This window comes from Coptis chinensis, chromosome 1 (genome assembly GCF_015680905.1).
Source record: "Coptis chinensis isolate HL-2020 chromosome 1, ASM1568090v1, whole genome shotgun sequence".
Taxonomy (NCBI): domain Eukaryota; kingdom Viridiplantae; phylum Streptophyta; class Magnoliopsida; order Ranunculales; family Ranunculaceae; genus Coptis; species Coptis chinensis.
Window position 1 is genome coordinate 53,316,769 of NC_141456.1, and position 72,089 is coordinate 53,388,857.

A 72,089-nucleotide genomic window follows, 5' to 3' on the forward strand; every position below is an offset into this window, starting at 1 on the left:
ATGCGCAAAAGTGGATGCACTGTGGATGAGAAGAATGGGGCATGTGACAAGGAGTGCCCCCTTTGTTTTTTTTTTTTTTTTTTGTTTTTGTTTTTTTTTTTTTTTTTTTTTTTTTTTTAACTAGCGTAAGTAGAAGGACAAGGAAAATGTAGATATACTATCACAATAAGATGTAAGAACGTACAACGGTATGGAAACACAACATAATGATACGAGGAATTAAATACAAACCTAAATATTAGATAGAACTATATGCCACATTAACAACATGACTATAATAAAACAACCGAGCATGAAGACTTGAGTAGCATATTCAATCTGCTGCTGCTCAAACTTTTCTAGTGCATCCATGAATCTTGAAACTTGGAGTGATCTAAAAACGTTTTTTAGAATAAGAAGTGTAGAGGGAAGAATATGAAATGAGTGAATATGGAGGAAGAGTTGAACTTATTTATAGAAAGAAAGTTGCCGTTTTCTGACTGTTTTTTATGCATTTTCATTATCGGTTTCTGAACGTTTTATAAAACGTTAGTTTACGTTAAAATTTGTTGTTTAAGTATGACATTTAAAATATATATTTATATATATGTATATAATTTATTATTACCAATATATGTTTCTACCTATATACTATAATATTAGATATAGCTAATATATCAAGATAGAAATTTTTAGGAAACAATCTACTATTAAGCTGGAAAATGCAAACACATAAATAAAATATCTAATATAAATATTATACAAGACCGGAAAAAAAATAAATCTAGCTACTGATGATCCTCGGTCTTTGTGAGCGAATCCTCGAGGGGCGCAGAAGAAGAACCGGAGTCTGCGACGCGTCATGCAAGATCTGAGCTCCCGTGGAGGCTAACTGCGCCCCGGATATCACCCCAGTATCCATCACCGAGCAAATCGATCTTTGGCTCGCCATGAACATTCGCTGGAACTGGTTCTGGCGAGTAAGCATATTGTCCTAAAATGCAGTCATGGAAGCTCTCATTTCCTACTGGAATTCGCCCATGCTGTCTGTCATCGACTCATGGTGAGTGGTCATATCTGTCCTTAACTCGCCCAAGGTACGTCTCATCGATACCTGGTGAGTGTACATGTCTCTCAGACCACTGTTCACAGCACGTAAGGCCTCTATGGGGTGAGTGATCTTACTCATGGTTGTCTCATCAAAGTATGGTGGGTGAGAGGATCCTACGCTAGCGTGCTCGGCAGCCCTAGGTGATGTGGGTTCCCAAGGGTCCAGTATGCATTTCTTGAAGACAAGCATATTCTCATATTGTGGTATGGGGAGTAGTGGGGTGGCAGACAGAAAACCCAGATTACTCATAACTTGCGTTACTAGAACGGCAAGAGGGGCAGACCTAAGAGTGACATGTGTGATAATATCAAAAAGAAAGGTAACGATGCAGAAGTTACCCTTTCGCTCCTGGAGGATCCAGAGAAGGTGGAGGAAGGTCTTGTTGATGTCCGAAGGCTTCGAGGTACCAATGATGTTCAGTCCCATCCATTGAGTCACAGCCAGCTAGTTCCGTCGCACCGAGCGCTGATACGCGCATTTCCCGTCGATGTTATACTCTCCCTCAATTAGCATGTCGAGCATTAGGTCGTAAGTCCGTGGGTACACGGACTGCTACTGAGTCAGTACGTGGTCGACCAGAGAAATGCCCGTGATCCCGGAGAGCAACACAAGTGTGACTTCATGGCGCACACCCTCGACGGTGACCCAAAAATGGTCGCCATTAAAGCTCCCATTGTCGTAGAATTTCATCACCAAATCCTTGGAATAAAGCCTTCTATTGGCATATAACAAACTCTCCCATCCTCTAGAGTGAATTTCATGATCAAAGAATGGAGCAAACACCCCGTTTTCAAACAAATTTCCAAAAAAAAATTCCACACAAATCCGCCTGTTTCCGGCCATTACTGGTCTTAAGGAGAGGATGGCTATTGATTACTGATTAGGGGGAGAAATGGGATGTTCTGACGGAAGAAAATCTTGGTCGGAGATGTGAGGGTCTCGCGCGAGACCTGGTTTTAGTGTGGGTCTGTCTCGTGCGAGACTAAATCGAGAGGGGGCAAGATCCGGTTTTTTAGGGAGAAGAGTGATGTAAATGTGACGCGTGTGTTCCAGTTTTTTGTGTGTAAATGGACCAAGATTTTGATATTTTGGTTAGGCCAAAAATTTTCCCCAAGCCCAAATCAAGCCTAAAGCCCGATTTAAGCCTAAAAAAATCTAAATGTTTACCCACGACTCGTTTGGACTCCGAATTGGACGAATGAGATATTGAAATGATCGGCACGAAAAATGCTATCCAATTGTATGAGTCATCCTCAAAGGTCACAAGAGTTTTTTAAAAGAAGGAGGGTGTTTTATTTATAAACCATGATTTTATTTATATACAAAGGAGATAAACGTGAAGAACACTGGATGTCCAAAAGAGTCACCATCTATAATCATAGACAACTATCATGTCGGCTCTGGAGCGAACCCAATCCAGCCAGACTGTGGCTTTACCTTTATGTATTATGGGGTTAGGGGCAGGACGGTACCATCCTGGACCATGCACGCTACGGTCTAATAAAATTGCCCTTATTACATATCGCTATCCTCAAACTGCCCCAAGGGAACTCAAAGTAACCAATTCTAGGGTTGGTCTGGTGGAATCCATTGCCCGTTTATGTTCCAAGTATGCAACATCCGAGGTTGGACACGAATCTCATGTGCAAAACTTAATGCAAAGGGAAAAGGCAACAATATAAACATATCTACAAGATGAGTCTTTTAACGTCAGATTCTAAAGACAAATCGAGTCTTTTAACGTCAGATCCTCAAGACGAATCGAGTCTGTTAATGTCAGATTCTCAAGACGAATCCCAACCTGTGGGAGAAACGGCGCGGCGACGAAGATTATCCTGCGCAGCTGGTGTTAGACAAAAGTATACCTTAAACTGGCTAGTATCGGATAGGAAGTCAAGACCTAGACAGAAGGGTGTTTGGCAATGCATACACCAGCCCATCCTTCGCGCACGTCGTTTACGAGCAAAAGAACTACGACCATTCCCTATTCGTGATGAGTGAGAGTTACACCAAATGATTAACTGAAGTTTGCGAGACAGAGAGTAGAAAAGGAAAGAGAAGGAAGGAGGTGAAATTTTAGGTACCCATCGTTTACCGAAAAGCACGTTTTCTCGTGTTGCAGAAGATATTTATACTTAGTTCTGAAAAAGAGTTTTCGTGGACTAAGGTTCCGGCGCTTGCAACCACACACTTCAAAGAACTTTGGAGATCATAAAATAGAAGATGGCCCGGCTACCAAAATGGCGTACCCTCTATAGAAACAAGATTGAGTACGCCAAACGAAACATCTAGTCTGTGTATACTGGATCCTGAAGAAGAGTATGTTCAACATTTGGTGAGCATAATTTGTGGTAATGTTTTAGGCGTTGTCCATCGACTTGAAATTCACTGTTATCTTTTGGATTAAGCAAAGAGATTGCCCCATAATGTTTCACAGCTGACACAATGAAAGGACCAGACCACCGTATTTTCAATTTACCAGGAAAGATGTGTAATCTGGAGTTGTACAGTAAAACTTTTTGGCCAATTTTGAAATCCTTACGCAAAATGTGTTTGTCGTGCACTCTTTTCATATTAGCTTTGTAGGATTTTGAGAGATCATAAGCATCACTCCGAATCTCCTCCAGCTAATTTAATTGCAGTTTTCGCTTCTCGCCTGCCTCGATGATATTGTAATTGAGGCTTTTGATGGCCCAAAGGGCACGATGCTTAAGTTCAACTGGCAGATGACAAGGTTTTCTAAAAACAATGCTGTAAGGAGACATCCCTATAGGTGTCTTAAATGTTGTTCGGTATACCCACAAGGCATCCGATAAGCGGAGAGACCAGTCCCTTCTTGATGGGTTGACAGTTTTTTCTCTCGAATAGACTTTATCTCTCTGTTGGAGACTTCCACTTGGCCACTCGTTTGTGGGTGGTATGGAGTAGCAACCTTGTGAGTAACTTCATATTTCTTCATTAAAAACCCAAAAATTTTGTTATAAAAATGTGTACCCCCATCACTGATGATAGCTTTGGGAACACCAAAACGAGAGAAAATGTTTTCTTTTACAAATCTCATGACAGTCTTATGGTCATTTGAGCGACATGTGAGTGCCTCAATCCATTTGGACACAAAGTCTACAGCGACTAAAATTTATAGAAAACCTTGAGAAATAGGGAAAGGTCCCATAAAATCAATGCCCCAAACATCAAAAATTTCCACAATCAAGATAGGATTTAAGGGCATCATATTTTGTTTGGTAATTCGACCTAGATGTTGACAACGAATGCAAGCTATGCAATGTTCGTGTGCATCGCGAAAAAGGGTAGGCCAGTAAAAACCACATTGTAACACCTTGGCCGCAGTTTTCTTTCCACTGAAATGACCTCATAAGATTGTTCATGGCAAAAGGATAATACGTCGGTGTGTTCCCAGTCGGGAATGCAGCGACGAATGAGTTGGTCGGAACATTACTTAAAGAGGTAGGGTTCATCCCAGAAATAATATTTCACAGTGGATAAGAACTTTTTATGATCAGGACGTGACCAAAAGGAGGGGACTTCCTCAGTAACTAGGTAGTTAACGATATCCGCGTACCATGGAGATGAGAAAATAGAGTACAAGTATTCGTCTGGGAAGGAATCACTGATAGCTTCAGAATCACTATCGATGTCACCAACCAGCCTTGATAAATGGTCGGCTATGACATTTTCGGTTCCTTTCTTGTCCTTGATTTCCAGGGTGAATTCTTGTAAGAGAAGGATCCAGCCGAACAATCGTTGTTTTGTGTCCTTTTTTGCAAGTAAGTACCGAATTGCGGCATGGTCAGTATATACGATGGTCGATGTTCCAACTAGGTAGGGGCGAAACTTATCCAAAGCATAGACAACAGCTAGGAATTCTTTCTTAGTTGTGGTATAATTACGTTGAGCGTCGTTAAGAGTTTTACTAGTGTAGTAAATGACAATGGGTTTGTCGCCACGTCGTTGGCCTAGTACGGCGCTAATAGCAAAGTCGCTAGCGTCACACATCAGTTCGAATGGTTGAGACCAATCAGGGGATTGAATGATAGGAGCGGTAGTCAAAGCGGTTTTTAGAGTATCAAAAGCTTGTTTGCAATTGAAATGGAAGTTGAATACTGCATCCTTAAGCAGGAGATTGGTTAAGGGTCGAGCAACTTTAGAAAAATCCTAAATGAATCTCCTGTAAAACCCAGCGTGGCCTAAAAAGGCACGGATATCACGAACTGTACGTGGGAAAGGTAGCAAAGCAATTTTAACAATTTTAGCTTTATCAACCTCTATCCCATCTTTCGAAACAATATGACCTAGAACAAGTCCTTTGGTAACCATGAAATGAGGCTTCTCCCAATTGAGTACCAGATTTTTCTCTTCGCAACACGTTAATACCTTAGAAAGGTTGGATAGGCAGTCGTCAAAGGAATTTTCGTAGATGGAAAAATCGTCCATAAAGACTTCCATATAACGTTCCACCATATCACTGAAAATGTGAAGCATGCAGCGTTGGAAGGTGCCTGGGGCATTACAAACACCAAAAGGCATTCGTCTGTATGCAAAGGTTCCAAAGGGACATGTGAAAGTTGTCTTTTCTTGATCGGCAGGATCGATGACAATTTGGAAGTATCCAGAATAGCCATCAAGAAAACAGTAGTAAGCATGACCGGCTAAACGTTCTAGCATCTGGTCAATGAATGGGAGAGGGAAGTGATATTTACGTGTTTTGGCATTAAGTTTGCGATAGTCAATGCAAATTCTCCATTTTAATGGAATGCGAGTGGAGATGCACTCACCATTTTCATTTTGTACAACTTGAATGCCGGACTTTTTAGGAACAACGTGGACAGGACTAACCCAGTCACTATCAGAGATAGAGTATATGATACCCACATCAAGTAAACGTAAAACTTCCTCTCTCACTACTTCCTTCATGGCGGGATTAAGGCGGCGTTGTGGTTCTCGCGATGTCTTTGTGCCGTCATCAATATGTATGCGATGCGTGCATATGCTAGGGTATATTCCCTTGATATCATCTAAGGACCATCCGATAGCGGAGCGGTGTTCACGAATGACATGAATCAAACGTGCCTCTTCGTCGGTAGTCAAGTGAGCAGAAATGATGATAGGGTGACTACCATCGAGATTGAGATGCACGTACTTCAAATCAGAGGGTAGAGGTTTTAAATCCAGAGTTAGAGGATTGGGGATCAAGGATTCGTGAGGGATAATCTCTTCAATGGAAAAGAGCGAATCCGGTTCTTCTGAATCAGTTTGCAACGCAGCATTAGGGTCAAATTATGGTACTGACTCTAATAATGCATGTACATCCTTTATGTACGAGTCATCGTCAAACTCCAGATTATCAAAAGAAAGAAATTGGTGTATCTCGTCTGGGGGAAAAGAGTTTGTGAAATAATCATATTCTAGACTATCAACCAAGCTAATCTCGCCCTCCATTATAGGATCGGGAAACTGTTTCATTAATTTGAACACGTTGAGTTCGACATAAAGGTTCCCGAAAGACAATGTCATTGAACCGTCCCGACAATTTATCAGAGCGTTAGCAGTTGCAAGAAAAGGACGTCCCAAGATGTTAGGAATGGAGTCATAGGCCACTTCAGTATCTAAAATGACAAAATCAACTGGGTAGTAAAAATCTTGGACCTTGACTATGACGTTCTCTACTATGCCCTTTGGGTACTTGATGGAGCGATCCGCGAGTTGCAGAGTCATATTGGTAGGTTTTAATTCATGAAGACCTAATTGCTTAAATAAGTAGTAGGGATGTAGGTTAACACTGGCACCTGGGTCTAAAAGTGTAGTAGCGGTATACTTGTCGCCCAACGTGCATAGTACAGTTGGTCTCCTTGTACTTTACCACACCATTGGTAGTGGTAATCGAGGGAAACTGCTCAGTGAGGAACGCTTGTTGAGGTACATTCGTACGTCGTTTGGTGGTGCACATGTCCTTCAAAAACTTGGCATGTTTGGGCAAATGCTTTAGCGCATCTAGGAAAGGTAAGTTTATGGTCAAATTTTTTAAGGTTTCACGGATCTCATCAAAATTTTCGTCATGTTTGTTCTTTACCAAACGGGGGGTGGAACGGAGCTTTTTAGGAATCGCATATAAGGATCAGTGGTATCTTTCCTAGATGCGTGGGTGTAGATTTGGAAGGTACAACTTCGTCGTTCTACGGTTCGCGAGGTAGGAGTTGGAAGGGCGTCGATCGTGGCTTCCGTCGATTCTTCATCCGCATCGATATTATTGTCGATGGTTCGCCGAAGCGAAGAGTGGTAATGGCATTTAACTCACCCCGGCTTGGATTACTAGATCCCGGTGCATTGTTGAGTTCAAAGGCGTGTTTGTAGGCCTAGGGTTTGGAACCGCTTGGCGGGGAACACGCCTTTGACTTTTATCCCGAGCTAACGGTGAAGAGAGATCATTGGATAGAAGCTAGGATTTGATTCTGTTGATTCATGTATGTCAGGAAAGTTTTATCGGCTGTGGATTGTACCAGAGGAGCAGCAGGAACTAGTTCACGGTTATTATTCACGGTTTGATTTTGGTAGCCATATCCTTGATTAGCGGGAACAAGGTTGCGGTTGTTTTGGTACCCTATATTTGCGTTGTTGGAAAAATTACTTTGCCCTTGCTGGAATTGCGGAGAATTTCCTTGACGATAGGAATTGTAGTTCGCGGGTGGTCGTACAGGAACGTTGTTGACACCTGGAGGAGCTTGATGTTGGACAGGGGGTGCCCAAGCTAAATTCGGATGTTGTCGCCAAGGTGCATTAGGGATGTTGAAAGCACAAGCCTCTTCAGAAGATTGGGGAGGGCACTCGTATACCAAAGGACAATAAGAATTGGCGTGCTCAGGACTTAAGCAAAGAGGGCATGGGGAAGCGTTGGCAGCCATGACCTGTTTGGGTTTTTGTTCATTTACTTGTATCGAAAGAGCATCGACCTTTTTGTTTAGGGACTCGATTAGAGTTTTTAATTCCGGATCGGGTTTGACCTCGAACATAGACGTAACTTTGGCAGGAGTGTCTTTAGAAGATCTAGAAGAATCAGTGTTTCCCCAATGGGTGCTTCGTGAAGCCTGTTTCTCAAGAAAAGTGTATGCTTCAGTAGCGCCCTTGTCCATAAAACACTTGCCGTTCATGATATCTAATGTTTCCTTTTGATGGTCAGAGAGACCATTAAAGAATGAATGGACTAATATAGCGGTGTCGAGTTGATGATGGGGACATTCGAGAAGCAGATCAGTAAATATGCTCCATGCTTCTGAAAAGGATTCCTGGGGGTGCTGGCGAAAGAATTGAATCTTTTGAAGCATTTCTGTAGTTTTCTTCTGAGTATAGAACTTTATCATGAATGCTTGTACGAAGTTTGGCCCCATGTGTCAATGGATTCGGGCGGCTTTGTCCGGGCGAGCCAAATGAAGCTTTATCAGCTAAGGTGAATGGAAACAACCTAAGCAAGACTTGTTCGTTGGTAACTGTCAGATGGCGGAAAGTGGTGACTACTTGTTGCATCCGACGAAGATGATTGTACGGTTTTTCATAGTCTAAACCATGGTAAACAGGTAACAAACCGAAAATGTTTGGCGGAATGCGAAAATCACCTACAATCGCATCGAGTTTAATGCAGGAAGCAGGTCCTTCTTGTAAGGTAGTATAGAAATCCGAAAGGGGTTTCTCGACTGTGAGATTTTCCTCAGCCATAATTAAAGGAGATAATGGCAACGGAGATGTTTGACGAGGTTGATTTACGGAGGAGGAACTATGTCTAGGAGATAACATAAACAGTTGTTTCTTGTATTTTCTACGACGATATGTAAGTTCTAATTCCTTATGTTTACCAGACCGTAGTCTCATACAAATATAAATTTTAATTTAAGGCTCATAAGGAACGAATAATGACTGGAGGTTTTAAAATTTAGGAAGGAGGGAGGTGAAGCACATCTTCCTGAGATGTTGCTAACTCAAGCAGGTAAGCTAGAATAACGTGTGAATATTCCAGCAGCCAGGTCACCTGAGAGGATTGAGGGGTTGTCCGTGCTAGCACGTTCCTTAATTAGGCAACCTCAATCTTTCGAGTTTCCTAGACACTGATAGAATAGGGTGATGATTTATGATGGTGTATTATGCGGGGTATTATTAAGATTATGAAAATTTTAATTACTATGATTTTTATTTTTATTATTTTATTTTAATTTTTATTATTTTATTTTATTTTATTTTTATTTATTTATTTTATTATTTATTTTTTATTTATGTAATTAGTGTATTATGGAGACGTGATTACGAAATATGCAATTAAAAATGATAGATGCCAAAATAGAAACTAACTAACATATACTAGTTTACGTAGAAAGTTTACACATGCAAATCTATATTACTTATACGTGCAAATATATGTAAGTTATATGTGAGCTAGGGGAATGTCGAGAACGAACTCATGCAATTGAATACCGCGTACGTAAATTGATGTAACATACACATACAAAAATATTCTAAGCAGGTGGTTTGAAGCTACGCATATATCCAAATATATTCGAATCATATTAATTGTGTTAACGTGAATATGTAATGACAAACCACCTTTACATGCAAGGAGTTCTCATGCCAACATACAAATATACGAGGTAAAACAGGTTATAGCAAATAATATCCTCGATAAAGTTTGAGGAGTTTAAGAGTTTGAAACAAGGCCCCCCCGCGATTCCTCAGATAGCGATCGACTAACTCCCGAGCTTATGCTTACTAGAAAAACAGGACCCGAGAGTCCAAAAGAGTCTTGAAAAGGAAAGTGGCTCGTACCTAAAACCGGAGTGTTGATACTCGGGTTAGTCTCGCGTGCTTACTAATTCAGTCTCGTCCGAGACTCTTTTGTCTGTTCAGTACTTCAAATTCCTACGGAGTACTTAGACTGTGCTAATAAAAATAAACAAAACTTGGTTCACAGCTATTTGTTAGTAGAAAAAGTTAGGGTAAAAAGTTACGTAACTCGTTAGTATTGTAACATAAATGAAAATTAAAAAGATGAGGAGGTAGGGGAGGGGGTTTTTATGGATGTATTCCAGTTATTACGTTAAGTCCAGAGTCCTTCCCTGGCAGCGGCGCCATTTGATAAAACCTTCATAATCACTACTACAGAATGACACATATACCACGGTCAATAAGAACGTTTATACCACGGTTCTTCCAAAAACCGTGGGAAATACTTATATACCACTGTGGAAATTTCTTTGGTCATTGGTTTACTAGTATATGCCACAGTTACATGAAAACCGTGGGATAAGTTGGGCCATATACCATGGTTAGCTTTTTTTTCAGCATGAGAGTACTCCACATCCCACTACCTTAAACATAAACAGTGGTATATAAATTTTCCACTTTCTACCGTGGTTTATGACTTCTTTATATCTTATCTTATCTTATATATAATGGGAAAACTAGCCCCCGTTTATTAGTTCCCTTATCCTTGGTTTTAACCCAAACTTTTAAATCACAAGGGTACCCAAAAGTTTCACCCAAAAAAAATTGGACAGTTTTAAGTTGAAGGGTATGTTTGTCATTCAACAACTATTTTCTTTTTTTTTGCTCTTCATAGAAAGGGCATTTTAGTAAGTTTATCTATTCCCCAACTAAAAAACACAGTCACGTCGTTTCACCTATTTCCCCCAAATAACTGTTCGTCTTCGCTATTCTCTCCCAAAAAAATTTGAATCTCCTACAATAATGACCAATCACCCCTCTTTCAGATCTTTCTATCTCCGGCTGTCATAGAAGAAAAAAAAAAGACGTCTTTCAATCCCTCGATGATTTCTCTATCTTCGTTATAGTATCCTCTCTCCCTCATTTTTTTTCCTACGAATTGTTACCAACGTTTAATACTTTGCAACCCCAATGGATGAGGTTAGTTTGATGATTTATTTTTTCTTAAAGTTTCTTAATCAAATTCTAATTCACTGAATTCCTAATTTGTTATTCTTTGTTTCCAATTTGTAGGCAATCCTTCTTCATAAACTGGTGCGCTCCTTTCTATTGTACATTTACCCCATTTTTATTTCCTTTTCATTTTCCACTGAGAAAATCCATCTGAATAATTTACTACCATAACATATGAAAAAAAAAAATGTTCGTCTTCTCCATTCCTGACTATCCATAAAAAAAGAAAAAAAAATAGAGTAATCTTCACTAAACAGACAAACCGAACAACTGCCTATGGTGTCTGCTCCTATAAAAGATTGTTCCACATACTTAAATTGATCTTTCCCATTTTGCCTTGATATGACAAAGCTTGGTACCTCAAAAAAGAGTGAACTAGGTGTTTCATTCTTGCCTCACTCTTCTCTATTCTCTCGCACTACATAGCTACTCATCACGTGTCAATTGTCAGAGTTATTTTCTGTCCCTTATGAAAACCACTATTACATCTTTTATTTTGTTCTCATTTCTAAACATCTCAAGTTACTCCGGATGGGTTACTAATTAAGTAGTTAATCTGTATCAGGAAGGAGCGTTCGCACAACTGAAGGTCTGGCATAGCGCATCTACTGCAGTGGTTTTCTTTATAAGCCCACACGTTACATTTCATGCCATGTTGTTGGTGATGCTTGCTGCCATTGGCATCTCATTAGCTTGCTTTCTGTTTCTTATGCTAAAGATTGAAAGAGGTGAGCTGTTAATTTCTCTCTCTGGTATTTTAATTTCTTAGTTTGTAATTTCACTTTTCCTTATATTTTTCCTAATTTCTTTTCTCCTAGATCATCAAACCGTTACGTGATTCGTTTCCATTTTACATGATTATATATGTTATGTGATTCTATTTGTTCTTATTTTGTTTTTATCGCTTTTAGCAGTTGTTTCACACACGTTGGTTGATTTACTACCTAGAACACCCACATTTGCTTTGCCATTGCATTAATTTTATCGATGTCATTATTCCATGTTACTGTCCTATTTTAAGTTTTAATTTTTTTGGTATTTAGTTCTTCCTCCTACATTCTTTCCAACCATTAATTTGAAATTTGAAATTTATTTGTGTCTATTACTGTTTTTAATTTTCAGCATCCCATAGACAAACTCTCCCCACGTTCACACATCCTACAGGTATGCGCATTACCGTCTTTCAGCGTCAGGCTAAATACACATAAGTTTAGGTAATTTTCCACTTTCTACCGTGGTTTATGACTTCTTTATATCTTATTTTATATATAATGGGAAAACTTGCCCCCGTTTATTAGTTTCTATATTCTCCATTTTAAACCAATCTTTTAAATCAAAAGGGTACCCAAAAGTTTCACCCCCCAAATTTTCTACACTTCACATTCGAAGGGTCAATCGGTAATTTAAATATTTCCAGAACTATAAAACTCAACGTCTTCAGAAAACAAGACACCGTTTCGCGGTTTCCCAATTAAAATTTAAAAAAAAAGTGTAAACCGTTCGTTACTCTTCTTCGTTCCTGATATTCCCAAACACTTTGCCCCAACCAACGAAACATAAATTTAAACCCTAATTTCATTTTCAAAATCAAAGGTGCACATTTCCAGCACCTCAAAGAAATAAAAAAACTATCTCACGAAATATAACACTATTTCGGGCTTCTTTTCCATTTTCAAAGACTAAAAAAAAAAAAGCAATTCGTCTTCTCCATTCAATTCTTAGGCTTATCCCCTCTGTAGATCCCCAATCTCTAACTTTCTCTGCGGAAACTGCGTTGTACGTTCAGTTTTCACCTAGCTGCTTCATTTGCAAATAGTGCGACACTTTCATTTCAAATCGCCATTCCTTAATTTATCATCAGTTTTAAGATGATTTCTTCCCACCAATCGAGCAAATTAGCAAACGGTTTCTTCAGGTGCGCCCTTCTTCTATTTTCTTCTTCTTTTTCTTTAACTTTTTCTTGAGAATTCTTCTTCTTTTTCTTTAACACTTTCGTTTTCCTATGTTGTTTGACAAAATGCTTAGGAACACTTTACTTCCACATTTCTCTATTAACTATATGATATTGTTTATGAAAATGCCTAAGAAGATTTTACTGCCGCCTTTTTCACTTATCTATATGTTCTCACCAGGCATTCGAGTTCTAGAGAATTATATTACAGATTCAGTTTAATCACTATCGTGATAGTGAAAGTTTTTGTTTAGTGAATCGAAACTTTTCGCTTGTATTCACAATTCTATAACTTCTATTATTTTCATAATTAAAGATGAAATGGATAGACATGATCCTTTACAATGTGTAATGTATTTTTCTATAGTATTTTATTCTGTAAAAACTCTGTTTTTTTAACATATTTAGGTTTTGCTCTTTTAAAGTTTGAAGTTTGTGGGGCTTTAAGGAGCCGCCAAATATTCGACTTTTGGAACGACCACAATGGGTCTTCAACCATATTGTCCCTAGGACTTATGCCCAAATTCGAAAGTGAATCCCAGTATAATAATAAGCATGTTTCTTACTTGCTTCTTAACTATAAATGCACTTAGTGTTCTGCAGTGGGTCAGTTAGATCAATCCTATACAATAATATTTTTGTCTCAAAATCGACTTGATGATGGAAAAACAGATATTGGATACAGATTTTCTGAGGAGGGTGAAAGTTCAGAGAAAGTGCTTTTCAAGTGTGTTAGTAGGGGTCGTTCGAACATAACCATAATGGTTTTTGAAGATGGTGAAGACTAATCTTAGTTTTAGATGCTCATTGTTTTACAGTAAATGTTCTTTAACAGATGTAGTTTACAAATGTTGTGTTATGGATTTTCTATATCATTCATCCTTATATGGGACCGAAACAACAGAGTTTGACATTTCTCTGTATTTCCAGTGACTCAAATATGCACCGACCAAGTAAGGAGATACAATACCTTCCATTATCATAAAAAGGGATCCAAGGTATGACACCGTCTGGGCAATCCTTTTTATACAGTTAGCAACAATGTTTATTTTTTATTCTTTATCTCTTTATTGTAGATCATAACTGGACGCTTAGATGCTTCAACCTTATCGTCTTATGTCAATGATAACAAGTATACATATGAATTTTGACCATATAGAAGGTGTTCACGTTAGCCATGTTTTTCTACAGTTTTCCTAGCATCATTTCTAACATTTTCTGATTATTCTGCTTAAGCATCTCTAACCTGGGTATATTATATTTTAAACCAAATTGTAGGAAGAGATGGCAGGTGCAAACTGACGTGACACATGCATAAGTGATAGCTACAGGAGCACCTCTTCGTCCCGCCCCCATTGAAGGAGACCTTAAACGGGTATGAAATGTTTTCATCTATACTCTTTTTTTGTGACCTTTGTGATAAAGTCAACTGTAATTGTACCAAGAACTCACAGTGTTGACATTCACTATGATATTTATATATCAATGCTTATTTCAGACTAATTTGTTGCTAGGATATCACTGATTTTTTCAGTAGGAATATCTTGAAGGATATGAGAGGTGCTATATGCAACACCCATATTGTTCTCACCGATCGAAGTGAATATGGGGCCTCATATGAGAAATGCAATTCAATTGGAAGAGCTAGCAACCGCCGAGACTACCCCAAAATCGGCAAGTTCGTGATCATGCCATAGTCACTCGTGACCGCCCGGACTTTGCGGTGATCGGTAAACTCCAATGCTTCTCTATCCAAAATTTTGTATGGTAGTTCATATCTATATGCTTGGCACTCATTCAAGTGTTTAAAGTTGTGTTAGAATTTGTGATATCCCGATGATTTTCGTCACTATCTAACCTGGAGAAATTTGATCATCTAGAACATAAAGTGATCAAAGAAAAATAACCAATAATTTTCTTCACGCAAAACCAATCCTCTTATTGTTAGTTTTTGATTGAGCAATTATAGATGTACCATCACATCTTTCTATGATCCCGCAAAGAAGGGTTAGTTTTTCGTCCTCCCTTTCAATATTATTTCTTTTATCACTTGATATAGTAGTGTGTTTGATTTGATTTCATATACCTTATTTTGGTCAGGTAGTGAACATAAACAAAAATCTTCAACCTCATTAAACTTTTGGGGGATTGGCGAGGAATTTTTCAGGTTAGATCTTTTACTAATTTTGTGGTTTCTTTAATCACTCGCAAATTCCTCATACTATTGCTCTATTACTCAATGATTTTGAAGTAAAAAATATCTTTTTGACAACTTCTTCAATTGTTCCCTTTTTTATTTTCAATTAGTAATAGTTATTGTTTGTGTTGAATTGATTTGGGGTCTAAGTGTTTGTGACAATGTCTTTTGGGATTTAAAGAGTTGTTGTAAATACGGGTAATTGAATTTCACAGCTCACTCATCAGGGATCTTTTGGGCAAGGGGCAAGCTACATCAACTCTCCGGTAAGGACACCTCTCTCGATATTATTTTTTTTTATTGCAAAGGCAACTTAGAAAGTAAATGATTGATATTTTTTTTTTCTGGTTTTCCATTCATATTAATTTGGTTTTGAAGATACTGCGAACCACCTTATTCCTTTTTGTTTCATAATGTGTCAAGTTGATGATTATCATTGATCATCCTTACCATAAAAAAATGTTAATTTATGGATGGAGTAAATCATCTGATGAGGGACCTACTTGTTTACCCCTATTACCTGGTGGTATTTTGCTTTAACCTTTCTAGTTTCTTCGATTCTCTTTCAATGCATCTATTCTCAAACCTCTTGGCAGCCATGTGTGAGGTGAAAACCTGTATGTACAAACTATGTGGGAGTGAATCATGTTTCGCTTAATAGAACGTAGCTTAGTTTCTATTGGTTGTCTCTAAACCTTGTGAATTAAATGTTTTACATTTATCTTATTGTGAAGTGCGGTCCTCATATTGCAAAGGGTTGATGGGAAACGAGTTCCACTGAAGTGGGACAAGATCAAGGTAAACAAATCCTACACATTATTGTTTTTTTCTTTGAAAAGTATATGTTTACATATGTTGTGAGTCTATATGTTAGGGCCCATATTAACCAGGTGGCACAGAGTGTGGGTATTATACAATGAAGTTTATGAGGGAAATAGTAGAAGCTTGTTCAACTGGATTATTTGAAAATAAGGTATTCGAAAGTTTTGACAAACACTTTATTTGGCTCAACGACTTCGCCTTATTCTTATATAGTAACTCCACATGTTGTGCTTTGACTCATCCAGATAACAAATTAGAACTGAAGGAGACATACACGCAAGATGAACTTGACGGTGTTCGACTCGATATTATTCAGTTCATCCAGGAAAATGGGGTGTTTCAAATGGGTTTAATGAGGATGAGTTTTAGCTATGTTCGGACCCCTCAAGTTTAATTTATGAGTCTTACCTTTTTAATTTATGAAAAGGAATTTGAAGTTTGTTTTCTTAGTGCACTCAAAAAATTAATGAAAGTTTTTTTATTATTATTATTATCTTTTTTTGCAATGTTTGATAGTTTATTGTACATTTTGGAATTTGTTGGGAAGATGGAAATGTTGTATGTAGGCATGTGTCAGTGTAAATTTTGTTATGCAGGTTCAGTTTTTAAGTGGAAGACTGTTTCTAGCATTATTATTATATATATATATATATATATATATATACCACGGTTTGGCATAAACCGTAGTGTTTAGTATAATTATATACCACGTTATTATAACATATACACTAATATAAACCACGGTTTCAATAGCTTATATATCATGGTTATGTTGATAACCGTGGTATATAATGGGAATTACAAACCACGTTTCTTTGAAAAACCGTGGTATCCGTTAAACATATATACCACAGTTTTGCTATTATTATATACCACACCACCTATTGTCACGGTTGTATAACAGTGGTAAATATATTTATACCACACTTAAAAACAGTGGTATAAGTGTCATTCTGTAGTAGTGAATGCACGTTTATTGATTTCAGTTACTTATTTTCTTAAGTCCGAGGTCCACAGTCCAAAGTGTGAAGTCCAAAGACCCAAATCCAAAGTCCAAAGTCCAACGTCCATATAGTCGTACGTTTTAGTCAAGTTACCTTACTCACGTGGGTTTGGTAGGATAGGTCGAGTAAGTGATCGTCCAAACCTTAGGGCTCGGAAAAGGTTCACAACTGGAATTACAACTTTTGGTGAGTAGGATTTTAGGTTTTTTCGTTGGATTTAATTAAATTAACGGTAGTGCAATTAATGTAAATTAACTTTGGACCCGCATAGTGGGTCCACTTAGTGTGTCCAGTGGCGGCGTCGATTTTGGCGTTTTTACGATTTTCTGTCCTTGCGCAGAGTTCGTCGCCCGGGTCGCTATGGCAGCTTCACTAGCCAACGTCGGCATCTTGATTTATCCGATTTGAGCTTCGGAAGTTTGCTGCTTCTTTATATGTGGACCCGTTCTGCACTGGTTTTATTCTTTTGGAAACTTCAGCTTTAGTCAGGCATTGTTGGGTTTCACGGGGGTTGAGTGGGAAACTTCAAATATTCCAGTATTCCCGTACTTTGATGTATGTTTTATCATTATATTCATTTTAATTGCGGAAACCTACAAAAGTACGAAAATATAATTATTACATAATTATTAAACACATAATCGACCAAAATGCTATGTCTCTCGGGGTTTAATATTACAGTTTTGGGTGCTTATCATGGATCAAGAAGTATATTTGTTACTTAAGCTGAGTCCCTATTAGGCCTTGCAGTAGTAAGCCAAAAACCATTATCTCAATCAAGAGATGTAGTAAAAACTAAAAAGGCAAATACAAATCTCAGAAAATTAGTGTATCAAGGAGCAGAAAACCGAATATGGGTTAATAAATGATGTTTAATCAACTAAAATTTTCTTCAATCGTGGGGTTGAGGTGAGTGGTTTGAACACTGAGTCATCGGCTTCGTCAAACAGTTGAAAGGAAACGAATGAGAGGAGGTTTTCTGATAAAATTCTGTAAAATTTAATGTTTGGTTTTTTCTTAGTTTTCACAGTTTTTTCCTATTGGGGTGTAAGGTTCTATGGGAATGGATTAAGTCATTCCGAAGAGGAAGGCGGCATGGTTTTCTCTACCATTGGTCTATTTATATTTCACTGTTAACAGCTATACACGGTCCTACCGTAACTATTCATTAATTGAACCCGCTTTAACTATTTACGGTCCCACCGTAACTATTCTCAAACCGGCCTCACCTTAAATATTTAAGGTCTTGTGTGTTAGTTATCAACTATACAACAATATATAATACATGTACAAATAAATAATAAATAGTAACGATATTACTAATAAAACCGGTCGATATCTAATATCAACCTATGATAATTTCATGACATTAATAAATATATATCATTACTATTCTACTAAATTTAGTCATGCGAAAAAATCAAATAATAAGTTATGAGGGGATGGCTAGGCGATGGCATGAAAATGGCTTGGTGATAGCCTGTTGAGGCCCGACTTGTGGGTTTTAGTGGCCTGGTACGGCTTGGTGCTGGCCTAGCAAGTGGCCTAGTTATTTTAACTCAATATATTTCGTTCAATTCCTTGTGTTCTATAAGTTACCAGCGCACCCTTGGGCTTAATTTGCTATATGATCGAATAATCCACCAAAGAATATAGACTCAAGTATATACTCTTAGTCTTTGCCGCCAATAACAAGTTATTAAAAGCCAACTAACACAAAGAGAAAACCATGTAACTGTTCGTACCTGGTGTATGGACACTTTGGGAAATACCGAAATACAAGCCTAACAATCCTATTTTTAGCTGCCATTACCTTACTTAAGAACTCCCAAACCATTAAGTAGTGTCCTGTGTTTTTAGTTTGTGTACATCATCCTTCCAGCACATGCATAAGCTTCTGCTTCCCTTTTATGACAATCTAGGAAGTTCACAGAAGTGGGACCCCAATATAATATGAGAATACAATCTGAAGCATCCTAGCGTGTATTACTCATCCTTTTTCAAGGCCCGGCCTTATGAGAATGTATAAGAATCAATTTGCTCCAAATTTGGGAAAAACTGTCTCAGGGTCTTCGTATAGTTAGGAAAATTTGCCTGCAGAAACAAAGCAACTCAATACTTCAGTACAGAGTAGGACATAATCATGGGGAAACCCTCACATTCAGTATTCAATCCAGGGAGGTAAATCTTTTGTAAAAACCAATATGACGGATAAAGAATCATACACATGGGTTGTGTTCAACGTAGATGGTTGTGAGTTTATCTCTTGAACCAGTAAGAGCTAGATCAAGGCTATCCAGTGATGCAATTTGGTTGTCGTTCATCCAAAGATCTTCCAATCTACATAGCAACAGTCCATAAGAATGTCTGGTCAAAATGTAAAATAAACTATACATGCAATGACAAAGAAAGAAAAAAGGATGAAAAACCAGGAAAAATAAAAGCCATATAGTAATAATAACAGAAGAAGAACACCCCTTACTATTAAAAAAAAAAGAACACCCGAGAAAAATCATCTAAACCTTGTCAATTTTTCAATATCATCCACTGTTGTCAGTTTGTTGGAGGAAATATCCAAGATCCGAAGATTAACTAATGTAAACTAAAGCCTTCCATTTTGGAAATACCATTATGGCTCAGATACAGTTCTTCCAATGCAACACAATCCTGAAAGGGAAGCATGTAAACTAAATTAGTCATGCAAACTATGACGAACAACAATCAGAAATCTGAACCTTAACTACACAAAATTAATAAAGATTAATGAAAATTAATAGAGGGGAACCGATTGAGGAGCTTACCAAAATTTTGAACTCCCACTATTGAGATGTCCACTCTGTTACTAACTCACCATAGGAATTCTACAAATAATCCAAGAGAATGAGAGAGAGAAAATTGATTTTTCCATCGGTAAAACAAAAAACTAACCTTTTTTAATCAGTAAAAAATAATTTTTGATTCGGTAAAAAAATTGATTCGAAATCGAGAGACTCAACTCACTCACCTGGGATTTTAGAAAGATGGAAAATTGGAGAAGATGAGAAAAGAAAACCAAAATCCAAATTAAAGAGTGAAAAGATTAGAGAGAAGAGACAAAATTTCAGCGAGAGAATCTCTAGGTTGTTTTTAATTTTAGTCGTGGTTTTTTTTTTTGGGAATAGTCGTGGGTTTTTTAGGCGGGTTTGTATCGTAGTTTTTCTCTCCTCTTTTTTTGTAATTAGTCTGGACACGTGGACACTCTAGCAACGCTTCCTCAATTGAGAAGGGGAGAGCTATAATATATATATAGAAACTTCTTTTTCAAGGCTTCACACCCTTTCAAACATATTCACCAATAACAGCATATTAACCAAAGAGGCGATTTTAGGCATAGCACAAAATTAATCACTCCATGATTCAATTGTTTCTCGTGGACACTATGTGCAAAGTCAAATACGGCTTTCAGAACCAATCAATTTCACCAATGTATCAAATAATAATGCTTGAATGGGTGATGATATGATACCAGAAGTCTGGGACTTGCACTTTACCAATCGAAAAAATAAAAATAAAAATAATGCTAGAATTTGTTATTTGTTGAAGGTAAAGAGACTATCTTGTACACTGGTTATTTTTTGCTCTACCTCCCTCGTTTAATATTGCTAATGTTGCTCCTCTGTTGGGACATAAATCTGCACCAAAATTGGCTTCTCGCCATATGTTCTAGTGAATGAAATTGAATAATTGATATTATTCTTGACCCTGTTCCAAGTTTCCTGAGCTTCTAATGAACAATTTCAGAGTGATGTCTGAAATGCTTGTACGGGTGTCATGGATCAGATTTTATCCAGACGGTAGTCCAGCCTAGCTCGATGGCCTTGCATATGCCCTCCATTATAGCAATGGTCCTCGTCACATAATTTATACTGGTGTCTAGCCCGCCAATGCATGTTTTTACCACTTCTCCTGTATGAGTTTTTAACAAGGCACCCCAACGGCCCAACAAGCATTCCATGGTTGCCCATGGCACAACCATCTGTATTAGCCTTGATTAGCACTGGTGGTGCTGTCCAATAACACTCCATACATCGTGTGGAGCTCTTAATATTTTCACTTGTAATGCTATTATACTAGTGTATAGCGTATCATTGTATGTAAGAGCATCTTTAAGAGAGACACTATTCTAGCATCAAATACCAAATTTTCAATAATTTGGTGTTTTTTTTATCTTCAGGAGAGACACTTTTTGATAAAAACACTAAAGCAAACACCAAATCGAAACGCCAAAATTTGGTGTTTGCTTTGGTGCTGTATCAAATCTCTCTCGCGGTCGGTGTTTCGAACATCGCATGGGCTTGGGCTAGAGTGTGAGATTTAATGACGCTGTTTTGCGAAAACCGTGCGGTGTTGTAGCACAACCATCTGTATTAGCCTTGATTAGCACTGGTGGTGCTGTCCAATAACACTCCATGCATCGTGTGGAGCTCTTAATATTTTCACTTATAATACTACTATACTAGCGTATCATTGTATGTAAGAGCATATTTAGCAGAAGCACTATCGTAGCATCAAATACCAAATTTTCAATAATTTGGTGTTTTTTTATCTTCAGGAGAGACACCTTTTGATAAAAACACAAAAAAAACACCAAATCGAAACACCAAATTTTAGTGTTTGCTTTGGTGTTGTATCAAATCTAGGAAGAGTGGTTTTAGAAAACCACCGTGACTCTCATTTAACACAAGTTCCGCATGGGCTTGGGCTAAAGTGTGGGTTTCAATGACCTGGTTTTGGAAAAATGGGCAAAAAACGGCTATATTTTTCTTTCACTATAAATTGAAGCACTCACACAATAGATTTTACACTCACTTCTATTCTCTACCCTCTACTCTAAACTACAATGACTAGTGAAGAGCCAAAAACAAAATCTAGAGGGGCTTCATAGATACAAGAAGAAGATGTTGCTCTCACCAATGAAGAAAGATCCACACCTTTTGATGGGTTCAACAAGTTAGTCTAGAAAAGATGGTGTAGAAGGAAATTAGCAAAAAGTTACTAAAAAAATTTTCTTGTGGCCAATAAAACCACCAAATTATGGAGTAGAGTCTAAATGATTTACTTCCTACTTATGTCTTTTAATTTATGACGTACTTTAATTTGAGTTTGTATCTTGATTTTAATTAGAATGTACTTTAATTGAATATTTTCTTTTAATTTGAGTTACCTTAATTTAAAGTTGATACTTTTTATCATTCTAAAAATAATTCGGTAGAGTCTACTTTGTATTTTCAAAATTTTCATATACACAAATTCTTTCATAAAACCACAAATACATAGAAATAAACTTGGAACACAAATATATAGAAATTAAAACGATAAATAAATACAAAGTCCAAATGAAGTCCAAATAGAAATAGAAATCAATGCTGACCACACCTACTCCACAAATGCTCGACCAAGTCATTCTTCAATTTATCATGAATAACTTGTGAATGAACCCTCTCGACGCTAGATGCCCAACAAGATAGAACAAAGTAGTGTTCATCTTCAAATGCTACTTGGCCTTTCATAATCAGGAATATACTGCGGGATATCCGTTTAGTGTTCATCTTTCATAATCATATTGTATAAAATTATGCAAGCCCTCATAACAGTCGTCATGGTCTCCAAATACCATAACCTGCACGGATTCGCTAAAATAGCCCAATGCGACTGCAATATACCAAACGCCCGCTTTATGTCTTTTCTAGCAGCTTTTTGCTTCTTTGCAAAATATTTGTCTTGTGCAACAGTCGGCTTAGAAATCGTTTAAATCAAGGTGACATAATTAGGATATATATCGTCAGCCAAGTAATAGCCCATATCATAATGATGCTCATTCACAATGTAGTTACAAGGAATAACTTCATCATTGACTATATCATCAAATATTGGTGAGCGGTCAAGCACATTAAGAACATTGTGAGAACCCGCCATTCCAAAAAAAAACATGCCAAATCCACGTGTCACGAGAAGCAACCGCCTCCAGAATCATTGTTGGTTTATGCACATGACCAATATGAGACTCTTGCCACACGGATGGGCAATTTTTCCATTGCCAGTGTATGCAATCAATGCTTCCTAGCATTCTAGGCCATCCGCATTCCTCAGACTCTTCAAGCAAACGCTGAATATCTGCAGCATTTGGTTTGCATAAGTATTCACCTCCAAAAATTCTAATAATTCCATCGCAGAAATAGCGCATGCTTTCATGAACAGTTGGCTTAGCAATATGTAGCATGTCATCTACTAGATCAGCTGGAGACCCATAAACAAGCATTCGTATAGCAGCAATTACTTTGATTTTTGGGTGAATCTCAAACTTACCCGCATTATTAACTTTTTGTTGAAAATATAGTACATGATGGTTAAAATGATTGAAAATATGAATAAACAATGACTTACCTATACGAAATCGGCGACGAAAGTCGTGGTCAGTTAATATAGAATTTACACCGAAGTAGTTAGCATTTATACGAGCCAGTGTTGCCTCGTACTGACGATTCTTACATTTTCTTCCTTTCTTCAAACAACCATGTGGTTTATAAGAAGACTCCACTTCTTGATGACGTAATAAACTCAGAAGATGTCAGACCAAAAGTAGAGCAATAGCCACTAATTTTTTACAACGCTTAATTGCAGTATTATTATTTGAAGAGCTCAAGCTTGATGAAAAAGAAGAAAATGAATCAGAAAAAGATGAATGATCCATTGAAAAATCGTCAAGAGTTTCGGTAGTTTTTTTTTTTGCTAAGGAGATGAGTTTAGGATTAGAGGGAACATGAAAAATGAAGAGAGCCACGCAGAAAACACGGGGTTAAAGGATGATAGCTTGCGATGTGCGACACACCACGCGGTTTCTAGAAAACCATGTGGGCTTCGGCTTTTGTGGTAGGCGTCTATGGCGTGGTTTAGCAAAAGCAGCGTGGACTATATGGCGCGATTTATCTAAAACCGCGGCCTTTAATGTCAACTTTTTGATATCACTCCTGAATTTTTTTGGTATAAGTTTAATTTGGTATTTGGTTTGGTTAAAAAATTTGGTGTTTTTTTTATATCGCTCCTAAAGAGATGCTCTAAGCTGACCAGGCCAGCAGCCCAGCAGTAGTATTGTACATGAACCATTTTGGATCTATGATGCGCTCTGAGCAATGATTGCTTAATCTGTGCTTTTACTTGCTAACTTGCATTCAATGTCCAATTGTCATACAATACCTTTCTCCTTGCTTTGCAAATACCCACCAAATGCTTTCCAAGAATGACTATTTTTGTTTCATTATTGTCTCATTTCTTATGAGGTATTGAGTGATTTGAGCCAGGTTTTTGATCCAGAAAAACAATTCATGTACAGGAAAAAAAATTAAAAATGGAATAATAAGACCAATAATGCGACAAAGAAGAGAACTGCGTGGATTGGTTTCACCACTGTTACCCTCCAAGAGAGAGAAAAGCAAATCTCACGATTTCCACCATTCGGCAACAGCAAAAAGAGAAAACCAGAAAGGTTTCCATGGGGGGGTGGGGTTTGATGTTTGAAGAAAATGTTTTGGTGTCTTTTTGGCTTTCGGCCTTTCGCCTTTCTCAGAGTCTCAGTACTCATAGTCGAAAGGTTTTATTCTCGTTCAGAGTTCGATTTACAAAACACTAGTGTTTTTATCTGGACAAATAAAAACACATTTAGGGGCGTATTCTTTGTCCACTGAATGTGTTTTGAGAGCAAATGGTTTTGCATGGCTAATGACGGGGGTGTATGGTCCGAGTGACGATAGTAGTCGTTCTCACTTTCTTCAAGAACTGGAGGACGTGAGGCACTGGTCCGAGTTGCCTTGGTGCTTGGGAGGTGATTTCAACCTTATTCGGTTTGGGCATGAAAGAAGTGGAGGCAGTCGAATCACAAAATACATGTGCCTGTTTGACGATTTCGTCTCTCGACATACTCTGATCGACTATCCTCTAAATGGTGCTCTCTTCACTTGGGCTGATAGCAGAGGGAGCAGCAGAATCGGTAGGTTTCTTGCTTCTGTTGAGTGGGACAAACATTTCAGTCATGCTAAGGAGGTAGCCCACCCGAAGTTTATGTCTGATCACCGAGTCATCATTCTAGATTGCTCGCAAACGTCTCGCGGTCCTATCCCTTTCAGATTCGAGTTGATGTGGTTCGATGATACCAACCTTGTTCAGTTGATGGATGAGTAGTGGTCGTCATTTGTTTACGAGGGCTCTCCTAGCTTCGTGTGGTGGTGTAAAATCAAAGAGTTAAAACAAAAACTCAGAGTTTGGAACAAAGAAGTTTTTGGGAAGGTAGACTTACTTATAAAGTCTAAACTACAGGAGATTGATGAATTGGACCGGAAAGAGGAGACACAAGCCCTGTCATCAGATGAAGAATTTCATAGAGGGGCTCTTAAAACTGAATTGGTGGTTCTTATGAGAAAGGAAGAAGTGTCTTGGTGACAAAAATCTAGATCTCGCTACGTCAAGGAAGGGGAGAATAACACAAAGTTCTTCCACAAAACAGCAAATGCGAGTAATCGTTTGAACACATTAACAAACTGATTGTAAGTAATGAAGAAGTCAATGATTCAAGTTTTATTAAGGAGCACATTGTACACTACTATGACAGCCTATACTCAGAGGACCCGATTATGAGACCAACTATGGACGACATGGTTTTTGACATGATTTCTGAAGAACAGGCTATAGGGCTTGAACTCCCTATTGATAAGATCGAAGTTTTGGCGGCTATTAATGAGTTAGGTGCTGACCATGCTCCGAGTCCTGATGGTCTTCAAATGATAGTGTACATAAAGTGTTGGGACACCTTCAGATCTGATTTTATGGCAGTGGTTCGTGAGTTTCACGAATCGGCTTCTCTGGATTATAGGAACAACTCCACTTTTGTTAAACTTGTACCCAAAAAGACTGGTGCTCTTTCGCTTAAAGATTACCTGCCTATTAGCTTGGTGGGAGGTATATATAAGGTTATAACGAAGGTTTTGGCTTCTAGGATGCGAGTTGTGCTACCTTCCATTATATCTTGCCTCAAAAGCGCTTATGTTGGAGGGCGGCAGATTTTAGATGGTCCTCTTATCACTATTGAATGTTTGGATACCCGAGTAAAGGCGAAGCAAAATGGGGTGCTATGTAAGGTAGACATCACAGGCCTATGACCATGTTAATTGGACCTTTTTGGACTATCTACTCAAAATGATGGGATTTGGTGAGAAATTTAGAGTTTGGGTTACCACATGCATCTCCACTGCATCGTTCTCTATTATGGTTGATGGTTTGCCTATAGGCTTCTTTAGAAGCGAGTGTGGTCTTAGGCAAGGAGACCCCATATCTCTTTTCCTGTTCAACATTGTTATGGAAGCCTTAACTAGGATGCTGTCCAAGGTGATGGATTTGGGTTTCGTAAGGGGTTTTAGACCATCTCCAAGTGGTCCTGAAGTCAGAATCTTATAGTTTGATGATGATACACTTTCTCCTGGATGCATCTATTTTGGCAAATCATGGTGATTAAGACTTTGTTTCTTATTTTTGAGGCATGCTTAGGGCTTAAAGCCAATATGTCTAAAACCTCTATATATGAAGTCGGCACGGTTGAGAACTTGATCTCTTTGGCACAAGTCATGGGATGTGGGATTGAAAAGCTACCTTGTAGGTACTTGGGTTTACCGCTCGGAGCGTCGTACAAGAATAAGAAAGTCTGGGACCCGGTGATTGAAACAGTGAAATGGCGGTTAGGTGGTTGGAGAAGGAACAGTGAAATGGCAGTTAGGTGGTTGGAGAAGGAAAGTTCTCTTGAAAGGTGCTACACTAATTCTTATTCACAGTGTTCTGAGCAACCTACCTATCTACTATATGTCTCTCCTTACCATCCCGGTTAGTGTCTCTAAAAGAATTTTGAGCAAAAAATAAGGGATTTCTTATGGGGTACAACAAGCGAAAAACAGAAGTATCACCTTGTTGGTTGGGAAAAGTTATGCATACCGAAAGATGACGGTGGCTTAGCTATAAGAGATTTAGCCACCATGAACAAGGCTCTCTTAGGCTGTTGGTTATGGAGATATGGCCATGAGGAGGAGGCATTGTGGAGAAAGGTGATTAACTCAAAGTATGGAACTGTCGAGAATGGTCGGTGGCCGAAACAAGTTGTTCAAGCACACGGTGTTAGCTTATGGAAAGGCATTACCGCCATTTTATCAAATTTCAAGGAAGGCATTGCTCTCCAGCTTGGCAATGTCACCTCAATTCGGTTCTGGCAAAATATTTGGTTAGGGGACAAGCCTTTCTATGACCAATTCCCTCTGGTTTTCCAAGCTACGACTATGAGACATGCCCGGATTTGCGACCTAGCTAGTAGTGATCAGAATGGGGTGTCTTGGAACTTGCAAATTCGGAGGGCATGTAATGATTGGGAGGTACAACAGTGTGCCAATCTGTCCAACCTCCTTTCTAGTGATCACTTACTGATCAAACAGATACTTGGCGTTGGAGGCGGACCAAGGACGACGTATTTTAAGTTAAAACATTTTATACGTATATGGTGGTACGCAACAGAGACGAAGCTTATGAGGTACAAGAGTTCCCATGAAGCTTGTATGGAAAGTTCCAATTCCACTCAATGTAAGAATGTTTTTCTGGTCAGCGTTGCTTGGGGGCACTCTCACAACAGATGTTCTTATTCACAGAGGGATGCATATTTCACCTACTTGCTCAATGTGTGGTTTTCTTCAAGAGTCGTTAGCCCATTTAACCCTTTATTGTTCTTTCGTTTTGGAAGTGTGGTCCATTTTAATGCGACCCGTGGGACTCTCTTTCCCAAGACTAGCACAGGATGACTCTGTTGAACAATGGCTCCCGAGGTGGGCAAAAAAGAATGGGACTAGTTTTGGTGTTAAACTGGGGAGACTTGTTCCGTATGCAACTATTTGGGTGTTGTGGAGATTAAAGAATGATCGGATGTTTCGGCATAAGGAAACTCCACCCGCTCAAGCTGTATTGGAGGTGAAATCTTTTCTTTGGTATTGGCTTGCCATCTATCCGGAGAGGAAGGATTATAGGTTTAGGGACTTGGTTCTCCACTAGGAACTTCTTATTATTGGTGACTAATTAGTTTCTACCCATTATTAAGGGTGCACTGTTGATTGTAATGATGTGTTGTTATAGGTGAGGCTCTCTCTCACTTCCTATGTACTGTCTCTAGATTATCATATTTCAATAAAATTCACTTATAAAAAAAAAAACACTTACAAACCTTGTATGCAGGTAACATTGGATTACAAGGTGATTGACTTGGGTTCAGAAGGCTACTAAGGAACCGCAAGCAAGTAAATCCCTAAACGAGTCATCTGCACACAAATTGTCTTGTTTATTAGTAATCTAAGTTATCTATGACATTAAAAATCTATTCTTATGCATCTGTATGCGTAACCAAAGACCAGCCTGCAGGCAGTATTCATAACCATGTGATATTCAACTAGAAATAGGATATGCAAGTCTTGTTCTCATAACAAGTAAAGACGAAAGCTTCCACGAAAGAAAACGAGATAAAACAACATGAAGTGCTAACTAAGCAAGTAAGCAGTTCTTAAGAGTCTGATACCTCAAATTAAAGGCATTCAGTAATACAACATAAGAAAGTTTAAGGAATATGAAAGTCTATCTCAATTTTTGTGTCTAATATCTTATTAAAGTTTAGTATGACAATTACGTGTTATCGAATAATAAATGTTTCCATTATAGTTTGCATCACTGCAGGCATGTTAAATATGTTATGATCTTAAAACAAGAGCTTGTTGAGAGATAGATCCCATTAGAGGGAATGAAGGACATTTTGCAGTAAACACGAAAGAGAGAGAAAGTAGAGTGAAATTTGGTAAAACACAAACTAACCCCATCAGATTTGTCCAGATGGCAGAGTGTTTTATAAGGATCCGAGTGTATGTGTTACCCATTTTCCCTTTTACCTCTAACCTGGATAATCTCATGCCATATCTCATTATGCAGTTGCCCATTATGCATGCTCTGTTGATGTTAAGCTTCTCCACCACTTTTCCTTAGGCTGTGTTTGTTTAGTGGCAAATAGGGGTGGCAAATTTTATTTTCCCACTAGATGCACCATTTGCCAGTGTTTGGGTGTATTTAAGGACCACTGCGTGGTGTGTATTCTACATTAAAGGGAAGAAATGTACAGGCCAGGCTCCTATCGAATCCAAAACCATGAATTAATGAATCATTCTTTCAAGTTTGTGTAGTACCTTGAGGAGAAACGTATGAGTATCAGAGGCAGTCTTAATGTCCCCAGTATAGTAGTCATCTTGATTTTCAGAGTAAGACAATCCAACACCAGCAGGAGAATCCAGATAGATAATATTGGAAACCTAAATTCAAAATAAAAGTACACAAGGAACAAAAAGTTAACCTAATAACTAAGGCTGTAAGCAACAATTATTCCAAGATTATATATTCGCTTTCCAGTATTTTAACTTTGGAACAAATTGTATGAATTAAGATGCAGGTTAGGCTGGGGCTTCCACTAGTCTTTCCCCGCTTGAAAATTGAACGGACTCGCCAAAATCTGTGAGAGATATTGATATGCCTCCTTCCCAAAAACATTCAAGTCAATTCAAGCGTATTACATATAAAATTAGACACTATGTGGAAGACCACAAGAAAAATTAAGAAGGCATTTGTATATGCAAAAACAATAGAAAGATACGAATTTCATATTGGGAGGTGCCATTACACTAATTCACTTCCCCATAGAGTCATAGACCATACCTCATTTTTATAGACAGATTTCTACCCAAACATAATGGGCAAACAGGAGTGTATCAAACCATTAGTAAGCCACTTAAGCAAATGATTTAGTAGATTCTAGGTTGATGAAATGGCGTAAATAAATCTCCCATTGCACCAAACATTTTGGATAAGGCAATTTCCTATCAATTGTTTCAACAACTAACTAAACAACTTCTACATAGTACATATAACATATTAAATGTGTGGAACAGGAAAATTTAAGTCATATCAATCAGAGTGCTAATTAAGTGAAACCAATACCGTGCTCATACATGAAGCCATCGAAGCTAGAACACCCAGGTCCACCATTGAGCCATAGAACAACAGGTCCTTGGATGGGTTCCTCTCAGAAGCAATAAAATAGTAAAACAGATTCTTCCCATGACTCTCATCAATATTCACATACCTTCAATACCCAAGTCATAAATATACCTAAGTTTGCAGACCGTTAAAACTTTTAAGCAAAATAATAAAGAGAAAAAAAAAGAGTTACCCTGAGTAATGTTTGGAAGGAAAAGTGCCATTGAAACCGGGAAGGTTTGTGATGAGAGCATTCTGATTGGCTGCTTTAGAGAATGACAAAAAACATAATAAACCCAACAACACAGTACTACAGATGAAAAAGTAAGAACAGCTTCACTTACCTTGCTGAGTGTTTATAGTTTAGATTGAATAGATTTCAAAACCCCAAAAATTAAAGAATAGACAATGGACTGATTAAATTGCTTCTTTCTTCATCAATCGTGAGTTCTTCAATCTTGGCAGTTGAGAACTCGTGGGATTTTGGTCTTTTGGGTGTTTTTTATTTTGCGGACTATTAGAATGTTTTTTGTTGTTTTAGGATTCATAGCTTAAACTTTGAAGGACTGGAAGGGTTTTTAGTTTTAGAATCAATTTTTGTGTTTCTATGACTCGTTGTTTTATCACGAATCCTTTTTTAAAGTGGCGTCTAATTGTTTTATGTACCTTGAAATCATCTGCACGATCTCGAGAGAATCCTACGACTGAATTACCTGGGATTGAGGACTTATATGTAATAACCGATGAACATGTCCTAGATAGTAATTAAAAATGTGTCCTTAAGTGAAAATGTTGCTGATGTCCACCTCCCCCCCTAAACTCTTTTGCCAGCCTTATTTTCTCACTACGGATCAAAAAATTTGCCACCCTCAGACTCTCTCTTTCTTCTCCCTCTCTCATTCACTCGCACCTCTCTTCCTCTCTCCAACACTTCTCCTCTCTCTCTCAGCCGCGTCTCTCTCTTCTCTCGGTTTCTTCCTCTCTCAAATGGAGTCGTCATGAGGGAAAGAAGAAGAAGAAGACAAAGCGATATACTGGTCATTATAATTCCTCCTTCCTTTTTCGAGGGTAACTTTGTCTATTTTTCTACCGTGTTTCATCATGTTTACAGATAAAGATTGTGTATGGTAATCGAAAACTCGGAAAGTTCCAAAACCCGAATGAAAAACTGATTTTTCGTGAAAAATGATGATTTTATACTGAAAATCGGACATGGATCGTGATGGGGGTAGCTCAAATTGTTAAAAATTGGAAATTTAGGATCGTAGGAGTTGACTTTGAGTTATTTGTGTGAGAATTTTAAGATGGGTATTCAAGAAAAAGAGGTTCTGACTCTGAGGGAAGAATTTTTTTGACTTCTTTAGAAAAGGGTAGTTGTAGTAAAGGGAAAGAAGTTGTTTTGGATTCTGGAAATGAAGATGAGAGATGGGTTGAAAGAGATTTCTTGCAATTGAATGGGGTTAGTGGAGGTGGTTCGAAATATCAATCGAGAGGGGAAGTCGGAGAAGGAGAATGAGAAGAAACCAAAACTAGAGACTGAGACTGAGACCCTCAATTTGTCTTTGGGTTTGCCTGATGTATCACTGTCCCTTGCCTCGCCTAACCGCATGCCGAGAGCTGCTGATGTTCTTGTTGCTTTGAGGCCTAGTAGGAGTACCCAGTCTTTGGTGCCTTCGAATAATAATACGCGTATTGGGAGTTATGATGATTTTACTGGAGCAACATCGATGTCGATGTCTTATTTGTATTCCGTCCGTTTTCACACAATCCTAATTTGTTCGCTTCACGAGCATTAGCTACAAGGTGCCGGGTGTTCTTTAGCGTCTTTGAAGTCTTCTTTGCAAGGTCCGGGTGTCATTATTCTTCTTTGCAAAGGTCGGGTGCCGCCGCGTCCGGGTGCTTTGTTAGCGTCTTTGGAGTCCGCCGCTTCTTCTTTGGTTGATGTGTCTTTCGCGTCTTGGGAAGTCTTTGTTGCATCTTTGGAGTCTTCTTCTTCGCTTGGTTGATGTGTCGGGAGTCGCGCGTCTTTGGGTTATTCTTCTTCGCCGCTTGTTGGTACCGGGGGTGCTATTCTTTGTTGCAAGGTCTTTGGGTGGTGCTTCTTTGTTGTTGTGTGTTTCTTTGGTGCTTAGTGTTCTTCTTTGTTGCGTCGCCGGTGCTTAGTGGTCTTTGCATCTTTGGGGTGCCGCTACGCTGTTGTTGGCGTTGGGTGCCTCCGCTAACATTGCAAGGTGTTGGGTGTCTTCTTTGTTGTGTCTTCTTTGGTGCTTAGTGTTTCTTCTTTGTTAGGTCTTTGCGTCTTTATTCTTCTTCTTCGCAAGGCGTTAGGTCTTTTGCGTCGGGTGCCGAGGAGCTCTTTTCAGTTTGGTATTCCATGTTTTGCATATGTGAGTAGAGGTTTCAGGCATTTAATTTAATGGGATGTTTGGTTTTTAAAATTCTTATGTTGGATTGGGTTTTGAATTGTCCAATTTACTTGCTTAATTTGGTAGTTCCATCTTTGCAATAGTTTATGATCCTTGGTGATGTATCAAGATGATGAGTTAATGAAATGGTGTTGTAGAAATATTGTAGTATGTTAGTGTTGTGATGATGCTTATTGAGCAGTCGGGATATTGGAATTTAAGTTTGTTTCTCCAATGGAGGTGTTTGTTCACCCACCATACTTGGGAAGTTCACGTAGTTGGAATTCAATGTTATTTCTATTTTTATGGTTTATTGAGTTTGAAAACCAAAAAAATAATATTTACAAAAAGTTGAAAAATCATTTGCCACGGAAAAAAAACCATGTAAACAAACGTTGGCAAAACTGGCAAATCTCATATTTTCCCACTATAAAGTTTTGCAAACAAACACTGGCAAATTGAAATTTTCCCACTACAAATTAGCCTGGCAAAACTCTAGTGGAAAAATACTGGCAAATCTAATATTTTCCCACTAGAAGTTTGCCACTAAACAAACACACCCTTAATGTTTTGCACCTCTACCCTCTGCTTTAGTAAAATAATCATGTGCTTTGAACCTCTTTCATACAACACCCAGTAAGATACCTAATGCATCCCTACACACAGCAGCAACAACCCCTTTCCACTCAAAACAATTGACTGATTGAATGCATCTACAAGTGAGATTGCATTAGAATGAATGCAAAACATTTGATTGATTGAATGCTCTATCAAAATTAATTTTAGTCCACTCTCTTATATATCTTTTTTTCTTCTCTATTACTATTTACAATTTGTAGTCTAGCTCCTTGTTCTTCTTTTTTTTCTTTCTGTTTTCACCTCTATAAACTTCTATACTTCTGCTTGTCTAAACCTGCACCTTCCTGTGTAAACCAGAGCATTGTTTGGCAAGTCCTATATAACCCAGCATTGTTTGGCCACTCCTCAAATCTGAGTTTGTTCTACTTTTCCATATTGTATATAAAGCATACAGCCCATAGTTCCCATCATGGCAGCATACCTTACCTCTTCATCTTCCCTTTTACTTCTCCATTCTACTAGTTCATTCATCCACTCTTTGAAGTTTCTGTCTCTATATTTTTCACAACATAGATTTGACCTGCTCTAAACCAGATGGACTAGTCCACTGACATCTTAGAATCAGATGGTAACTTCAATGCATTTTTGACAGAACCCACATCCACTATCCCCTTAAATGTTTTTCTTGATCATCACATCCAGCTACACCTCCACTGTATAATTTCCACACAAACAGCTACACACTTGCCTCAACTTGTAACCCCCATACCTTTGTCAGAGTCTTCTCATTCATTCTAGAATTCTCAGTTTCTCACCATTTTCTGTATGCTCGGTCATCATTTTGTATGCAGCCTCGACTCTCAAAATGCCTTGTGATCTTCATTCCATATGATATTGTCAGTGTTTTGGGGATTAACTGACACTTGGTTAATGATGTCCTGTATTGGTTGAGGAAATAGCTCTTCTAACGTATTTTGGTTTCAAGTATTTGTTTCTGGGTGTATTAAATGACCGGCTCTTGTGTTATCATTCCTATGGTCTGACTCGGGAATCATGAGTTTGTTTACGGTAGTAGATTTTTTGTGAAGAGATGTAGTCCAAGGATCATTATAAAATGATCTTGCTCCATCTCATCCTTGTCTTAATCGCCTCCATATTCTTTTGACCCCCACCAAAAATAAGAGCATTTTATGTTCACCTTTGTCCAATCCGTAGTTCTCCATCCCCATCTATATGGATTTCAGAAAGTTTCCACCCACTTTGATTCGTGATTCATAGTTAGTCTCCAGCAATGCTTGTTCATCATTGCCAAATTTATCTCTGTGGCTTTTCTAAACCCTAGCCCCTCCGTGTCTTTTGTTCTTACAGAGCTTATCCCAACTGAGTGTGTGTACTGTATTCCTCTCGCCGCTTCCTTGCTACTAAACTGCCTAGTCATTTTGTCCAGCTGATCACTGATTTTGGTTGGTAATAAAAATGCACTCATGGCATATAACGGAATTGCCTGAACTATTGCTATCACCATAGTTGCTCTACTTCCCTGAGAAAACCCCTTACCCTTCCACCCATTTATTTCCTTGTAAAGTAACCAAATAAGTACTCATAATTGAGAGAGTTCTTCGGCTTGATTCAAAACAAAACCTCATTTGTTTTTCTCCTACTCCCAAAATCCAAAAGCCCATCGATTGTTGGACAAGATTGTTATGAACTGTTCTGACCACTTTTTGTGTGTTGGATTGTTCTCTTACTTTAGCTATGTGATTTGATACTTACTGAAGAGATAAGAAGACCATCAATAAGCCATATGGTGCTCGCACTTGAAGGCTTCTGGTGCTAGAGTAGGAGCAACCGATGGTTTATCTTTCAACTCCAATGACATTTCAGCTTTGCAAATCACATAGGCTAAACAGAGGAGTAGGAACTATGTTGTATTGTCGCCAAGATGTATATTGGCAGATGAGGAAACATTGGGTACTCGTACTAGATAGGTGCTACTTACAAAGGAAGAAGACTACATATACCAAGTGGTCGGCAATTAAGTTTATTAGCAATACATGGCTTGTTAATTCTAGCTAATAGGACAGCCTCTTGTTACGATTCATCACCTCTCCATATCTCTTGCCTTGAGGAGCAGCCGCAGAAGACTTTCTCGTAAGTTTCTACTTTCTTGTTCGCCTAAGAAAAAATCATAAAACTTAAATACAGTACTCTGATTCATTGCTTAGACAACTCGAAAGGCATGGTGGCCTGCTTTGCCTAAGCAAATGATTGCATGATTGTTTAACTGGCCGTGGTGTTATGAAGGCTGGAGACGCATCTTGGCAACAATTTTTTGGAAAATATTACAGTATGCTATGCAACAATTTTCAGCTACTACCAGTTCATGTGATACTTGACTGGACCACTGTCATACCCTCTTAAAACCTACCCTACAAATTACAGTTGTACTTGAGCTTCTGTTCACCATATTCAATAGTTGACTTGTATTATGATCCATAATATACTGGATATATATATATATATATATAAAGCCGGGGAAGGAAATTTGTGCCAACAAAACAAAAATTAACACTAATCCTAGAAAGCCAATGCAGAAACTAAGAAATCCTAGAATTTATGATTTTTTGTGAAAATGATCTTCATGGTGGGGGAGATCATCTCTACAAAAAACTAGGACTTAATTTATTTGTATGTCGAAAATGTAGTTATAATGTGCATTATAATGAATGTGTCTCTATCTCTGTCCATATATATATAGAGAGGGATAGAGACACATTCATTATGTGCACATTATAGGTACATTTTCGACATATAAATGAATTAAGTCCTAATTTTTTGTAAAAATGATCATTCTCACAAAAAATCATAAATTCTAAGATTTCTTAGTTTCTGCATTGGCTTTCTAGGATTAGTTTTAATTTTTGTTTTGTTGGCGCGAATTTCCTTCCCCGGCGTTTGAAGATATTTCTTGTTTTATAAAATAGATAAAACAACTGGTGTGTTGAATTTTCATGTAATACCGAGTATATATATACCAAGTAAAACAACAATATTATCAAATAGGATCTAATGTGATAGAGACAATCACATTACACCTAAATCCAAAATAAAACATTAGTAATTAGCCAATACAAGGTTTTCCCACCTAAACATTACATCATCATAAAAAATGACCATGATACTGCAAAGAACACGATGACTTGACTCCCTTTTATCTTCAAACGCTCTATTATTTCTTTCGAGTCACACCCCACTAACATATCGCATGAAACACAACCTCCCACAAAAGACGCCCAATTGGAAATAGATTATCACATTTCCAATTATTAAGAACATTCACGACAGGAAATGAAAATATTAAGAACAATTTGGTAAACAAAAATATTATTATTTCATTAAAAATTCAGTAGTCCATAATTTGATGTTATGGGGCAAATACCTACCAACTTTACCAAGTGTGTGTGGGAGAGAGATTACAAACATTCTAGCCGTAATATTGGAAATGCAATACATTCTAGCTGTAACATTAGGTTGCAAGAGGTCTATTAAGTATTAACAAGATTACAAACGTGTTTGGTAAGTAACGTTCTGAATCTGTAATTACCATGTACAATCAAGTTCGGTGTACAAAGTACAAGTATATGTGAACAAAAAACATTGAATGGAGAAGCATGATTTATTGACCCAAATTAATGATAGAGACGATCGTCAATGATTGACTTTCTTAAATTTTAGATCACTCTAGTATTTATCCTTACACCAACTGACGTATAAGAAACGAAGCACAAATAACTTTTCCATAGTACATATTGAAACAAGCTCAGAAATACGATTTTCAAGCAGGATACCTTCTCTTCAGCTCTTAGCAGAGGAAACCAAGTGACTAAGTCCACTGTCAGTGCCTTCGGTGTACAGTCACTAAAACAGTAACCCTCGTTCAAACCCAACGTAATATGATTGTCCTGCTTAAAAATTTACAAGCAAGGAGTCATCAGTTCTTCTTCGTGATTAAACCTGATTTTGAGATTCATCTTAACAAGTGTGTGTGTGTGTGTGAGAGAGAGAGAGAGAGAGGGAGCTTTCTACTCATTCATTCACAGGGATGGATCTACAAAGGAACAGTAAGTTCAGGATTTTTACCATGACACCATATGTAGGGTCTAGCAGAACAAGGCAAAGAGGGGAATTGGAGCTAAACAGAGTAATTGTGAACCAAAACAGAGTGTGTTGTGGGGGATCTTACTACTAAAAATAAGAAAAGGGGAGTAAATTGAGTGAAAACTTTGTTTCCATTTCAAAAAGTAAAGCTTTTGAATCTATTTGCATCTTTCAGGTAGGACTTTGGAGGTAGAAACACCTACCATACCTAGAAACATCCCTATTCTACTTAAAGCATCTCTATTCAAGCAAAATTTTACCTAGAAAATTGACAGTAAACAAGCACAACCCAAGTAGTCACACTAGTGATTCATTGGGCTCGTGGGTTTTGTCCATAGTTGTCTCGATTTTCCCTCGAATTTCCGGCGTATTATCATTTTCAGTTGGAGGATTATTTAAAAGCAACTTAAGATAATTGAAGTATTTGCAAAATCCAATACCTTATTTATCCAAGTGTTCATTAGATTCCATTAATTGTTGCGTCCTGCATAAATTAAGTTAAGACTATATCAAAATTACAAGATTATGCTAATGCATTTTATGCATAGCAGTTATATGCATAATTTTAATGTTTCTTTATATAATAGTATTTTCTCACATGATATTAGAATCCATGATATTAAATAATTACCAAAGAAATGCTTAAACTTCCATAAGCGGATACTAAAACAAAGTTCTAATAGTACAGTACACAGAAATTAGTAGATTACATAAACGATTATATAAAATTGAAGAATTACAGATATGAGACACTAAGGCACACCACTGACTCGCACATAACTTTCAAAATGTAGGCAGACACGCTATGTTTTCTCCTCACTTTTCTTCTTTTTCATTTTCTTTTTCTTTGTTCAGTCAAAATTGATTTGTTAGTAGACTGAAGTAATAATATTACAAGAAATAGGCCATGTAGCAAGGAACTACAAGATCCACAAAAGTACCCCACTTTATAATACATTACCATATCCCAATGAAGTCTTGATTACTAACATCATTGACACTAATACTAGCACAAGTCCACTGATATAATGCCCTCTTTGATCCCCTCTACTACCTTGTAAGTATCCTTTTTGAGTTGCTCTTCGAAGATGCTCTGCAATCCATATGCATTGCTAGAAAGTGATAATAGTATAACTGTATAAGGCTATAAGCTTACTACTTACCACCTCCTTGATGTTAGTAGGTGTCCTGCAAGGGTTAAGGAATGATAAAAAGATAGCTCCCAAATATCCATCAACAAAGAACAAATGAGAAGAAGATGGTTCACTGTCCACTCTCTCTTTGTATAAAGAGCAAATATTGTGAAGATCCATACTTCTTGTCTATGAAGCACGGATACAGGTACGGATACCAATACGGTGACACTGATACGGGGTACGATAAGGCTTTTTTGAAATATTAGGATACGGGTACGGCCTATGAGTACGGTTAATGAATATGAATATTTTATTATATATGTGCATTCTGAAAATTATATTAGTAGTTCTTTGAGTAAAGTTAGTCTGGAACATGTGAAAAACTATTATAGCACATGTCAAAGTCAATACAACTTGAAGCCTCAAGAATAATTTACATTTTAATGGAGTAGAACTATCGGATCAGGTCTATTTCAGGGATTCCAGTACCCGTACCGGTATTGTATCTGACCGATATGGGTGCAATGGTATTTTAGGAGTATCCGTGCATCATAGCTTCTTGTAGATGTGATTGACTTAATTCTTCCCAAAAAGCCAAGCCAACAAAAACACACCACTCTAAATGGAATGGATCCATCCAAATTTTCTTGTAAGGAAAATGATGAATAATCTCTTCGCCTTCTAGATAGTACAAAGTATAGTCCTTGGTTAACTCTTGGTAGAAAGACCGCACCAAAAACTCCTCTTTATTATCTCACACCCAATTCCTTGCTTTCCTTCTATCCACCTCTCCCCACCCCCCTCATTATAGATAGTAGCCAAGAGATTTGATCATGGCCTCATAAGATTTGATCTCCCAATCAATTAGACCCCTCCTTAAAATGACATTCCATTCCACTCTTTGCTCCCCCCTTCCCATGTATTCCAATACCTTTGCTTTTTTGATAGTTGCCAACATGTACCCATGGTACTTCCCCCACCCAAATATCTTCCCAAAAGGAAAGAGACTCGTTGGTATCAGTGTAAAGGCTACACCTTTGGGAAACTCGTTGCACCCATTCACAATGCCACTCCAAAGAGTGATCTCCTAAGGATTTGAGGGTTCCTTTATGAGCCAGTTGCTTACTTCTCCTCCACCACAAATGCTCCTCTTCCTCCACAAATAGTGAAGAACGGAGGATGAAGGATGTTACCCTCTCTAGGTTTAGAGGTGCTGTTTTGCAGATGCAAGTTGACAACTAAAGAATGTCTAGAGGTGCAATTTTCTATCTTTCTCCTCTCCATCATCAGGATTGTAACCAATTCTCTTCTCTCCCTCCGATTCTCTAAAAGGTTCAAAGTTTTAGCACTCGAAAGATCTACAAGGGCGATTTGGCATCTTGAAACGAATTCTTCAAATTTGATATGCAAAAGATAAAACCTGACATAATCAACTATCTCCTGTAAGATTTGACTAAAGTCAAATGAATATGTTTTTTATTAAATTTTCAAAGTAATTATCTTTTTGCAGGATGAGTATATCACAAATAACAGCAGAGTCATGGAAAATTGATCTCAAGGGATAAGTCCAGAAAAGTCGGGACTGTAAATACATACTAGAAAGGAGTGAGAGAGAGCTTTCAATAAGTGGTTCGTAGAGATTTGTGTACAGAGCAAGGAAATTTGTAACACTGAAACCAAAAGAAAATGGTAATTTATACATACGTATCCACATACTACATTATAGACGGTGTCTAATTATAGTGGTAACCTGGCATATATTTGAATTCAAGGAATTACCATATCGAAGCCTGACTAATACCGAGGCCATTGCAGGTAAGAATCATTCCCTTGAATCTAGTTAGATACTCCTGCATTGACACGTGTATTGGCAAATATTTAGTGTGTAAAACTGCAAATGAAAGCATAAACCAACTGTAATTGGAGCAATCTATAGGAATCCAGTGAATATGAACAGATAATTCTTCTTACCCCCAAAGTGTACCTATTGATCTCATAATTTCCATTTAAATCGTAATCAAGTCGTTTAGCTGGATCGCTCAACACTGCAAAAAATAAAGTAACATGGATAGTTCCAAGCTCATACCGCATGATAAAAAAAGGTAATTTACTAAGGTTCAAAATGGATTAAAGAATTCAAGGTTCTCAATAGTATTCAAATGTGAAATTTTCAAAATACAATCAATTGAAACAACGGTTCATTTGTACTAAATGTAGTGCAAGCAGGTGATAAGCTATGCCAAAATAATTCTGCTCTTACCAGTTTCTTATCCGTATAGGAAGAATAAATCCCCCAGACGCCAGTGTGGAGTGTCACTCTAACTGATGTAATAGGCATGTCCTTACTAGGACAATTCTTATATTTATTGTTTATTTTAGAGGGCCATGTGTATCCATAAACTAAAAGCCCAGCTAAAGTGTTTTAAGGTTTGGTTTAAGGAGACAAAATTATTATATATAGGTTGGCAGCCTCCTTGTATGTCAGTTAGACTATTTCGATTATGAGATTTATAAACCCTAGGTTTTGGGCTATTTCAATGGTGTGTTAATTGATTGAAGCTTCCACCAATCAAATAACATGACTAAAAGCCCCAAGGTATACAATATACACCACATCCCAAGGACTGTCAAAGATGTGATGGTCTACACACAAGCATTTACTTGCTTCAACAGGTTAACCTTTTTGAATCAATGTTCAATGTAGGATTAATACCATGCTTGATCTAAATGATTATTGGGAAGCTCAGGCTTCTATGTGAATCATGCAGCTAAGATTCTCATGCAAATAGGGTGTTCTTTCTGATCTCGCTTCTCCTCTATCTATTGCAAAGTTTCCGGAAAGTGGAAAGGATCAAGCATCAATGCTAAGTGATTAATGATTAACGGGATAATTGAAACAAGCAGTCTTATGCTCACAGTTAGAATGAAAATGGAGATGGCTTCCCTTTGGTCAGTGATTCTAAAAGAGAAACAAGGAGGCTTCAACTCCTTCCAATAATACTACAGACCTGGGTGAGTCATCCAATAGATATGGACTTTTACATGATGTTGAAGAAGGCGAGACTGAGGTACAAAATTCAGCATTTAGTGTTGATGGAACACAAAAATACAAACCAAGTCGTCAAAAGGTTGAAGTTTGGTTCCTACTGCGAATGCTAAACACAATAACAAGGAGCTAGTATCTGTTGGAAAGAAACTGGCGGAGAAATGAATGCAAATTTTTTTGCTATGGATATTGGGAAAATAACTTTCACCGTCAGTTGAATCAACACCAGTAGGTGATGTTAAGTTGTCAACAATGTTGGCATATTATATAACAAGATAAGTGCAATCAGCTTGCATGCACTGACAAAATTAACGCTCATGAGTATTCAAGTAAATTACCTCTATAAGCTTCATTAATCTCTTGAAATTTTGTCGTCACCGTGTGGTCACCATTGTGTTTGTCAGGATGCCACTTCTATGAATAAATAAAACCCAATACTTCTATTAGTTTCAGTGGAACTTCCTTTTACAAATAAATGAGAGCTACGTAAACACAAAAGATCACTAACCAGGGCAAGTTTACGGAAGTTTAATCTAATCTTCTCATCTGTAACGTCATAATCAACCTCCAAAACTTTGTAGTAATCCTTGGTTAATATATAAAAATGAATACATAAGTAAAATATTCACAAAACAATGTACGAAAAGTCTAAAAAAGTTTTTAAGTAATACAACATAAGAGGTGTTTGTTACCTTGTGATGTTCAACTTTGGTTTCCATCGTTGGCTAAAATGCTGTACTGTGGATGAAGAGGTGCACCATCTACTACGTACTTCATTGATGAAACCCACCCCGGCCTCTCTCTCTCTCTCTTTCTATTCAACAAAAATTGATTGAATAATTTTGCGTTCTTTTTTTTTGTGGTGGAATTTTATGTTGGGGGGAAACAAGGGACAAAAAAGAGAGATTGAGAGTCAGAAGAGTTTCTTAAGGAAATCCAAATGCCACGATGACTTGAAAACATTCTATCTGCTGTCCGTTTTCTAACCTGTGTTTTATCGCGGAAATCGGCATCTATAATATCGCCATAGTTTTTCATGTCGATATATCGTAACTGTCGAGATATCATTTGATTTTAGACAGATATCTGGCCAGAATTTTATATCTCCTAGTCTGAGTATTTGTTAGCAATTCGGGATACCGCAAAATTCGGTACGGGAATAATTCGAAAATTATTCGGTGATTCAAAAAAACAGTACGATCAAAAATTCGCAATACGACAATTATGTTGTGTTTAATTAATACGCGTTTTAAACGTTTGGTTGCAAAAATTCGGAAGTAAAAAATTCGTGATATTATGTTAGTAAATATTAATAATAGTTGTCATTCTTTACAACATAACAAACATATTTAAACAATTTAGCTACAAAAACATTGAAACCAATTGAATGGTTCACATAGGTACCTTCATTTATTTATTCTTGGATTGAAATTAACGTTCAAATTTCAAAATACACACACACTGATCTGACTGTAAAACAGCGGTCGGGTTTGTCATTTCGTTCACATTTCAATAAAATTGCAAAATATTTCATCTTAATGATTTTAATAAGTTTTGTTGTTTGATAAGTTCATTTTATTCTTCCTAGAACTCATAGACAAGTCTAATAGAAGAAAACTTGATCCCTAACATGTATGACTCATCTCTAAAGCTCATACATAGCAAAATGGAACCAAAGCAATGACTTATCTCTAAGCTCATCACTTTGATCCCTAACTAGACACTATACCAACTATCATTTTGGGATAGGATGTAGGTCTAGTTGTTCTTCCTAAACAACTTACCAAACCAACAACGAAGATTTTCCCTCACATGAGTTTTATTAACTCCCCAAACGGATATAATTCTCACTCGGGCAGAGTTTCTGCTCTAAGATTACATAACTAAAGTTTTATTCTAATTAACATAAAATAAAAGTGAATTAAAAACATTTTAATTAAAAACTGGAAATTAAATTCTTCATTACACTAGGAAAGCAGTAAACTACTCTACTCCTACTGATGGAATGCTAACCATTCCATGAGAAAAACTAAAACTAGACCCTTCTATTTATAGTTGAATGGACGGTCGTGATCGAATCTCAGAAATCTGATCCTACGACTGAGATTTGATCACTATTCAACTTTTTGACTTTAAGGAATAGTAATCACTATTTGACACTATTCAACATTATTTGATACTATTCGGAACTATTCATCTTTTGACTTTACAAAAAGTTAAATAATAAAAAATCTAAAATATCTACGTCGTCTTCGATGAATAGTGGCGTGTTTGGCTTTATCTCTGATTTCAAACCATATGTCCATTTTGTAAAAGCAATATACCGTTGTGTAGAGTTTTCATGCATTTGATCATTTTGACAGTCATATGCTTCAATCGGAGTTAGGAGATGAAAGATGTCACCATTTGAACTTTAATCGATTTTTGATTGTTACAAGTCGGTTTGACCAAGTCTTGACCGAACATGACTCCTTTGGCTAGCTCGGGAACTCAAGTTTGGATTCTTCAACTTGTTTCATGGTTTCGGAGTTCATGAGCTTTCTTTGCAGATTGGAGCTTTTAAATGAGCCGACATCAAGATTTCAAGTCCAAGCTTTATTCAGATGTATTTCATGCTAAAACCCAGGTTCTGTGTGTATTTTATTGTTGTCTGTTGAAACATGAAAATACAATTAATTTATATGTATTAAACACATAATTGACCCAAATTTAATGTCTCTACAGGGTTTAAAATACAGTTTTGGGTACTTATCACACACCATGACATGACAATTTAAATATTGCCCAAAAAGAATAAAAGCAAAGCTTTTGGATTAATTTATCACTAAAAATGTAAGAGTAAGGGACTTAAAATAAGAGTGAGGACATAAAGTACATAAAAAATAACAAAAATGCAACCGAATTTTCATTCATTTTTTTTTTAGCCGAATTTTTTAGTCTAATTTTTGAAAAATTCGGCAAAATCCGTATTGTTCGTTTCAAGGCAAAAAATCGCGAATTATTGCGAATTTTTCAAACATTCGGAAGTATTATACGTTTTGCCCTTCAAAAATTCGATTCGCGAATAATTTGGCAAATTGCTAACAAGGGTCTGAGTATTTAGCTTGGCTCTCAAGTCTCAAACCTCCACTTGGCAAACCCAAGTGATGCATAGAAACAGAAGAAATAAGATGTACCCAATGATGGAATCGGACAGTCTGCTCTCGCTTCTAAAGTTGTGTTGGTTTAGATTGGTCGAGTGATTCGAACTTCACTTTAATTATAGTGTGAAGGACACCTCTGATATAGATTGATAAGCACCCAAAATTGTTTTCTAAAATCCCATAGAGACGTAACATTTTGGTTAATTTTGTATTTAATAATCATGAAATAATCGTATTCTCGTGTTATTGCAGGTTGGAGCAACCAACGTAAAAATGATGATAAAGCCAGCATTTAAGTACGGAATAGGGAGTATACCTAAGCTTTCCGATTAAACCCGTGTGAAGCCCAACAAATCCGGACTAAAGCCCAAAGACTCAAACAGTACATAATCAAGTCAGAAACAGGATTACGTGCATAGAAACATCAAACTTCCGAAGCTTATATCTCTTGAACCAGGACTCCGAATGCGACAAGTAAGCTGCTTAGATGATCAGTGAGACGAACTCTATGCAAAGGTGGGATGTTGTAAAAATTCTAAAAAACTAGGATGCCACTGGACACAGCACATGGGGCCCACTATGTAGGCCTACAAGATTTGATGAGTCATCATGCAAGACAAGACAAGACAAAAGGAGCAAATAATTGGAGCAAAGTGGACACCTTGCATGTAATTAATGAAGTTAGATAAGATTAGGTGCTAATAGTATAAACCAAGCAAGGTGTCACTTTGCTTTGGTTTGGTGGATAAGAAGGAAATAAATGTGCTTTTGTGTTTCACGTGGGATGGAGGGAGAATGCTCTCATATAGAGCAAGAAAACAAAAAAAGAAAAACACTTCATTTACTCCCTTTTGACTACTTTTCTATTGATGGTCTTGTTTAGTTTAGTTTTTGTTTTATGTAAAAAAAAGCTTGTAATAGTGTTAATGGGGAACACTTTTAGTTTTTGAATAAACTTCATCATTTTCTTTAGGTAAATCAGTGTTTAGTTTTGTTTTTCTTTCTTCCTTTCCCTTATTAGCTTATATAACTTGTATTAGCTTTCAAACAATCCAAGGATCATGAGCTAAAACCCTCCAAGGTGGAGGGTTAATGATGCTCATGTGAGGATTCATATATGTCTTAGAACTAGGAATTACTGCCTAGACTTAAGGACACATATAGCACACTACCCCAAAATGGTAGTGTCCGGCCAAACTTGAGGTTTGGAAATTAAGAAGGACTCGCGTGCGCCTCCTTTTTTATGTCTGGGCTAGCCACGTGCGCGGGTCTTCTTTAACTTCTTATTTTCTTAGTTGATAGGAATATGTTGTATGAGTCCAGGAGTTGAGATGGGACTTCAGAGATGAAATCCCAGTTCAACTCCTTATGATAGGGAAATGGACTTAGAGATGAGTTCATCTCGCTAGGGATCGACGTTCTTGTAGGAACCGTTATTTCAGAATGACTATTTCTACAAACCGCGAATACCACGCGCAGCGGAGTTAATGGGCGTCCACGATTTGGATAGAGAACATACCTTTTAGATCCGGTTTTGATAACTCTGAGAATCCAAGCTTTATGAATCTGAATTAACAATCAACCCCTTGATCTTCTGTTGTATTCCTTTAGAATAGATTGGACGTTGTGTGGACAACGATCTACCAATCCCCTTCTTTCTCACAAAGCTAGATCCAATTTTGGATCTAACTTTCCTTGCCCTCTTTTCTGTTAAGATGAATAGTCAATTTCAGCCAGAGAGAGATTATTCTATTTATAGGCTACAACAGGGACCATGAGGAGAATTAGGGTTGGGCCTCCTGACGGGCTTGGGCTTCCCATGTTCGCCCCGAACACACGGCCCAAGTCCGTCAACAAATGGCTTATTCCACTAAAGGCCATTGTTGCTTTACTACCGCCCTAATCCCAAATTACGTGTCAGCGTTTATGGGCTCCATATTATATGCTCGTTGATCTCCCCGTGTTTAAGATATCGAATGTCCGTTGATTAAGTCAAGTTACTAACAACTACATTAATCAACTTCTTATGTCCTTGAATAGTACCACTCAACCTCATTGTCATGTCGGAATAAATCCACCTGCAGGGTTTACATGACAATCTTTTTGAGCTCCTCAAGGGGACATCATCAACCCGACTTCTTGCAAGACACGGATTCCTTCTATAATCAACAGCACACCTTACATACAATGTCATTACCCAATCCATCGAGTTTGTTGATTCACAAATGAATCTCACTCATTGATGATTTAAATCAATGTACAATGCATGTAAGTGCCCGTTATTATATCCGGATTAGGAGGGCAAGCATCCATAATAACAGAGGCGTTTGTTTTCTTATATAATCAGTATAAGGAGAAACAACCTCACTTGGTCTTGTTCAATACACACAAAGTGTACTAGTGTAATCCTATAGTCTAGATAGACTAATACCAGATTATACTACAACCATACTAATGGTTTGTCCAAATCTATCTAGGTTGTGAACGATTACTTACACTTTATAAGGTACTGATGATATGATCTTCTGTGTGTTCACACCATATCATCTAGAACATAAAGTATTAGACACATGCATACAACTAATAACATATATAATATGCATAACATTTGCTCATATGATTCTCATTCAAAAATAAAGAATTAGCGTTAATACAAAAGTAATGCTTTTAGTATATAACCCTATCAGTTCTATCCGTTTCGGGTTTGATAATGAACCCAAAACGGCTTAGAGATGGTAGTAATCTGAATTTTATGGAGTATAACGAGTCATTGCATGAAAATCATGATCCCCTACGCTTTCTTTCTCGTTAAATTACAAGTTAAAAACCTTAGTTTTTCCATTTTTCTACGTGTCTCGCATTTTTTGTATCCGAAGTGATTTAAAACAAAGCAACTTTAGCTAGCAAATCCACAATTAAAACTTACTCACTAGTTTCCTAAGGAGTGTAATAAGGTTGTAAACTGTCCTAGACTTTAGGTTGGTTCGAATTCCTACTTGAGCTAAGCGCACAAAAACACGTGAGTAAGGTCTTGAGTCTACACCGAACGGAGTAGAGGATTCAAATCTTTATACCGCAAAGTGTGGATATTATAGATCCCTGTAAAGGTTAAGTTTCATTTAACCTTACTATAGTAGGCAATTTGGGGAAGATGGGTTGGTTGATTGGGTTTGACAAAGTTCATTTGGATGAACTGCCTACGTATCAAGTTCTCTCTACTGGGGGGGGGAGACTTGAATCAAGTCAGACGTAGTTCCTCCTCTTCTTTATATAGGTGAGGGTGCTCGCGCCTCCCCCTCTCCCGCGTCTAGTCAAGTTCTGGACTTGATGGCACTTAAAGAGCCAGAAAGGCGTCCTGCGGAGGAGTAATGGCGAGCGCATCTGCAGCTCCGGTCTTTAAGGTGACATACAGCCAGGGCATACGTTACTAGCCGTTGAAGTGATGGACAATATAAGCGTTCTGGACGCTTAACATTCTAGATGCGGTCGATCTGAGGGGGTAGCATTCAGAGTGCTGATGAGGTCGCATGCATGACCTGTATGAGCTGATCTTTAGCGACCTGGACGTATAAATGAGTGTTACCATCCTGGTGTGCTGGACACATGCTTAATATTACTGGAAGTGTATATTACTCCCTCACACAGCCCCCTCTCAGTAGGTCGTTTGTTATTGTGTAGCGATCTAGTGAGAGATTTAAGTTGTCATGTGGATGGCACGTGGGACGGTTGATTTGAGAAGTTGCAACTGAACCGCCTCGTAATGTGGGGAGACATGGCACGTTAGGGTTAAATAAAATGATTGTGTTGCTTTGGAAAATGAACCGGTGGCTTGTGATATACGCCTGGAGAACTGAAGCCTTCATCATTTGCATCTTTGAGTTCGAAAGGCACAGGTTAGTATTTTCCATTTTTACTTTGCGTTTCCTTTTCTTTGCTACTTTTTTCTTTTGTTGGGTTCGCTAGGTTTTAGCTATCATTTATTTGTTGTTGGTGAGTTGTACAAGAAGAGGAATTATGTTTGATTTGGATGATACTCGATCTGAGGAGATTCGAGATGTTTCATTGAGTGAGGAGATAGAGGAGGTTGGTTATGATTTTGTGGTTATGGTGGTGAGCAGTTTTGGTGCATCATCCTCTAATGGGTTACCTTCTAGGGTATTAGACAAGCGAGCTCTAAAAAGCTTTGGTGATTTGAGGCATGCGTATGATATTCGTGGAAGCGATCTGGAGATTCACAAACTGGGTGAGGACGCTGACATTTTTAGTAACGCGTTCGTCCCCCATGACTATGGTGCGGCTATCTACGAGGGGCTACTGAGAGTGGGGTTGAGGTTACCGTTGTCTAGGCTGACATGTGAGTTTTTAAATTTTTGTGAGAAAGCGCCATGCCAGTTTGTTAGGAACACATGGCATTTGCTTAGAGTATTCGACCTTTTGAATGAGAGTGGACAATGTACATTGGTGTTGCGGATATTGCTGAGAATTTTGTTGTGAAATTATCTAAAGCTAACAACTTTAACTTAAAGACGTTGACTGAGAAGTCTAGCATTCTGGATGGGGTTAGTAATGAACCCTGGGAGAAGAGGCCATTTTTTATAGTTGGGAACTATTGTACCACTGGATTTAATGTGGAGACTAGGGTTTATAATTTTATTGGTACGTACTAGGTTGTTTAGTTGAACCATGCCTCTGTTTTGCATGTTGATAAATATGTGCTATAACAAACTGACCTTTGACTTTTTTATGTTACAGAGTTCGCTATTGCCAGAAGGAAAGGACATAGTGTGATAGAGAAGTTTGTTTGTCTGACTCGTGCTGAGAAGTAGGAGAAGTTGCCTGAAGTGGCGAGCTACTTTGTTGAAAGAGGAGGACGCGAGATCAGGGCAAAGAGGAAACAACAGAAGAAGAGGTCCAGAGGTCAGAATGTGATTACATCATCAAGTGGTTCAAGCATAGAGCATGAGGACAGTGGCATTATCAGTAGAGAGGCTAGGAATAAGAGCCGGTCTGCTCAGGAGCGACCTGGTGGTAATAGGTTGGTGAGGCGACCTGACTGTGAAAGGTCTGAGGTCGCTGCAAGGGGGAGAGGGCAGGAGGACACCCCTTCGACTTGGATGACATCGCCACCAGTCTTCGTGAGCGGAAGAATACGTTGAAGAGGAAGGTTGAGGAGTCTGAAGGGCGAGCTGTGAAGGTCGCTAAAGGGTATGGGCACGCTTATTGGGAGCATCTCTATTGCTCGCAGTGTTGAGCGGAGAAGACCTCTCATAGTTCGAGGTCGAAGGCCCAAGTCGATTTCAGTATTCTGGGTAGTGGCAGTACTGAAATTGTTATGATCCCTACTGCAGGCAGGGTGAAGGAGAAAGAGGTTGCCAAGGATAGTGGGAAGAGTTCTTCTGGTAAAGTTAATGACATTTTGGAACGCAATCTGGAGTGTGTGAACTAGAGGTTGAGACAAAAACAATTCGTGAAAAGGTCTGACATTAGTTACATGTCTGCACCTATAGCAACTCGTTTACTAGAGGGGATGACGCTCGATGGAGATAGGAAGGATCTTGATTCTAAGGGTCTAGAACAGAACCTGAGGGCTATGGACCTGGCGCACTGTTTGGTAAGTGATCAAGTTGTCATTGTTGGATTGATTTTTCACTCTTTCATATATTTGCGTTAAAATGTACACTTGTGTGATGTTGCGATCTTCTTTTGGTGCAGTTGATAGCTGGTTATCAAAAATTAAAGACGACAACTCAATTTGCTGAGATGGACAAGGGTGAGGTCGAGGCTTTGAAGATAAGCTGGTGTCTATTCGGGTGGTGCAGGAGTCATAGAAGAAAGAGTTGGACGCTGTGAAGGCATAACTCATCTCAGTTACTCTGGAGAAGATGGTAGCTGTCAACATGGTGAGCGACCTGGAGGGGAAGTTAGCCACGGCTAACGACTTTGCCCAGAAGTGCACGCTTCAAGCTAAAAGGGTGTATGACGATATGTGCCTTGAACTAGAAAAGATGGAGAAGAAGTATGAGCAGGTCAGAGAAGAGCATGAACGTGGGGCTTTGGGTGAACGAGAGAATGCCTCAACCGAAGATGCAAGTAATGCTCTTAATGTAGTGCCCTTTATTGCTGCCTCTACCTTTGTTGATTTACTTTTTGTTGTTGGCGAGCTAGAAATGAACACTGTCGTCCCTCCTGCTGCGACCGCCATAGAACCTGTCTCATCTCCTGTGCTGGACCCTCTGCAAGTTGATACCTTTGACCATGTTGTTTAATTTCTTTTTCTTTGAGAGTTGTGGGTTTTTGGACGTTTCTCTTGAATTTGTAATCTTGTGCGAAAGTGGTGGAGATACAATAGAGCTAGTTTCCTGGGTTTGCCCAGGCAGTTTGCCTTACTTATTGTTATTGCATGGCATTAGTCAGTTTGCCTTTACTATCTACTTTATTTTTGCAACCTTGACGAACTGGTTTCCACATAAGTGGCAGTTCGGTAGTTTTAAAGAACTAGTTTCCTGAGTGTGTTCAGGCAATTTGTACTTGCACTTATGAAATGCATGTTTACTTTGAAGTATGATCTTACTTTTGTTTGAATGCTTGTAGCTTTAATATCTCAGTAGGAACTTGACCTAGAGACGTATGTTCTATCGTCTAAGAAGACTTAGGATGCCTTGAAGCATTGTAGCTCGATTGAGTAAGTGTTCTGCGATAAGTTGATCCTCGAGTTGTAGGTATTCAACTAGTGAGAAGTGTTGGAGCTGTGAAGCCTTGAAGCTCGAGTGAGCATTGTATCTTAAGTAAGTGTGTTGCTCTTAGAGAGCATTCTTCACTAAGTTAACCCTAGAAATGTAGGTTTTGAACTAATGAGAGGTGTGTGAGCTATGTAGCCCTTAGTTCGAGTGAGCGTTTGATCGTACATAACGTTTGAGCTCTGGGGAGCGTTTAAGTTCATTTGAATGTTTTGCTATTAGAGAGCGTTCTGCACTTAGTTGACCCTAGAAGTATAGGTCTCCAACTAGCAAGAAGTGTCAAGGCTAAGTAGCTTGTGAGCTATGTAGCCTGTAGGAACCGTTATTTCAGAATGCAAATATCTACAAACTGCGAAAACCCACGCGCAGCCGAATTAATGGGGTTCACGGTTTTGGATAGGAAAACATACCTGTAAATCGGCTTCTTGATAACTCTGAGAATTCAATAGCTATGAATCCGAATCAATAATCAACCCCTTGATCTTCTGTTGTATTCCTTTCAATAGATTGGACATTGTGTGGGCAACGATCTACCGACCCCTTTCTTTCTCACAAAGCTAGAACCAATTTTGGATCTATCTTTCCTTGCCTCTCTTTTCAATCCAGAATGAATAGTAATTTCAGCTAGGAGAGAAAGGATTCTATTTATAGGCTACAACAGGGACCATGAGGAGAAATTAGGGTTGGGCCTCCTGACTGGCTTGGGATTCTCATGTTTGCCCAGAACACACGGCCCAAGTCCGTCAACAAATGGCTTATTCCACTAAAGGTCATTGTTGCACTACCACCCTAATCCCAAATTACGTGTCAGCGTTTATGGGCTCCATATTATATGCTCGTTGATCTCCCCATGTTAAAGATATCGAATGTCCATTGATTTAGTCAAGTTACTGACAACTACATTAATCAACTTCTTATGTCCTTGAGTAGTACCACTCAACCTCATTGTCATGTCGGATCAAATCCACCTGCAGGGTTTACATGACAATCCTTATGAGTTCCTCAAGGGGACATCATCAGCCCGACTTCTTGCGGGACACAGATTCCTTCTATAATCAACAACACACCTTACATACAATGTCATTACCCAATCCATCGAGTTTGTTGATTCACAAATGAATCTCACTCATTGATGATTTAAAGCAATGTACAATGCACGTAAGTGCCAGTTATTATATCCGGATTAGGAGGACAAACATCCATAATAATAGAGGCGTTTGTTCTCTTATATAGTCAGTATAAAGAGAAACAACCTCACTTGGTCCTGTTCAATACACACAAAGTGTACTAGTGTAATCCTATAGTCAAGATAGACTAATACCAGATTATACTACAACCATACCAATGGTTTGTCCAAATTCATCTAGGTTGTGAACGATTACTTATACTTTATAAGGTACTGATGATATGATCTTCTGTGTGTTCACACCATATCATCTACAACATAAAGTATTAGACACATGCATATAACTAATAACATATATAATGTGCATAACATTTGCCCATATGATTCTCATTCAAAATATAAAGAATTAGAGTTATTACAAAAGTAATGCTTTTAGTATATAACCCTATCAATCTCCTACTTATACTCAAAGCATTGCTTTTTAGTATACTGCTAACAAATCTCCACTTATACTTAAAGCTATGCTGCCAAGCATCTGATTCCCATCCCCTCAACATGCCTGTCAAAAGACTTAGCTGGTAAACTCTTTGTAAAGGGGTCAGCCAGGTTATCTTCTGATGCTATCTTGGTAATAGTAACATCTCCTCTTTTTACGTTTGATCGTATCAGGTGGTACTTGCGCTCAATGTGTTTACTTGCTTTATGGGCTTGTGGTTCCTTCGAGTTAGATACCGCACCAGTGTTATCACAATAAAGTGTGATACTCTTAGGTAAACCAGGTACTATTGTCAAGTCCAATAAGAAGTTTCGGAGCCAAATTGCCTCTTTGGCTGCCTTACTGGCTGCCACATATTCAGCTTCCATGGTAGAGTTAGACACACATTTTTGCTTGACACTCCTCCATACTATGGCTCCACCTCCCAAGGTAAACACACAACCTGAGGTAGACTTACTCTTGTCCCTATCTGACTGAAAATCAGAATCTATATACCCTAAGGAAACCAAACTATCTGCATGGTATACTAACATATAATCCTTAGTCCTTTCCAGGTACTTTAGAATATGTTTTACCGCAGTCCAGTGCCCTTGTCCTAGGTTCTACTGATATCTGCTAACCATGCCTACGGCAAAGTAGATGTCTGGCCTCGTGTATAGCATGGCGTACATTAAGCTTCCTACAGCCGAAGCATAAGGAACCGCTTTCATGTCCTCTATCTCTTTTGGTGTTTTGGGACACATATCCTTTGATAGAGGAACTCCATGCCTGAAAGGCAAGAAACCTTTCTTGGAGTTTTGCATGCTAAAACGAGTCAACACAGTATAAATATAGGTAGCCTGGGATAAGCACAACATCCTTTTCTTGCGATCTTTTATAATTTTGATCCCAAGGACGTGACCCGCTTCTCCCAAGTCCTTCATATCAAATTGCTTTGATAACCATACCCTTATGTCTGACAACACTTTCACATTATTTCCAATGAGTAAGATGTCATCTACATAAAGCACAAGAAATACCACTACGTTTCCATCAAATTTCTTGTACACACAAGATTCGTCTGGGCTTTGGTCAAATCCATAAGATTGGATTACCTCATTAAAACGAATGTTCCAAGATCTAGAAGGTTGTTTAAGTCCATAAATGGATCTTTTAAGCTTACAAACAAGATGCTCTTGACCTTTTTCAATGAATCCTTTTGGTTGCTTCATATAGATGGTTTCCTCAAGACTTCCATCAAGGAAAGCTGTCTTTACATCCATTTGCCAAATTTCATAATCGAAATGAGCTGCGATAGATAAAAGAATCCGGATAGACTTAAGCATGGCTACTGGTGAAAAGGTCCCCTCATAATCGATACCTTCTCTCTGAGTAAAGCACTTTGCCACCAACCTTGCTTTAAAGGTTTTAACCTTACCGTCTGCCCCTCTTTTTCTTTTATAGATCCACTTGCATCCAATGGTTTTAACACCATTGGGTGGCTCTACAAGCTCCTAAACCTGATTAGAATCCATAGATTCTATCTCAGAAATCATTGCCTTTTGCCAAGATTCTACATCTTTATCTTGGAGTGCTTCATTGTAGGTCCAGGGATCAGAATCTTGGTTATCAGTGGTTATGTCAGAAGACATTCCCATACCAATCCACCTTTCAAGTTGTCTAACAACCCTCCCACTACGACGAAGCACCTCTTGTTCTTGTACGTCATTGGTGACACGTTGTGGTTCCTGTTCTTGTACAATTGGTACTGCAGGAGTTGGTGTCTCTCCTCTTAATTCTTCTAGAATAATACTACTTGGGGTGTTGTGGTTCATCACATAGTCTTCTTCTAAGAATTGAGCATTGGTGCTAACAATGATCTTCTGATCCTTATGACTATAAAATAAACCACCCTTCGTTCCTCTAGGATAGCCTACAAACAAGTGTACTTCTATACGAGATCCCAACTTATTAGCATCTCCTAACACATGTGCTGGGGTACCCTAAATCTGAATGTGTTTCATGCTAGGCTCACGCCCAGTCTACAATTCTATTGGGGTTTTAGGTATTGATTTAGAAGGTACCAAGTTCAGAATGTAAGCTGTCGTTTCCAAGGCATATCCCCAAAACGAAATTGGTAAATCCGAATAACTCATCATCGATCTAACCATTTCCATAAGAGTCCTGTTTCTCCTCTCTGCTACACCATTTTGTTGGGGAGTCCTAGGTGCAGACATTTGGGATGTAATCCCAACCTTTGATAAATAATCCCTAAACATTCCTAAGATGTATTCACCACCACGATCTGATCGTAGTGACTTGATACATTTTCCATGACGTTTCTCCGTCTTAGCCTTGTACATTTTAAAATTTTCAAAACACTTAGACTTACGACGCATCAAATAAATGTACCCATATCTTGAATAATCATTAATGAAAGTGACAAAGTATTCAAAACCACCTCTAGCCTGGACAGTCATGGGTCCACATAAATCAGAATGAACCAGTTCCAACACATCTTTGGCTCTATACCCCTTGGCCGTAAAAGGCCTTTTCATCATCTTACCTTCCAAGCAGGATTCACAGATAAGAAAAGTTTCCACTTTCAATGAACCCAAAGGTCCATCGGCTACTAATCTCTGAATCCTCCTCAAGTTGATATGACCTAACCGTAGATGCCAGAGATGTGTTTGGTTCATTTGAGAAGGTTCCTTTCTCTTATTTGAATTAGAAGATGTGTTATTAATTTCCATTTGATGCGCTGTGGGTGGAATAGGATTAATGATGTATAAATTGCCTTCTAATGTACCAGAACAGATAAAATGTTTACTTTTCTTAATGACTACCTTGTCATTAAAAGAAAAAGAATATCCATCCTTAATTGCCATAGAAACTGAAATTAAATTCTTTCTAAAATTAGGCACATAAAGGCAATTCTTTAACACCATAGTCTTATTTCTACCAAAAGATAAACAAACATCTCCCACTGCAACAGCTACTACTTTCGTAGCATCCCTCAAAGATATGGTAATCTCTCCAGCACTTAGTTTTCTGGTTTCCTGGAACCCTTGCATCGAAATGCATACATGGTCAGTGGCTCCTGTATCTACACACCAGGTATTGGTAGATAACACCGCTAAACATGTTTCAACAACTAGTGCATGAGACATACCACCATTATTCTCTGGTTTGAGAAGAGGATCATCTCCCTTCCAGTCTATGTTATTAGGGCCAAGAAGTTTGTTTTCCTTAAGAATAGTTGCTAATGGATTGAAAGTAACCATTTTGAAAACCTGAGAGTCACATAAAATAACTATTATGTAGGGCAAACAATTCTTGAGTTAATAACAAAAATTAATTAATTAATCAACCCATCACTTGCACCCTCCACACCGAGAAGTAGTAAGCCACGATAGTGTGGACGTTTACCATTCTACATTCGTAGAAATACTCTTGGAGTTAACTTAAAAAATTAATTAATTAACCCAGCAACACCCTACACACCGAGATGTAGTAAGCCATGATAGTGTGGATGTTTACCATATCTACATTCGTATAGAGAGGTTTTTCCTATTAGTTCTACTTCTCGTCCACTTAACAGCACACCACTCGTTAGAGTGGGCACATGCCATCTAGACAAGTAAAACTAATCTACTGGCCTTTCTTCGGTCCTACAAATAATAGCAGTGACTCCGATGGGGAGGATGCCATTACTTGCATCTAAGTGTATACCATTATTCAACATCTTAGTCCATTATTTGTAATGAATCCCTTCAGATGGAGAAGTGAATCCATACATTAATAACTTCATATAGTTGTCCTTTAGAAGTTTGTTCTGGTGATCCGTAATTAGACTCATCCGATATGGAGGAAGGCACTAAAACCGACGCGCAAGTATAATTACATCACCAACAAACCAGTAATGGAGACCGTGGGATTTATACGAAACAAATTCCCGCTCCCAATTAGTTATTTAGAATTGAGGATCTTTCTGTTTACTGGTCAGGCCTATGTCCATATTATCTATTATTCATGTGGGTTTAGTTTTTTTTTAACAAATATCCACAAATAAAAACATGCAGATAGAATAAGCAAATATGGACAATAAATCCCCAACTGTTATGGCCCATATTCATTGCTCCATCCTGTTCGCCGAACTCTTTTAGTTGCCTTCCCAAAATTCGGCGGTCAGGTCGCGGGGTTTGGGGCAGCGCCCCAATTTTTTTTTTGAAGTCGTGACCTGTTTCCTTCACTGGAAACCTCACAAAATCACTTCATAGACCCCAGAACAGCAAACAAAAATCATCTCATTATATAGAAAAAAATTTCTCTTTCTGCCATGAAGGGCGCGAACCACGCTCCGTTTGTGCTTGTATAAGGCGCGTGGTGTGCTCATGCTCCAGCGTATCGCTACTACAAGGCTCCATTTTTGTTCAGTATAAAGCGGCGTGGTAGCTCACTTCAGATTTTTCTCTTTTTTGGCGTTAAGGGCGCGACTCGTGCTCCCCTTATGCCTGTATAAGGCGCGTGGTGCGCTCACTTCCATGCGCTTCAGCGCGACCCGCGCTCCACGAGAAAAAACTCAGATCCAGATCTTGACCAATCCAAAACTTGATCTTTTTGATCTTTTGATCTTTACATAAGATTACATCATGGATAAAAACAATAACACGATACATACCGTGATTTAAATTACATCCACCAATAATCAAAAACTGTAAAACCAATCAATTTTTCATAAAAACAAAAATCAATCCTTTTCTTTCTAAAATTCATTCTGACCATAACAGTTGGTCTAGATGCCTGCAAAACCAATTTAGAACAGTTCTACATCTACCAACAAATCTACATGCTCTGATACCAATTGTAGGAACCGTTATTTCATAATGCAAATTTCTACAAACTGCGAAAACCCACGCGCAACAGAATTAATGGGGTTCACGGTTTTGGATAGGAAAACATACCTGTAAATCCGGCTTCTTGATAACTCTGAGAATCCAATAGCTATGAATCCGAATCAACAATCCCCTTGATCTTTTGTTATATTCCTTTCAATAGATTGGACATTGTGTGGGCAACGATCTACCAACCCTTTTCTTTCTCACAAAGCTAGAACCAATTTTGGATCTATCTTTCCTTGCCTCTCTTTTCAATCCTGATTGAATAGTAATTTTGGCCAGGAGAGAAGAGATTCTATTTATAGGCTACAACAAGGACCATGAGGAGAAATTAGGGTTGGGCCTCCTGACGGACTTGGGCTTCCCATGTTCGCCCAAAACACACGCCCCAAGTCCGTCAACAAATGGCTTATTCCACTAAAGGCCATTGTTGCACTACCGCTCTAATCCTAAATTACGTGTCAGCATTTATAGGCTCCATATTATATGCTTGTTGATCTCCCCGTGTTTAAGGTATCAAATGTCCATTGATTTAGTTAAGTTACTGATAACTACATTAATCAACTTCTTATGTCCTTGAGTAGTACCACTCAACCTTATTATCATGTCTAATCAAATCCACCTGTAGGGTTTACATGACAATCCTTATGAGCTCCTCAATAGGACATCATCAGCCCGACTTCTTGCAGAACACGGATTCCTTCTATAATCAACAGCACACCTTACATACAATGTCATTACCTAATCCATCAAGTTTGTTGATTCACAAATAAATCTCACTCATTAATGATTTAAAGCAATGTACAATGCACGTAAGTGCCCGTTATTATATCCGGATTAGGAGGACAAACATCCATAATAACAGAGGCGTTTGTTCTCTTATATAGTCAGTATAAAGAGAAACAACCTCACTTGGTCCTGTTCAATACACACAAAGTGTACTAGTATAATCCTATAGTCAAGATAGACTAATACCATATTATACTACAACCGTACCAATGGTTTGTTCAAATCCATCTAGGTTGTGAACGATTACTCATACTTTATAAGGTACTGATGATATGATCTTCTGTGTGTTCACACCATTAGACATATGCATATAACTAATAACATATATAATGTGCATAACGTTTGCCTATATGATTCTCATTCAAAATATAAAGAATTAGAGTTATTACAAAAGTAATGCTTTTAGTATATAACCCTATCATAGCCCTGAGCTCGAGTGAGCGTTTTAATGTGGAGAACGTTTAAGCCCTGTATAGTGTTTTAGTTCTAGTGAATGTTTTGCTCTTAGAAAGTGAGCCGTGAGTCTACTTGATAACATTGAGAGATACAAAATAAAAACTATATGTATAATGCTAAGAGTAAAAACTCATGAAAACGGAATTGTTTATTAATAAAATTTCTTTATTAAGAAAGTATTCCAAGAACGTGGAAGTGCCTGTCCATCTTGGGTTTTGATCCAATATGCTCCATTGCCAACGACTCGTTCTACTATATAAGGGTCTTCCCATGTTGGTACCAATTTTGAGTCATCTTTAGTCTTTTTCAAAACTAGGTTGCCAGGTTGGAAACTTCGAGGGTTAACTCGCTTGTTGTATCTCTTCCTCAGGATTTGATGGTAGGATGCCACTCAAATGGCTACTAGGTCGCGTTGTTCTTCAAGTAAGCCGACCTCACGAGCAAGAATGGAATCGTTCTAACTAGATTCGATGATTTCAGATCGAGTTGTTGTAATTGTCAACTCAGTAGGGATGACTGCCTCAGTACCTTAGCATAATGAGAATGGTGACTCACCTGTACTAGAACGAGCTATCATTCTATGAGCCCATATGATGTTTTCTAGATACATTGGCCACTGGCTTTTGTTCTTTTCAATCTTCTTTTTCAAGTTCTTAAGAATTGCTTTGTTATTAGCTTCTGCTTGACCATTGCTCTGAGCATACTGGGGAGTGGAGAATGCGTGAACGATCTTCCACTTGGCCAATAATTCGTTGATTATTTTTCCCTTGAATTGAGAGCCATTATCCATCAGCAATGTTCAAGCCCCACATGTGAAATGGCCAAGGGCTGGCAATGTTGATCAGTTCGTGAGCTAGTTGGATGATGTTGTGGCCAAATGTTTGGCACTTAATGCATTTGAGTACATACTTCTTAGTATCGATATGCATTCTTGGCCAGAAGTATCCTTGTGAGATCGCTTTGTGAGCCAGAGAGCGACCTCTTGTGTGGTTTCTGCATTCTCTCTCATAGATTTTTGTGAAAATCATCTAACCCTATTCTGGGCTTATGCACTTCAGATGGGGTCCTCCGGCGGATTTTCTGAAAAGTTTGGCATTTACTAGGCAGTAGCAGCCTGACTGATATTGAACTTGTCTGGCCTTGGTGCGATCTGCTGGTAATTTGCCGAGTTGGATATGATCTATGATAGGTTGCATCCATGTTTGACTCATCTGAGTGTCAGAGAGTGGGCATAGGTCGATAACTTCTAGGACGTGCTCATTTTAGTAAGCAGGTCGATCAACTACTTCGATGATTAGTTTCTTAGGGTCACAGTTCGGTGTTTGGGTTGCGAGGTACGCCAAGCTGTCAGCATGGCGATTCTTTTCCCATAGGAAATGGTGTATGGTAACTTTCTTGAAAGAATGCAGTAATTGATTTACAACTTGAAGGTATTTAAAAAGGTTACCTTCATTGGTGGCGTACTCATGGGTGATCTGACGAACGACCAGTTGTAAATCGCTAAAGACCTTGAGCTCTAACGCCATACGTAGTCCCATGATCAGGGCTTCATACTCCACTTCATTGTTGGAGGTCGCAAAATCGATAAGAACTGACTTTTCGACCATAGAACCATCTGGTGACAATAGGACTACTCCGACTCCATTGCCCCCAAGATTGCTAGCTCTATCCACAAAGAGTGACCATTCCGATGGGTCGTGTTGTTCAGAGGCCGGAATGTTGTCCTCTGGTTCCCAATTTAGGGCTTCCACTGGGAAATATGCTAAGAAATCAGCAACGACCTGACCCTTCTGAGAGGTTCTTGGGGTGAACTTTCACCGAGTTCTTCTGCCCATCTTACCATGTGAGTTGTCTTGTTTACTTTAAGAAGGATCTTTTTAAGTCGCAGGTCGGTGAGCACTTTGATTGGATGTACTTAGAAGTAGGGCCTGAACTTTCTTGCTGAGTAAAGTAATGCCAGTACTGCCTTTTTGATGTGGGAGTAGTTCTTCTCAACTGGCAATAATGTCTTACTTGTGAAGTAGATCAGTTTCTCTACGTTCTGTTCCTCTTTGAAGAGAACTAAACTGATAGCGAAGTCAGACACAGCTAAATACAGCCTTAACATTTCATCATCAATCGGTTTTGCCAACATGGGTGGTGTTGTCAAATAGTCCTTAAGAGTAAAGAAAGCTTGGTGGCATTGCTCGTTCCATGAGAACTGTTCACCCTTCTTGAGAATTTGTAGGAAAGATTGGCATTTGTCTGATGTTCTCGATATGAATTGGTTTAGAGCTGCCACCATTCCTGAGAGTTTATGTATCTGCTTATTTGTTTTTGGGTTGGGCATGTCTAAGAACGCTTGAATCTGATCATGGTTTGCCTCTATCCCACGTTGTGAGACCTGATACCCCAGAAATTTATCAGAGGACACTCCAAAGAGGCATTTCTCAGGGTTAAGTTTCATCTGAGTTAGCCGAAGTCTGGAGAACGCTTGTGTGAGATAATCTAAGTGGTCTCCAGCTTTCTTGCTTTTGACGACCATGTCGTCTATGTAGACTTCCATGGTGTCACCTAACATGTCTTGGAACATATCGGTGATGAGTCGCTGGTAGGTCGCTCCGACATTCTTGAGGCCGAACGAGAGGACGTTGTAACAGTAAATTCCTTACTCTGTCATGAATGAGGTTTTTTCTTGGTCTTTTTCTGCTAGTGGGATTTGGTTGTAGCCGCTGTGGGCATCCATGAATGACAAGAGCTCGTGGCCACAGGTTTGGTCCACAAGTTGGTCGATTCTTGGTAAGGGGAAGCTATCCTTAGGAGTTTTTAGATTTAGGTTGGTAAAGTCCATGCAAAGGTGAACTGTACCATTCTTTTTTGGGACTGCAACTATGTTAGCGACCCATTCAGGGCAATTGACCTTCCTAATGAAGCTAACTTTTTAGAGATTTTTTACTTCTTCATTGATTGCTTTTTAGAATCTAAAGGATAACTTTCGAGGTTGTTGGCAAACTGGTTCGTGTTTGGGTTAACGTTTAACTTATGGCATGCAGCATTAGGATCAATTCCAGGCACATCGATATATGACAAAGTAAAAACATCTTTATTTAATGATAAAAAGCTTATAAGTTGTGCCTTGAGTGTATGATCAAGGTTAGCTCCTACATACACGAACTTAGGGTCCTATTCAGTTCCTAGGTTAACCTTTTCCTTTAGCTCAGTCTGAGCAGCCGCTGCAGTGGGTTGAGCGACCTGTGGGGTCTTCTTGGTCTCTTGTGGTATCTCCTTGACCTAAAGCCGTGGGGCGACCTCTGGGGTCATAACTTTTGAAGCATCTTCCTTGACCGTGCCCCCAGTGTTTTCCTTTGGCAGATCGTTTCGAGGGGTCTTGGCCAGGGTTTTGACCTCAGATATGAAGTCTTTTGCGAGCTTGGTTTTGGCGATCTCTCCCTTGTTTTTGAGTGAAGCCCCAGCTGGCTTGTTGACTGAGTGGATCTGGTTGCAATTGTTGGCATCGAGCTGGTTGCTTATAAGCTCCATCATGCCTCTGGGATAGGGAAGCGTAAAAATTGATGGAGTGTTGATGGAACTGCTTGCATCTTGTGGATCCAACGCCGTCCTGAAATAGCAGTATAGGACGAGTTGACATCCAGAACGCTGAAGCGCGTGTTGATACTGACCTTGGCTTCGTGTGACCTAACTGAGACAGGTAGAATGATGTCTCCTATTGGGTCGGCTCGTGATCCGTTGAATTTATAGAGGGGGGCTATTAGATCGATCATGACTGACCTGGGCATGTTCATCTCCTTAAAGGTGCGGTAGAATAGGATGTCACACGAACTACCTAGGTCGATCAGGACGCGCTTGACAGTCCAGTTGCTGATTTTGACGTGGACCACCAAAGCATCATTGTGTGGGAGACACACCTTGTTGAGGTCGTCCTCAGTGAAAGTGATGTCTCTAGAGTTACGGGGAGTTGCATGTGGGGCAGGAGCCGCTTGTGAGGAGAACTGGTAGACTTCTTGGATGGCGCCTACCCATCTCCTTTTCTCCCTAGAGGACATGACAGAGTCGTCCTGGAAGGTAATCATGTTGATGGTTCTATTGTTGTCTTTGTCAGAGGAGTGCTGGCGACGCTCATGACGAGATCGCTCATTGGATCGAAGCGTCCTCTAGCATGAGAGCGAGCTCTGTTGTTGAGGGGTGGAGTTTGGCTTTGTTCTCTGCGAGCCTTGAGTTTATGGCGCAGGTCACCATCAGCGATATCAGTGTAATGTTTGATATGCCCTGCTTCGACAAGGTCTTGTAGGTAGTGCTTGAGCCCGCGACACTCGTTAGTCTCATGGCACTTTGCTTTATGGAAAGCGCAGTACAACTTTCCTAGTGTGTCTTTTGGCTGTTTTACCTCAGGTCGGTAATAGGATTATGTTTTTATTTTCTCCAGTATGTAGCTTAGAGATCTTGTCAGCACAGCAAACTCACACTTCGTGTGCATCCTGGTACCAGACTTCTGTCCTTGTGGTCTGGGTTGCTTGTTTGAGGATGGGGCAGCGTCTGAGATTGCTGCAACTTCCTCCTATTCACCGTCGTGATCTAAAGCTTACTGTAGCTTTATATATTTGTACACGTGAGTGTACAAGTCTTCCAGTTTTAAAGGATGCTCCTTCATGAGCAACCTATATAGCCAAGTGTTTTTTTGGATTGCCTTGGTGAATGCCAAGGTTGCAAAGGACTCTTGGAGGTCGCTTTCTATAGACAGCAAGTCTGTCTTGAATCGCCTTAAAAAGGAGTGGATTGACTCGTCTTTCTTCTGAGACAACATGAAGAGTGAGTCAACGTCGGTTTTCTTACATCTGTTGTGGGCGTAATGATTAGCGAACTGGTCGGTTAGCTTTTCGAAGCTATTAATAAAGTTTATCTCTATTGAGTAGAACCAGTCGAGGGTCCTTCTTTCAGACTTGTAGGAAACAAGCGGCATTGCAAGTAGTCGAACTCTTGCACAATGTAGAGTGCGAGCCTCTGGATGTAACGAGCTACGTGTTAACCGGGACACGTACTTCCATCATATATCGCAAAGCGTGGCTGAATGAAATCATGAGGGGAGGGTTTACTAATTACCTTCGGTGTGAATGGGGATGCTCGATTAGTTTTCAGCATCTTCTGGATGATCTGAGAGGCGTCCTTCTTCACATGACTCTGGCCAATTCATTGCGACTTCTCGTTGATTTGCTGGTTCACTTCGTTAATACCGTCCTCAGCTTTAACTCCATTACGGTTCTGGGCTGCCACTTGACTTTTGAGTGCAACGTTTTCCTGTCGTAAGAAGGTGATGTTGTCGTTCATGGTTCCCATATGGGCAGCCATGTTCTTCATTTGATCATGGAGGCTTTCCATGCTTCGTGGGCTTGAAAATTGATGATTCTATGAAGATGGTTGGAAGAAATGGAAATTTTGAGTTGATGAATTTTAAAGTAATTTGATCCATAGACAGCGCCAATATAAAGGTTAAGTTTCGTTTAACCTTACTGGAGTAGGCAATTTGGGGAAGATGGATTGGTTGATTGGGTTTAACCGAGTTCGTTTGGACGAATTGCCTACGTATCAAGTTTTCTCTGCTGGGGGGAGACTTGAATAAGGTCAGACGTAGTTCCTCCTCTTCTTTTATATAGGTGATGGTGCTCGCGCCTCCCCCTCTCCCGCGTCCAGTCAAGTTTTGGACTTGATGGCACTTAAAGAGCCATAAAGGCATCCTACAGTGGAGTAATGGTGAGCGCATTTGCAGCTTCGATCTTTAAGGTGACAACCAAGCCATACGTTACTAGCCATTGAGGTGATAGACAATATGAGCGTTCTGGACGCTTACCGTTCTGGATGCGGACGATATGAGGGGGTAGCGTTCAGGGTGCTGATGAGATCGCATGACCTGTATGAACTGATCCTTAGTAACCTGGACGCATAGATGAGTGTTACCGTCTTGGTGTGCTGGACACGTGCTTAATATTAATGGAAGTGTATATTACTCCCTCACAATCCCTTTTTGAGAGAATTGCAGATCTGAGGAGCTAAATTACATGTCAAGTATCATGCACAATGATGTATGTAAAGAGGAAAAAGATATTATCCTCACAGCCATATACTAAGTGGACATGTGGTTCAACAGAAATTTGTGGCTGCAAAATTATTAACAGTATTTATGGTCATTCTTGTTACATGTTGTAGGTCGGAGTGCGATTCACTAATGCAGGAAAATAAGTGCGATTCACTTATCCTCACATCATCAAGGGCAATAGTGTAAACAAACATCATTTCTTTCTCAAAATAGAAAATTCTTATCTACTCAAGCTGTACTTGGATTGAAAACACATAGAAAACTTCCCCTTATGGGGGGTTTTGATCGAAAACTTAGGTTTTGATCATCTTTCCTTTGGAAAAATGGATTTATCAGAGTTTGAGAGGCCATTTGTGAGCAATGAGGTAATAACATGTACTGAGGCTCAACCAGCGGCAACTAATGGAAACAGAGCAGCCGTTTCCTATGCAGAGGCGGCTAAACAAACCGCACCTTCTCAATTTGTGTTCCAAAACCTTCCTCAGCCTGAGAAAATGGGAGAGTACCCAACAATAATAATCCTTGAAGCAGCGGTGGAGCATGGCTTAAGGTATTGCAAGTTCTGCTTAATTGGCAGGATTGATCTGGTTAAAGTACCGATTGACAAGGTTAGGCAGCTAGCCAAAGCGAAATGGTCACCCACAAGAGACTTGCTTATTACACTAATAGGCAAGGGATTCTTATTCATAAGATTTGATAATGTTGAAGATCTTAACAGGGTTTGGTCTAAAGGCTCATGGGTTTTTGATGGCTTCCCTCTGAGACTAAACACTTGGAATCCAAATTTCAATCCAGAAACTCAAAGACAATCACACGCCTTAGTCTGGGTTATCTTCCCTGCACTAAGTCAAGAATACTGGGATCCAGAGGCACTCATGTCCATTGCCAGAGGTGTGGGCAACCCTATGCAAATTGACGAGAAGACTCTGAAAAGGGATTATGGGTACTTCGCAAAGGTGCTTGTTGATGTGGATCTCTCTAATCCCATCCCTAATCAAATCTATGTCAAAACCAAAGCTTTTGAGTTTTGGCAAATTGTGGAGGTAAGCAAGCTACCTAAACTATGCAATCACTACAAGTGTGTAGGTCACTTAGTGACAGAATGCAAGCGATTAAAGGGAGTGATGCAGCAAGACAAAAACAAAGAGGTGGTAGTCGATACTACACCAGCTGAAGGTCCTTCCAATGTGACAAAAGATGGAAACAAGAAAAGGAACAAGAAAGGAGGGCCATCACAAACCTGGGTCCAAAAGCAACCTCTATGAACCCTCCTATTAGCAATAGAAATCAGTTCAGCGCACTAGCGGAATTACAAGGGGAAGAGAACGGAAAGAAAGATAGGGAACAAAATGCAGTGATTGTGGTCGTCAACGAACATATCACCACTCCACAAGAGGTTCAACTAGCTCCTGAAGGGGATTAGGAAATTAACTTGGAAGCAGTTGCAATAGCTGATTCTGATGATCAAAACAAACAAGACAACACTGAGGGACAGTTATCTGATTCAACAGATTAAACAGATACTGAGGAGGACTACTCTGGAGCTGAATTTGAAGAAGAATTTTCTGATGCTCTAAATGTCCAGCCAGAACTGAATACAGTGGAAAACATGGAGAGCCAAGCCAATAGTGAATCCCCTAAACACAGAGAGGATGCTCCACAAACACCAGCTTCATGTGCAAGTTCGGTATCAGTTGTTAGGTGTACTCCTAGTCGGCAACAACAACTTATCAATGAGACAATTGAAGTCATTCATGCTATTGATCACCAAGCACAGGTTGATCAAACACCACCTAGACCACCATACAAGGCCAAGGAGAGGTAGGCAGATATTCAAGATGATGATACAGAGACTTCACACATAGGAAAATTTGCTCTACTTATAGAGCTTTGTCCAGTGCAGAACATAACTTCTTCTAAGACAGCCATGTCTAAGAAGAAAAGGAGCAAAAGGTGACTTATCACCCTTTCACAAATAAAAACTTCTTTTGTTACAAAATGAAGTGCATCTTTTGGAATCTAAGAGACATTGCAAATGCCAAAACACAAAATAGGCTCTCCAAACTTATTAAGGAGTGGGATCCGGACTTATTGGGAATTATTGAACCCAAAATAGACTCCAATGCCATCTCGAAGACCTACTTTCAGTCCTTAGGGCTATGTGTTACTTTTTTTTGCAATAGTAATAATCAGCAACTGCCAAACATCTGCCTGCTATGGAAGGAAGGGTTTTCTGCTCCTAATCTCATTCACGGTTCTAATCAGTAGATGACTATTGAATGTAATGGTTCTATTGTTACTATGGTACACGCTAGTACTCTATATGTGCAACGAAGATCTTTATGGAAGGAACTGGCGCATCTTAACCCCTTAAACATTCCTTGGCTGATCATGGGAGACTTCAATGCATATATAAGCCCATCTGAGAAGAAAGGTGGCTTGAGGCCTACTTCTGCATCTATGGAGGACTTTAGAGACGTAGTGAATATGAATCAACTTATTGAAGCTCCAAGTACTGGTTATATGCTTACTTGGCCTAATAATCAGAAGGTTCACATAAGGATCATGGGCAAGATTGATAGAGTTTTTTTTTCAATTCTCACCGGTGTGATAGGTATCCTAGTTGGAACTACAAAGTACTCGATAGGCTTTGCTCCGATCACTCTCCTCTGGTAGGGTGGTATGACAGAATTCCAAAACCTACAAATACTCCATTTAGAGTCTTTAACATGTGGACTTCTCACCCTGATTTTTTAGAAGTGGTTAAAGAAAATTGGAAGGTGCCTATTGAGGGGGACTCCCTATTCATTCTATCACAGAAACTCAAAAGACTTAAACAAAAGTTGAAGCACTAGAACAGATATGTCTTTGGTAACCTGGGCACAAAGATCACACAGGCAACTCACAATCTTAAGGCACTTCAATATCAGTTTGAGCAAGATGAAAATGAGATGCTAGCTATGGAAATTGCAGAATAGGAACTACAAGTTGAAAATCTCCTACAACAAGAAGCTGACTATTGGAAGAAAAGATCTAGAACTAGATGGGATAAAGAAGTGGATAGAAACACCATGTATTTTCACAACTTAGTAAACATGAGGAAGTCAAAAGCAATGATAATAGAAATACAAGATGCACATGGTGTCACTTTGAAAGATTAAGAAGATATCAGTAGATTCATATACAGAAAAGTTTAAAGAGGAGGAGCTAGAATCAGATGTGAACCTACTAAACTTGATACCAAAGTTAGTCACAGAAGAAGATAATAAAGAGCTCTCGTGTATACCTACATTCGGTGAGATCAAAAGAGTTGTCTTTGGTCTTTGTCCAGATAGTGCACCGGGGCCAGACTAATTTAATGGACACTTCTATCAAGTCTGCTGGAACATAGTTAGTGGAGATGTTTAAAGAGCAGTAAGATACTTCTTTTTGAAAAGCAGACTACCAAAAAGCTACAATGCAAATTTTATTGTGCTAATACTGATAAGAGCCCAAAACTGTAGTTTTCACCCCTTAATAGTATTATATTTAGGCCAATTATATTTATAATAAATAAGATTTACTAATGTTTGCGTGTTTTTGTGTATTTTAGATCTTAGAATCAATTATGTGAAGAAATATGTCACTTTTGCAAGAGAAAAGAGTAAAATTATTTGCTAGAGAAATTATATGATTAAAGCCCAAGTTTTAAGGAGAAAAAGCTTTTTTAAAGCCTAGTCAAAGCTGAAAAGTCAAAGTCAATGCGGGTAGAAAAAGAGTAGAAAAGTTAACAGAACTTCCGCAGGTCGTATCTTTAGACTCAGACTTTGGAATTGGGTCTATTATATGTCAAAACGACCGGCTCAGAAAGAGCTTTCTAATAGTCCAAGCCTTGACCCAATCAAAGAAGTACAAGTAGACAAAAATGGTGTTGTGGTAACTTCATATAGAGAAACCCTTTTTGGACTTTAGTAATTAGGTTTTGGGCTTGATTTAGTGGCCCAAAACACAACTCCAAAGCCCATGCATGAAATTGTAAACCTAACCCTCTCCTATATAAAGAGAGTTAAGGATAAACAAAATTAGCTACTCCCCTCTTTACTTTAGTTGTAAATTAGGATTCTCTCTATCTCTCTCTCCCATTAGTAAGAATAATTTAGCTCTCTCTCTCTCCCCCATTAGTTAAAATAATTTAGCTCACTTTCCCTCCCATTAGTTAGAATAATTTAGCTTTCTCTCTCCCCTTTATTTAGTTTAATATAGTGTAAGTAATTAGGGTTTATAATTGTAGCATCCATAAAACCTCCATTAAAATACCTTCAAGTTATTATTATTATTCAATTCGATTGCTTCTCTTTCTATTATGTTTTCTTCTCATTCTTTTATTCATGATAGTCCCATGAATCAAAGCTAAACTCCCATTAGAGGGAGTTTGAATGAAACTTTGAGAGGACTTGATTTGTTAGTATAGATTTGTTGTTTAGGGTTTCAAGTTTAGGTTTTTCTTGACTTAGAGATAAGAAGAGTTTAACCTAAACTAGAGAATAGTGAGTTTGCCATGAGAATGGGAACAAACTTTCTCTCATGTTAATTAGTTTATGACTAGAGATAGTATAAAGTAATTAGGGAACATTAAAGGTCTAGTCTTTATATTTTAACCTTGTGTGAGAATATCTAGACTAGGGTTTCCTATACAAATCTATGCTAGCATGTTAAGAAATTTAAAAAGTGGATTTCAATCTCTCTCTATTATTCTCCATATTTTATTCAAGTTATATTCAATTGTTTTAATTAAATTAGTATAAGTTAAATTCATATATTTAGTTTCGTAGTATAAATTCACATCCATAAATATTGCTCTCAGCATTGTTTCCTTGTGTTTGATTAGTTGAATTCGTTTAAGTCTAGAGAGTTAAGAGTGGAACGATTCCGTACTCTATATATTGCATGAATATATATGTGAGAGTAGAAAATAAATAATTGATAACGTAAGAATAAGTTAGAGAGATCTATATTGTTTTTACAGTATATCACTAATACCGAAAGAGAGGAATGCAAACCAGCTTAATCGGTACAAACCAATATTCCTATGAAATTTTGCTTACAAGATTATTACAAAGATCTTGGCATCTAGGCTAGCTCTAGTAGCTTAAAAAATCATTTCAAAGGCTCAATATGGTTTCATCTCCAATTGAAACTCACATCATGCCATTGGGGTTGCTTCAGAAATGATTAATAAACTCAAAGTCAAGAGACATGGAGGCAATGCAACTATAAAACTTGACATCTCTCAAGCATTTGATACACTTGATTGGAAATTTCTTTGGTTTGTCATGGAAAGATTTGGCTTCTCTGGCATCTGGCTTCATTGGTTTCAAGGAGCTATCACAAACGATTGCATATCAGCCATGATCAATGGAGGGCCAAGAGGCTATTTCACAGCTAGCAGGGGTTACTTAGGTAGTTCCAAAAACTCTAAGATTTTTACAGGAGTATCTATCATAAGTCAGGAGTTTGCAGTAAGACTTTGAAGAGTCTTTGATTTGTTTTGACCACCTAACTAGTGGATTGTTTCCAGTGTGTTTATGCAGTTTTGCAACACTTAATTTCTGGAACAACAGCCGATAAGGAAGGTTTATAGAACTCCAATTGCTCTAAAAGTTTTACAGGAATACTCCTGGTCTGTCAGGAGTCTCCAATAATATTTTAGCTATTTTTGGCTTTGTTTTAATTGGTTAACCATTCAGTAGTTTGCATTTTGTCCGAAAAATTGTTTCACAAACTTTGCAGTGCAGTAGAAGGACTTTCATAACTCTGATTGTTCTAAAATTTTAAAGGCTACTTACTGGATGTCTTAGCAAACAACTGTAAAAATTTCAAATTTTTTGGAGTGCGTACGTGCCCTAATATACTTAAGAATGAGAACCTCCAGTAACCTAAGTTTGCATTTTTCTTTAGTTTTCTTTTGCAGCGTGCACGCGCCCTAGTTACCTTATATTTGACCGCGCCCGCGCCCTCTGAAGTAAGCCCAATTTACAGGTTAGTTACAAGTCATATTTTAGCTCAAAATATTTGTTGTTTCGGTGTTCCACACTTCTATAGGACATTGAGATTCATATTGACGACGCTAGTCATAAGCATAGCAAGGAGGCATTTAGGTTCTCATTATTTCACTCGTTTATTCTGTCACAAGATTGTATTTCTAGTAATAATCAGGCTAATTTTTGCATGCTCATTAGGAATTGCCTATTAGACTTAAAACTTACATGAGATTAAGATCTAGTACGCATAAACCTGCCATATTAGTTTCTTGTAGATGCAGAAATAATCACCTATCTATAAATTTACAGTTAGTGTTTTTATATATTAACTAACATAGAATATATCTTTAAAACCAATATGGCTTATCAATATGTAGACCAACAATCATGTAGTTATTATGCAAACCCTTCACCATGTTCATGTTGTGGTAGTTCTTACCATTGGGCTCTCATTGCCCATCATATCAAGAGTTTGAGCCTACTATATGAAACAATTATAATTATGAGCCTCAATTTTCAAATTTTCATAGTAACGCATATAATCAAGAGTTTCCTAGTCATTCAAACTATTCATGAAGTTCCACCAATAATAATCAACCAGCCATTCAGCCTCAACCTAACCCATCACAGTACGAGATCAACCAGATTCACTCAAACGCCATATACCAAGAGTGCCTCATAATACTTCAGAACTTAGAATGGACAAGATTGATGCTAATCTCATCTACGCCAGACCCTTCCACCATGCCAGAAATCACCCATCCATCTAGTTCCCCACCCTTGTCAGACCAAATTTCCTAACAAATGACTGACTCTAAACAAACATTTAGGGAACAAATAGGCAACAATGAAAAAATGTTTAGAGAACAAAATGCCAAAACCCAAACTAT

At 38.5% G+C, this 72,089-nt stretch overlaps 1 protein-coding gene and 3 long non-coding RNA genes across 12 annotated transcripts; 3 read left to right on the plus strand and 1 right to left on the minus strand.

The window, feature by feature from the left end:
• Positions 1 to 10,755: 10,755 nt before the first annotated feature.
• LOC147524533 (uncharacterized) lies at positions 10,756 to 14,601 on the plus strand. 2 transcript variants are annotated; one of them, XR_015196999.1, is made up of 5 exons: positions 10,756 to 11,125; positions 11,610 to 11,772; positions 12,167 to 12,258; positions 13,926 to 13,993; positions 14,274 to 14,601. It is a non-coding gene; the product is annotated as an uncharacterized LOC147524533 (long non-coding RNA). The 2 variants fall into 2 exon arrangements; XR_015196998.1 differs by lacking the exon at positions 12,167 to 12,258.
• A 376-nt stretch (positions 14,602 to 14,977) lies between these two features.
• Positions 14,978 to 16,356, plus strand: LOC147524534 (uncharacterized). Its single transcript, XR_015197000.1, has 5 exons — positions 14,978 to 15,162; positions 15,408 to 15,458; positions 15,927 to 15,990; positions 16,067 to 16,165; positions 16,260 to 16,356. It is a non-coding gene; the product is annotated as an uncharacterized LOC147524534 (long non-coding RNA).
• Positions 16,357 to 33,308: 16,952 nt separating this feature from the next.
• LOC147524535 (uncharacterized) lies at positions 33,309 to 38,771 on the plus strand. The gene is made up of 2 exons (XR_015219663.1): positions 33,309 to 35,278; positions 38,469 to 38,771. It is a non-coding gene; the product is annotated as an uncharacterized LOC147524535 (long non-coding RNA).
• On the minus strand, positions 36,700 to 43,100 carry LOC147524536 (Chaperone DnaJ-domain superfamily protein). Of its 8 annotated transcripts, none has more exons than XM_086603660.1 (8): positions 42,160 to 43,097; positions 41,976 to 42,053; positions 41,806 to 41,881; positions 40,393 to 40,466; positions 40,201 to 40,271; positions 40,018 to 40,091; positions 37,726 to 37,769; positions 36,700 to 37,089 (listed from the first exon to the last, which is right to left on the minus strand). In XM_086603660.1, the coding sequence occupies exons 1-7, from the start codon at positions 42,184 to 42,186 to the stop codon at positions 37,756 to 37,758; spliced, it is 414 nt and encodes a 137-aa protein (XP_086459786.1). In that variant the 5' UTR covers positions 42,187 to 43,097; the 3' UTR covers positions 36,700 to 37,089; positions 37,726 to 37,755. The 8 variants fall into 8 exon arrangements, with proteins under 8 accessions (XP_086459786.1, XP_086459785.1, XP_086459788.1 ...); XM_086603659.1 differs by having other exon boundaries at positions 36,700 to 37,092; XM_086603662.1 differs by lacking the exon at positions 40,018 to 40,091 and having other exon boundaries at positions 36,700 to 37,092; positions 42,160 to 43,088.
• Positions 43,101 to 72,089: the final 28,989 nt, after the last annotated feature.

Excerpts from the sequence above, each read along its gene's own strand:
- LOC147524536 (XM_086603658.1), bottom strand. The coding sequence starts at position 42,186 with ATGGAAACCAAAGTTGAACATCACAAG. Across the intron at positions 42,054-42,159 it reads CCAAAGTTGAACATCACAAG|GATTACTACAAAGTTTTGGA; the intron begins GTAACAAACACC and ends ATATTAACCAAG. Across the intron at positions 40,272-40,392 it reads TCAATAGGTACACTTTGGGG|GAGTATCTAACTAGATTCAA; the intron begins GTAAGAAGAATT and ends GTGTCAATGCAG.